Source organism: Silene latifolia, chromosome 5 (assembly GCF_048544455.1).
Source record: "Silene latifolia isolate original U9 population chromosome 5, ASM4854445v1, whole genome shotgun sequence".
NCBI classification, from domain to species: Eukaryota; Viridiplantae; Streptophyta; class Magnoliopsida; order Caryophyllales; family Caryophyllaceae; genus Silene; species Silene latifolia.
In genome coordinates this window covers 50,569,198-50,641,286 of record NC_133530.1, presented here as the reverse complement: position 1 = coordinate 50,641,286, position 72,089 = coordinate 50,569,198, and the positions used below count along the sequence as shown (strand labels likewise).

The following is a 72,089-nucleotide window of genomic DNA, read 5'->3' as shown; positions in this document are numbered from 1 at the left end:
ATCATATTCATTATGTGCCCATTTATCATCATACTTTTGGACTTGTTCACTTCAATATTCATCAGTCATTACAACCTAATAAACAAAGCCGAATCTAACAAATGAACTCATTGCCTATTTCGTTGTTCATCACAACCCAATATATATGATCACAGTTGCCACCACAAAGCACATCATAGAGAACCTTAATTCTTCGTAAGATGTTTAGTATGGCATTACAACATTTATACAATATCCTGAATATTTTCTCTAGATACACACAGTCATCTCCATACAAACAGGTAATTCATGTTAAAACACAAGAGAATTAGTGACTGCATGTAGTCAACCTACCACTTTCATACATTATTAGCTATTTAGAAACTTCCCATTTACTAAATAAGGCTCTATTCTTTTGGACTTGTTCTCTTTGGTTCATTTCATCTCAACTTTGTTCAATAATTAGTTCAGTACATTTCAGACAAATCACATACAAAGAACAATGCCAAAGTCAAGTAAACAAGACAATATGGGCATAATATCATATAAATAAGCGGTCCAAGTTTATGATGGCAGTTACACTGCATCTGGTGATGTTGATGACGGTATAAGACAATATTGTTGCTTAATTTTGTTGCGAGTTACTCTCTCCGTCCCGGTCATTTGTTGTCCTTTGGTTTTGGCACAAAGACCAAGGAAAGAGGAAATGACCAATTACTAAATGACATGTGGATGAAATTGAGTGTGAATGACCAAATTGTCCATCAAATGCAATCATAAAATAGAAAGAACAACAATTGACTGAGACACCCAAAAATAAAAAAGGACAACAAATGACCGGGACAGAGGGAGTACATATATAGACCCTTTATCAATGGTCATTTCATTGTTATCCTTTGTCGCAAACATTCCTCAAGTTCTTTATCAGTGTGTCTGTGTTAATAAGAAATCAAAACAACTTTAAAAATAGCACTCACGGATGAATCAATACCCAAACAATGAAACATTATTTGTTATATATATGTTCGGGCAATCGGATACCTTGAAATCAGAAAACCCCACATTCCTCCAATTTCTAACCCAATACGGAATTTTTTTTCAAAATAGGGTTATTTAGTAAAGTATTTCTCGTTTTAGGGCTGGTTTCAAACTATTTCTCCCCAATAGGTCCACGTCATCACTTTTCATTTTTTTTAACAGATTTACGCTAAATCGCTATGACAAGTAGCGATTTGATACTGTAAGCTGGGGATGACACAAAAAGTGGCAAATCGCTTTTTCATGTAGCGATTTGGCCTCAAATCATAATCATTTGCTTTTTTCCCAAAGAACAGGGGTCATTTCTTCAAGAAGATCACCAACCATCTCACCCATAGCCCACTTCAACCCCAACGACCTGATCAATACCGTCATTGGTAGCGGCGCCGAGTGCGGCGAAGTACGTAGTGAAGTAGGTGAGGATGAGGTTGACGTGGGCTGAGAGGGTAAGTGGGTCGGGTGGCGTGGCGACGGTGAAAGAATACTGTGGGCTAAGTGGGGAAGAAGGGTAGTTTTTAGAGTGGTGATCCAATCTTTGAATTGGCGAGTGTTCTTGAATCAGTTAACTATAGATTTAATCATATTTGTTTAATGATGAATTTGAAGAATTAATGGTGAAATTGAAAGGCTTGTTAGGGATGTTTGATATTGGGGAAAACGGGAATAGATGAAAACAGAGGAAATAGATGGAGATCAGAGAAGGTGAAAATGATGTTGAAGCCAAATCGCTATTTGGCAAAGCGATTTGCCACTTTTTCCCAATTTACAATTGGGATTAATGAAAAAGTATCAAATCGCTATTTGGTATAGCGATTTAGCTTAAATCTGGAAAAAAATATGAAAAAGGATGACGTGGACCCATTGAGGAGAAATAGTTTGAAACCGGCCCTAAAGCGAGAAATAGTTTGCTAAATAACCCTATTTTGAAAAAAAAAATCCTATGAGTCAAAGTAATTATAAAAACTCACTGACTAAAAATCGTTATTTATTCAGAAAAGTTCATCCACATGAACTGTCATACTAGAGGAAAAAACTTGAGAAGACGTGCTATTATAATTGAGAATCTACCTAGTATAAAAGTTAGGTTTTTTAGAGAGTTTTTATTGGTTCCTAATTTTTAGGAATTGAAATTTGTGTGTGTGTGAAGGCCCCTCCCCACGTTCTTTGGTCTAATTAATTGCTCTCCTATTTAATTAGAGTTTGTTGTGCATTTCATCAAGCATACTTATGTTAAATGAACATTAGATACTGAAACTCTTATATTTACCTACTTTGTTTTATAAATCTTTCATTCGACATCAAAAATTTACAACAAATTCCCTAAAAAAAATACAACAAATTAAAATATTATAAATATTACAAATTTAAGAAAAAAAAAACAAAAGGAACTGAAAAAATTAAAAAAAAAGAAGGAACTGGAAAAAAAAAAAAGCATTTTTTATGTAAAATTTCGCTTTTTTTTTTAAACAATTTCACATTATTTACAAAGTGGAAACTTAAAAATATGCTAAAAAAACAACAATTAAAAACATTTAATTATTGGCAAACAAATAAACAATAGAACCATTTGAAATATAATACTAAGGAATCTTATAAAAATTCAATTAAATATTTAAAATGCGTGTAACAAATTTGAGAATAATAAGTTAAAAAACGATTAAGAATTTTACTATTAACATAAATCTAAGAAGAAAATATATGAGTGGATTATATATCTGATGTAGTCCATAGATGTTATAATTTTTGAGCATTAACATAAAGTTTTTGAGTTTTAATTTAAATTTTTTGAGTTTTATTATAAAGTTTTTGAGTTATTTACTTAAACATTAATCTTAAAAAGTTACATTATAACTCAAAAAAAAATACATATAAGCTCAGAAAAACTTAATTTAATGACATCATAAAACTAAAATGTAATTTATAAATTTTATAGAACTTAAAAAAATACAGAAAAACTTAAAAAATCATTAAATGTGAGGTAGTACATCTGATGTACAATTTTTTTTTTTCTCGAAAACATATACATATATTAAGAAATTTTTTAATTAGTATAACAATAGAAAGTGAGAGAAACATAATAGATCTAACCTTTAAAATTTTACGGAGTAAATTAAATGTAATTGAGGGAGATAGGGATAGAAAAGAGTAGAAAAGTAAGGTGGGGGAGAGAGAGACAGACGAAAGTTGCTTATTGGAGTTCAAAGAAAAAGAGGGAGTTGCAAATTTTTTAGTCGAGGTATTGATGGTGAACTTGGTTTTTTGACAGATTTAATGTTTTTTTATTTAATTTAAAGAAATTAAATTATTTATTTTTCTCTCCTTTGTTACACTTTTTCACCAACCACTTTTTTATAGATTTTACCTGGTTCATTCCGGATCCTTAACTCTATTTCGGTTTTTAAAAATCGTTTTAATCTTTTCTCTCGATTTAAATTTTAAGTTTTTATAAAAGAAAGACGGAATTCGATTTTAAAACCCCTAAGTTTACCTTGACTTTCCATTACATTTTCGTTCTTCCTTTTTGTTTTTCATCTTCCCTTTTTTTATTCGCATTTTGAGGCGTGCGTTCACCCATGGACGGTTTGAAAGGATGATTCATGTCAGCCAACCCCAAATCATTTTGGGATTAAGGCTCTGATGTTGTTGTTGTTATTATTGATGGTGAACTTGAGTAAGGGAAAAAGAGCCTTATTTTACAAATCTTAACTGAATGAGAGAGCGGTGGAAATATGGGTTTATTGTGGGATTAAACAAGGATTTTATTTGGAGAGAATTGGTAGAGATGTATTTATGTGGGATAGGGTTAGGTTTGTCATATGGGCTTAGTTGGCAGACTGTGCTCATTATAGTCTTTATTATACATATGGGTATATGTGCAATTTAGAAGACTTATTTAGTTTCGTGGGCTACTTTTTGGGTAGATCTGGCAAACGGGTAACGGGTCAGGTCATTTCGGGTCGAGTTAGTTCCTGTCTCTCATTGATTTCGGATTAATTCGGGTCGGGACGGGTCATTTTTAGTTTCAGGTCTGTTTCGGGTTGTTGGTCGGGTCTGTTTTGGGTCAAGCGGGTCGGGTTGTTTTGGATCTGGTCACTTTCAGGTTAATGAATAATAAAGAAATAGTCATTTGAAGTCTTTTCGGTTCAATTAGAGTTATATTTTGTCGGGTCATTTTCGGGTTTGGTGGTTTCGGATCGGGTCATTTTTAGATCGGGTCAGTTGCGAGTCAAGAAAACTCGGGTCATGTTCGGGTCAATTCGGGTTTTCGAGTTACATTCGGGTGATGTAGTTCGGGTCACTTCAGGTCTCGGGTCGGGTTACTTTTGTCAGGTCTATTTTTGGGGTCAAGTTCTTATTTAAGACGGGTATATGTGTCTTAAAAATAAAATGGGTCAAATAGTTCATGTGATGTTGAATAAGATAAATGCAAAATGCATAGGGAATAGCAAAAGATTTGTCTTAATGAATATATGGGGGTGATATTTAACCCGTTTTAATATTAAGACGGATACCTTTATCCTAAAAAAAACTAGCTGATTATTGCAGAGTAGTTATTCGAGAATCTTATACTATATATATCTGAAGTAAATGGCCCAGCCCAAAAATAATACTATAATAATTATTATTGGATGATAATGTATAATGAATTGGACCATGTTTGGATTATAGTATACGGTCTATTCGGAGTATAACCCAAGACGTACATCCTCACAAGTCACAAGGTCATAGATGGTAGGGACTGGTGGTGAGCAAAATTTACAATACAATTTTCTTATAAGTATATGAAGCGGTATTTAATAATGCGAGTTTTCAAACATTTGATACTGTTTTTAATAAAAAAAAAACCATGTCGAATACGTATAAAAAATTAACATATCAAATATGATTTTTATTTTTATTTTTACTTTTTTTATATAATGAATTTGAAATAGCAAACCCGTGCAATTTACACGGTTTAAAACTAGTAAACTGAAATTATTGTGGAGCATTAAAATTGAACTATAATTGAGTTCAAACTTCACTGAAACTCTTTTCGACATTGAATACCAAAATACTGGCAAACACTTCCTGCAAATCAATTTTGAACACTCCATTCACAGATTCAACATTAGTGAAGCTTTTCCCCATCAATCTCAACCACCCTCACCAATCGTCCATTCCCCGTCCCTAACCATTCTTACCCAAGTTAATTGTCAAAGACGATACTCTTTGTAGCAATGAACCTCATGCATATGGAAAATAGAAGAGAAACGTATGTAAAACAAACCTTGCTTGGCGGATTTATTCTTTCTCGATATTTATTGTGATTGATAAAAAGCTATGAAGACATGAAGCACCCGCAAAAATTGTCGTGAGAGTGGTGAATCTTATCTTTATAAATACAGAAACATTTAAAGCATCCATATTCACCCACGTATGCAGTTCGTTTTTTTCTTCTTTTTTTTTATAAAACAATAAATGTGGGACCCGCAACAAAGAATCTGGAATTAATTTCTTGAAAACTACCATCTTTTGTACGTACATGTTTACATTTATGCTTTGTATGTAAATATAAATTATTACGGAGTAATAAATAATGCATAATATCCTAATTTATCTTATGATCTTATATTATTACATTTCCTAAAATATTACCAATATAATATGAACAAAGTATAAGAACAAAAAAGAAAAACAATATTATCAAAAATCGTTTTATTTTTTGCTTGATAAAATCGGTAGAAAACATAAAAATAAAATAAAATAGCATTCCTTGGCAAAAAATTCGTAAAAATAATTAAAAAAATAAGACCATGAATTTTAAAATTGTAGAAAAAATAAAATAAGACCATAAAATTTATACCGTCTTTAACTTGAATGGTAGATTTACAAACAATAAATTAAATGGTAGATTGCAAACTCTTGGAGAAAAAAAATAATTATATTGATATTAAAATATTAATAATCTAAATATATGCAAAAAAAATTAAATAAAAAGTAAAAAATTATTAAAATCGAAAAATGTCAAAAAAAGGCTCATTTCTCGGGAAAAAAAAGTCTCATAAAATATATTTCAAGACGAAAAAAAGTGAAAAAGTACTTCAAAAACAACAATCATTAAATGTAAAAATAAAATTTTTAATAACACTAAAAGACATCATAATTATTGAAAATTTGTGTAAAAATAACTAAAAAAATATATAAAAAACCAAAATATCATATAAAATACTACATGCAAAAAAAAATAAGAATTTAAAAAATCAATACTCGGAAATACTAAAGCTCGGTCTTCATTCAGATATTATAGAATAGTGAAAGTGTTACATTTAGGGCAATTGGTGAATGAGGGAGTGTATATATATATATGTGCAAAAAGTTAGGGTTTATAATATAGAACTATATGAGATGAATGAGTCGACTCAAATATTATCGTATAATATATGGACCGTAAATATATGAGTTGACCCAAATATATGTGGGCTCTTTTAGTGAGGGAAGGAATTATACAAATTTCTCAATAAAACAATTAAAATCCGTTTTAATCTTAAGATGAGTCAAATATAGTTTAGAATAAAACAAAAGTAGAGTGCATAGGGAATAACATTAGATTTGTATATATACAAGTGAGATGGTATTTGACCCGTTTTAATAATTAAAAAGATGTATCTATTTTATGGGGGACTTACTCAAAGGATTATGTCTTTTTATTTGGTTCAGATAAATTTTATACTCATTAACTCAATTTGTGATGATTTTGTTTTATTTGGTTGGTATTTAGCGGATACGGTTCTGGCATTTGGGCTGATTTATTTACGAGGCTAGACCATTAACTCAGTTTACAAATTGAGACTTCGGTTTCGTTAATTTAATCTTTTATAAAAATAATTATAAAAAAACTTAATCATACAACAATGATGTGTCATTAAAATTATATACTCCCTCCGTTTCAAATTTTGCATTTGCTTAAAATATCCCTCACAAAGAATAAAAGAGATAAATAAATGATTAGGACAAATGGAGTAATATACTACGCATATTATAATTCAAATTTATTATCGAAATAAGCAACAAGGAAATCGTATTTACAAATAAATATTTGAGTATTTGTAATATATTTAGACGGCTGATATTCACTATAACAAAACTCTTGAATACCTATTTATTTAATTGAACAATTGAACAATTAATCATGTGCAATTATATTTGCACAACTTTGAAACTTTAACACGATATATCGTTTTTCTTCAATGTCATTCAAATTTTAATAAAAAAAAATTACGGCTAACTATAAAAGAATCGACTACCATATATTCAATAACATATTTAAAAAGTCAACCCGTGCATTTCTTGCACGGGATTCAAACTAGTTTATGTTTGACAATAAAATGATTTTAATTTTCTAATGAGGAGATGAACAATTAAGGAGTTAGTGGGGGTTAGTCGTTTTTTTTTTGGAAAAAAATTACCTCAAATACAGTACTTCATATGTATTTGTCTATTTGATAGATTTTTTTCAAATACGAATTATTTTTTTTTTTGAAAATATTTGATTTGTTTGGGCTTTTACATATTGGGTTGGTCTTATGCTATGAGTGTAACAGCCCAAGGTAACCTGCTAGCGTGATATTGTCCGCTCTGGGAGACACAACCCCCTCACGGCTTTAAAACGCGTCACAGTGTTTAGAGCTGCGCAGCGGACACATGCCCTAACCCACAGGATATTGTCCGCTTTGGGCAAGGGCACACCTTGCACCCGCACGGATTTGTTCTGGGCATGCAGGACACCACCTGACATCCCAAACGCGTCACACTAGGAAGAGGTAGCCACATGATTATAAACCATGCTTCGTTCCCCTCTTCTACCGATGTGGGATGGTCACCATCCCTCCTCCCCAAAGGAGAAGGCAGCGTCCTCGCTGCCCACCGGCACAGGCCCCGGCTCTGATACCATTTGTAACAGCCCAAGGTAACCTGCTAGCGTGATATTGTCCGCTTTGGGAGACACAACCCCCTCACGGCTTTAAAACGCGTCACATTAGGAAGAGGTAGCCACATGATTATAAACCATGCTTCGTTCCCCTCTTCTACCGATGTGGGATGGTCACCATCCCTCCTCCCCAAAGGAGAAGGCGGCGTCCTCGCCGCCCACCGACACAGCCCCGCTCGATACCATTTGTAATGACCCAAGGTAACCTGCTAGCGTGATATTGTCCGCTCTGGGAGACACAACCCCTCACGGCTTTAAAACGCGTCACGTGTTTAGAGTCACGCAGACACACAGCCCTAACCCACGGGATATTGTCCGCTTTGGGCAAGGGCACACCTTGCACCCGCACGGATTTGTTCTGGGCATGCAGGACACCACCTGACATCCCAAACGCGTCACACTAGGAAGAGGTAGCCACATGATTATAAACCATGCTTCGTTCCCCTCTTCTACCGATGTGGGATGGTCACCATCCTGTGACGCGTTTTAAAGCCGTGAGGGGGTTGTGTCTCCCAGAGCGGACAATATCACGCTAGCAGGTTACCTTGGGCTGTTACAATGAGACCGCCCTATATAACAATTTGTTTTGTGCTAACTAATTGATTGACAATTAGTGCCCTTAAGATGGCTATTTCTATTTTAAGTGTAAAACGGGTTAACTACTGCTGCATATAAATATGGGATAAATTTCTCATTTTTAGGTATTTTACTTTTGTTTTTTTTTTGTGATCCCATTCATTTATTTATCCCGTTTTATTGTTTAAGACGGATATGTCCATTACTATTTTGGAATGATTTAAGAAAAAGTGATGAATTACTAATTTTACCCCTTAAATTAAAGATGAGTAAACATATTAACATATAAACAAGTGGTCCGGAATTCGATTCCTGACTTTGCAAATGAAAAGGCCAAACTTGGAAGGAGTCTACCCATTAAGTTGCCTTCAGTACCCGAAGGACATTGCACCAACTGTCAGTAGCGATTCTCGATGTCACCACAAAAAAAAAATTACTATATGGTGACTATAGTGTTAGTTAGTTATATAACGGCAATATTGAATAAATAAAGTTTTTCAATCAGAAGATAATATGGACATTATAAAAGTCGAATAGAGGGAAAACTAAAAGACAATTAAGCTTAAGAGAGAAAGTTTACAAACATTAAAAGGTAAATATGTTAAGACACTATGCAACTCAACATTCTAAACTAGAGATAACCATCGTCTTAACTGGCTTGCTAACAAAGGAGTGAGTTCCAGTCTAAATCCCACACTCTTGGACCATCCACCGTCGGAGCTAAGATCGATTATGCGTGAGGACATTCTTGGATAGCTATTCCCAGTGTAATAGCTAATTAATATTCGGGGTTCCTCTTATGTACAAAAAAAAAAAAACGTTAGCAAATAGGATCCGGGTTGGTTGGAAAGACGTCGCTATTTCATAAAACAATTGTACTCTTTACCCGTCAATAAACATAAATAATCTACGCTTCTATTGTGATATTATCCGGGCAACGCTCAGGCATGAAATCTAGTATTATATTAAAGCATAAACCATCTGCCACATGTTATCGGCAGATGGCCTCTGCCACATGTCATCTTCAGCAAATTAAAGAAAAAAATAAATTTAAAATGATTAATTAATAAGCTCTCAATTTCGTGTACTCCTAATTAATTAATTAATTAATTATATAGCAAATTGATTGATTATTAGTTAAGCGTTGGCTATGATTTTTATAATTTTGGCAAAACATAATTTACATACCACTTTGAATCCCAAATTGATATACTTTCCATTTTCGATGCTACATTCCCGTCTCATCATATAATATCATTTCTTAAATAATTAATATAAAGAGATTATCAATCAATACTATATATTAAATCCAGAAACCAAGGGACTTCAATGTAATTAAATAAAGTTATACAAATTAATTATACTATATAGTTTTAAATCACTAGCGCCGTGTGATGGACCCGATTAAGGGATCTCAATGCAAATATTATATAGTTTGGATTAAAATTAAATTATATAGAAGCTTGGTAATTTTCCTAAACATTTGTAAGAGACTAAAACATGATCAATTTCCTTAAAATAAAATAATTAATTAAGACGGTCAATTTCCTTAAAATAAAATAATTAATTAAGATGGTCAATTTCCTTAAAATAAAATAATTAATTAAGATGGTCAATTTCATGGATTAAAAGAAAGAAGATACTTAATAATTTTCCTAAATATTTATCGAAGACTAGAAGATGGTAAAAATAAAATAATTAATTAGTATAAACATGCACACTTATGGTATTAATTATTATCATCATAAAATTATATATTAAATTTAAAATCTATGCAATTTTATTAAACCTATAGTTTATTAGATGTATAGATATGTTAATTATTTAACATACAAAAATATAATATAAGTAGGTTATAAATAATTCAAGTTAGATTCCATAATATATAAAATTGCATAATTCTTTCGATTTGATTTAATGCATATATGTAATATATTTATATAAATATATAATCCTCATAAAATTGCATGCCTAAGTAGTAAAAGTAATTTCGTCAGTAAAGAAAAGAAGTGCAGTAACATTGGATATAGTTATATGATAGTAATCACTTATTTGAATAGTAAAAGTAACAAAATTACCAGCGAGATTAGTGAAAGTGGTAGAAATAGCAACGGGAGTAGTGAAATAATCAATATAATCAATATTAATGCGACAATAGTGAAAGTAACAATAATTATGACGGGAGTAGTGAAAGTAACAATGATTACGGCAAAGTAGTGAAATGTTATTACTATTTTTTTATTAATAAGAGTAAAATATTAATAGCAGAAGTAGTGAATTTGTCTCAAATTTTATTTCATCGTAATTTTAGGATATGCTATAGAAAAATATATTAATGATAAATTTACGGGTTATGCAACTTTAAGTAATTTTATTTAATGAAAAAAAAAAATTAATGGTAAGGAGAGGTAACCCGGGCGAAGCCGGGCACCAATACTAGTTTCTTTCAATCTTGGAATCAACTGATCTTATCAAAGATAACATCCTTCCTCACAAATCTCTCCATTCACGGCAACAATCTCCCAAGATCAAGCAGTCAACATATTCTCTCCTTTATTACATTATTGTATATACTAGTTTGAATGCCTGTGCGTTGCAACGGAGTAATTAACTTATTTATAATGAAAAAAAAATGTTATAAGAGTTTAATGTTTACATTCTATGTCTAATGATTTTTTTACATATTATTAAAATATCTCTTTCCAAAAAAATAAAAGATTAATATATATGTGGGTTAACTCTTATTTATAATCATATAATCACCCCACCTTATACTAATCTTTCGATGTGGGACAATTCTACTATTTATAAGTAATATATTCACCAAACTTGGATTATGTTTCTGATGTGGGACAATTCTACTATTTATACATAGTATATATTCATCAAACCTCCATTGTTTTTCAATATGGGACAAATAACATACTCAGAATTAGACCATCTTTTTTGCACTTAGTTCGACATCCAACCAGATCCCGAATACCGAATACGGACAATTGCTACTCATTATATATCATAGTTATTTTTAAATTTAATAATATGATCAAGTACTCTCCACTAATATATGTACGTTGTTTTTCTTCATTTTTTTTTATCATAATTGAGATACGGAAATGTCCCGTGGTACCCCTTAATTTTGTCAGATTTTCCATGTTACCCTACTTTTAAGAATCTGTCTATGGTACCCTTAAGGTTCTATTTTTTTGCCTATGGTACCCCCTAATGTAAAGGCTGTTAAATGGACGTTAAGTTTGATGACATGTTAATAAAATAACAATTAAAGAATAATATCCCCTTTATTGTTTTATTGGTACGGATATCTCTCTCTTTTAAATGAAAATTAATTAACTATATCATTATAATATTGGAAATTTCTCATGGTAACCTTGAACTTTGATAGATTACACATGGTACCCCTAATTTTAAGTTTCTACAAATAATACCCGTGTGTTCACCTTTTTCTTTCCCAGAATACCATTTGACAACTTTCGTCATTACTCCTATGACTTGTGACTCCTTTTTCTTTTGTTATCTATTACACAAACACTTCATCATCTAATTCCTAACTCCTAACGACATTATGAAAAAAATTAAACACAAGGGTATTATATGTAGAAACTTAAAATTAGGGGTATTATGTGTAATCTACCAAAATTCAAGGGTACAATGAAAAATTTTCGTTATAATATTTACCATTTTATCGCTCTTCCTCCCACCTAAAAAAATGTTACAACTTTAAAAATTTAACATTTAATTCAAGATTATGTTTAAAGTCTCTTATATAATAAGTATACTTTGAGATATTCAATATATTTGAGGTGATACCTAAGTTCCAAGGATAAATCTTATTTATAAACATGGGATCACCTCACCTTATGATAATCTCCTGATGTAGGACAATTCAACTATTTATACGTAGTATATATTTATCACACCTACATTATTTTTCAATGTGAGACGAATAACATATTTAAACGTACACCATATTTTTTGAACCTAATTCGACATCCAAACCGATTTAATAATAAGCAAATACTATATTATCTATTAATATTCATACGTTTGTTTTCTATTTTTTTTTATCATAATTAAAATATATGCAAATGATATGAACCTATACTCTAATAATAGAATTTTTTAATACAATTCTAATTATATTATTTAAACGTAGTATATTTACCACACCTACATTATTTTTCAATGTGGGACATATAAAATCTATAGGTAAAAAATAATGATATAAACTTTAAGAGCTCTCCAAGACAATACTTAACAGACTCAAAATATTTTGGATTATGACTTCTATTTATAATCATAAGATCACCCTACCTTATGGTAATCTTCCGATGTGGGACAATTCTAATATATATATATATAGTATATTCACCACACTTACATTACTTTTCAATGTAGGACACATAACATACTATGTACACCATTTATTTTCGCACCTACTTTGACATCAACTCGATTTAATAATGAGAAAATACAATAGAATCTACACTCTAATGATAGCATTTTTTTGTCACCATCTAATTATATAATTTTCATACGATACTTTTTTGTCAAATGAAATATAAAGTTTTTATATCAAAATTATAAACAACACGTTAATATAATATAGAAAATGTATATATATGAGACAATTCTATTATTTATACATAATATATTCACCACACCTACATTATTTTTCAATGTGGGACATATAATATACTAAAAAGTACATATCTTTTAGGATGCCTCCTATTTAAATTTCACCCTACTAAAAAGTACATATCTTTTATATACTATTCTTTCGATGTGAGATACATAATTTAATTATTTAGACGTAGTATGTTCATCATGCCTACATTATTTTTCAATGTAAAAGATATAACATACCAAGAAGTAAATGTCTCTTCTTAAAAAAACTATTATCGTATACTTATTATTTTTCTTTGAAGGTAAAACCACTTAGTCTCGATCGACGATCATTAGATATGGATCTCTATATCGTACATATAACGACACATTAACGCTCTGGGAGACAACCATTAGTAAAATCTTTAGTTTTGTACTGTGTTAGGAGACAACCATTAGTAAAACTCTTGGTTTTGTATTGTGCTTTAAGTCTTTAATTTTGTGTATGTTGTAATGTTGTTCATTATAGGTTGCCTATGTGACACCAACATTAAGTGATTTTTGCTTCTCTTGTTCATGTTCTTAATTCTTTCCCGAGTAGTTATCATCAATCTCCACTTTATTTTTTATATCATATCATAGAGATAATAATAGAAAATCTTAAGAGAGCTCTTTAAAACAATATTTATGAGACTCAAAAAATTTTGGGTTGATACATAAGTTCCAAATATGTCTCCTATTTATAATCATAGGATCACACTTCCTTATACTAATCTTTCGATGTGGGACAATTCTACTATTTATATGTAGTATATTCACCACACCTACTTATTTTCCAATGTGGGACAAAACATACTAAAAAGTACACAATTTTACATATTAATAAGTACACCATCTTTAATATGTACAAATAATATGAAATTTATACTCTAATGATAGCATTTTTTACCACAAAACTAATTATATTATTTTCATAATTTTTTTACCGATATTTTTTTGGCAAATGAAATGTAAAAGTTTGATATAAAAATTAGAAATATCACTTGAATATAATTTAGGAAATATACATATTATAATAATTAAAAGATTCTCTACTTTATTTTTTACATCAAAAATTATACTTTCCTAAATTGATTTTTGATGATGTGGACGCTCTCAAATCGCTCGAAAAAACTCTCTTATATATATATATATATATATATATATATATATATATATATATATATATATATATATATATATATATATATAGAGAGAGAGAGAGAGAGAGAGAGAGAGAGAGAGAGAGAAGAGATCATGTAAGGCCATGATATATATTGAGTCCATAAGGTCTTTTGTGAGCCATTGGATGGAGGGAGATGGAGGGATGAGATGAACCCACCCAAAGTCATTATACAAGCAAATTAACACACTTTATTAATCCACCCTAATTAACCACTAATTTACTATATATTTGTTTTCTACCCACCCATTTCTCTCTCATCTCACACATTTCACTCTTCTCTTCTCTCAAAACCTCAAAAAAAAACCCAAAAAATACAAATAAATAAAAAAAACACAAAAAATCCAAATAAATAAAAAAACCCAAAAAATCCAAATAAATCAAAAAAATCCAAATAAATCAAAAAACCAAATAAATCATTCATTTCTCTCTTCCTCATTCACCACCACCCACCACTATCCCACCCGACACCACCCACCGCCCACATCCACCGCCACCTCCACCATCGCCGTCGGTAATTATATAAACTCGTTTTTTTTTTTTTTTTTCCAGATTATGCGTCTCGGTTTATTTCGTCATTTTTTTTTATTTTTTTTTATCGATTTTGTGTTAAATTAGTTGTTTGGGATCGGTTTATTCTATTTCTTAATTTTTGTTGTTATTTATTCTTTTCAAATCTATTCTTATTATACGTTTTTTAAATAAAAATTTCGGGTTTTAAATATCGTTTTTTTTGGTGATGTACTTTTTTTCAACTAAGATCTACTAAAATATTGACTAAAGTTATACAAATAAGGACTAAAGTTATACAAAAATTGACTAAAGTTATACAAAAATGAACCAAAGTTATACAAAAATAGACCAAAGTTATACAAAAAAAGACTAAAGTTATACAAAAATTGGACTAAAGTTATACAAAAAATTGGACTAAAGTTATACAAAAATGAACCAAAGTTATACAAAAATGAACCAAAGTTATACAAAAATGAACCAAAGTTATACAAAAATGGACCAAAGTTATACAAATATGGATTAAAGTTATACAAATATGGGCTAAAGTTATACAAATAAGGACTAAAGTTATACAAAAATGGACCAAAGTTATACAAAAATGAACCAAAGTTATACAAAAATGGACTAAAGTTATACAAACATGAACCAAAGTTATACAAAAATAGACCAAAGTTATACAAAAATGAACCAAAGTTATACAAAAATTGGACTAAAGTTATACAAAAAGTTGGACTAAAGTTATACAAAAATGAACCAAAGTTATACAAAAATGAACCAAAGTTATACAAAAATTGGACGAAAGTTATACAAAAAGTTGGATTAAAGTTATACAAAATGAACCAAAGTTATACAAAAATGAACCAAAGTTATACAAAAATGAACCAAAGTTATACAAAAATGAACCAAACTTTAGTCCATTTTTGTATAACTTTGGTTCATTTTTGTATAACTTTGGTCCAATTTTTGTATAACTTTGGTCGATTTTTGTATAACTTTGGTTCATTTTTGTATAACTTTGGTTCATTTTTGTATAACTTTAGTCCAATTTTTTGTATAACTTTGGTTCATTTTTGTATAACTTTGGTTCATTTTTGTATAACTTTAGTCCATTGTTGTATGACTTTAGTCCAATTTTTGTATAACTTTAGTCTTTTTTTGTATAACTTTGGTCTATTTTTGTATAACTTTAGTCCTTATTTGTATAACTTTAGTCCTTATTTGTATAACTTCAGTCCAAATTTGTATAACTTTAATGCACGCAGTGTATAACTGTAATAGACAAGATGTATAACTTTAATGCACCCAGTGTATAACTTTAATGTTTTAAGTGTATAACTTTAGTCATAAATAGTATAACTTTTATAAAAACCAAATAAATATGAAAAATCGTAATTAATCAACAAATATTAAATCTGGAAAAAAATTAAATAATAACAAAAACCAAAAAAAACTCATAATAACAAAAACAAAAAACCAAATAACAATAATAAAAACAAAAAACCAAATAACAATAATAAAACCAAAAAACCAACAACCCAAGCCAACCCGAAATCTGAAATAAACCAAATAACAATAAAAAAAAAACCAAATTTAAATATCGTGTCTATAACTCTAATGCACGCAGTGTATAACTTTAATAGACAAGATGTATAACTTTAGTCCAAAAAATCAAATAACAATAACAACCCAATAAAAAAAAAAACAAAAACAAAAACAAAGAACAAAAACAAAACAAAAAAAAACCAAAACAAAAAAAACCATATAAAAACAGACGCATAGAGACTTTGGCAGCTTCAACAACAAACCATACCAAATAAAAACCAAAACAAAAAAAAAACAAAATGGCAAGAGATCTGGAAAACGTAAAAAAAAAACTCTTGCTATAAAAACAAAATCGAAAAAAAGAGAAAGGAAGAGGAAAAGGGGAGATCTGAAAACCAAAAAAAATGGAAGGAGGAGGAAGGAAGGAAGGCAGGACGGCGGGAGGAGGAAGGTCGGTGGAGGGAGGATTGGCGGCAGGAGGTGCGGGGGTGACGACGGGTTTGGTGGTCACCATTGGTCGGGTGTTGGGGGGGAGGGGGGTGTTGCGGGTTGTTGCGGGGTCGTGCGGGGTCGTGTGGCGGCGTGAATGGAGGGAGTCAGCCGGGTTGTGAATGGAGGGAGTCAGTCGGGTCGTTGTTGGTGTTGTTGCTGGTTGATTTCGGTGTTGTTGTTGGTTGTTGTAGCTGGTTGATGTCGGTGGTGTTGTTGTTGGTTGTTGCTATGGTTGCGGTGGTGGGTCGGGTGTGGTGTCGGGTCGTTGTTGGTGTTCTTGCTGGTTGGTTTTGGGTTTTTTTTTTTTGTTTTTTTTTTTTTTTAGTTTCAGTTTGGGTTTTTTTTTTGTTTAGAGAGGGTGGGAGGAAAAAGAGAGAGAAAGACTGAATGAGAGAAATGAGAGAGGATGAGTGAATGAGGAAGTGAGTTGGGAGATTAGAATGGTGGAAGAGTTGTACAAAATTAGGTAGAGTTATACACAATTAGGGAGGGAGATTAGAGAGGTTCATTTCTGACCCTTGAATGAGATGTAATCTCATCCCTCCATCCCTTCCATCCAAAGGCCCTTATAAGGACTTAGGGACTTATTAGATGTAGTGGCCTTAGAAGAACCCTTCTCTCTCTCTCTCTCTCTCTCTCTATATATATATATATATATATATATATATATATATATATATATACTGCATTATTTCATCATACTTGCCAAAGTTCAATATCTTCGCAATTATTGATTGAGTATTGCTCATTCATGTACATGATTTACTCAATTATGTACATAATTTACACAATTGCCCTTCTCATTTATTCGCCCAATCTCCCTCTCTTCCTTTCCACCCCCTACTACTAAAAGAATAAAAATTCTCTTAATTTTCCCTCCAAAAAGCATCTAACTAAATAAGATAATAAATAAAATTTTCTTTCATTACATTATTATATCTTTTCAATGAATATATTCTTATAAATAAACTCTTATTTTTTAAATAAATTCATAATTATGATTTTTTCATTAGAATAAAATAAAATTGATATTAAACTATAAAGTATAAGTTGCTAAATTTTTCAGTAATGTAATAATTATTATCGTAGAGAATAACTTGACACATTCTAATTATTAGCTTCGTGACAAAAAACATTCACTAAAATAAATTCACAACTTAAATAAATTTTTTTATTAGTTTTCCATTTCAATTTTTTGTTTCATATCAAAATACAATGGAGTGAACTGATAAATATTAATGAGGTGCAAATTTAAAAAATATAAATCCTCCTATATACTAAGAGAATACAACTTCTCTAAAGTCTTCCCTCCAAAGTGCTCAAACTTATATATGGAAATAAATTAGATTTTCATTTATTAAGCTAACTTTCTATTTAAAATAATCTATACATAACAAATGTATTCCTATTATTAATTTCGTGACGAAAAAAGAATTTTTTTTAAATAATTTGATGTAGTTAAAATATTTTCATAAAAAACACAATTCATGGAATTATTCAATTCTTTTGATTTATTTTAATATTAGTTATTTTTTATTAAAATTCGTGAGATATAAATCTAAAATCTATAACTAATGCACTAAAAATTAAAAGGCCTATATTTACCGCGCATTTGCGCGGGATCTACACTAGTTTTCGATTAAAAGAAAAAAGAAACTCGGAAACACATGTATATTAGTCACCACCCACTACCGTCCCAGGCACCTAATTACCACCGTCATCCACCACATCACCAACCCTCGTCAGACCTGCAATAGCGCCTCCCTACAACTACCCATTGCGACATCGCCCCTCTACCAGACCACCACTCCTACCGTCGTTTCGCCCCTACCACCACCCCTTACCGTGATGTATTCTACAATTTCATTAAGTTTATATTATTATGAATGTAGTCATAAATTTTGATTAAATATCTAAATTAAAGTGCGTCATTTAACGAAAGAAGTGGAAGACAATATTTCATTACCTTGAAACAATTTTAGAATTTTAGAAAAGAAATCGAAACAAATATAAATTAGCTAAATTTCTCAAGTAATTCCATGACTAAATAAATTAAACAAAAGAAACGAAATAAAAAAAATTAGTATTTGATGATTTAAATGGCAAATTAATGGCCAGTGTTAATGGTACGTGGGAGGTCGTGACAGGGGAGGGGTTGCGATGGGTGGATAATGATGAAATGGGGTGTCGCATAAGGTTACGAGAAGGGTTAAGGGTCATGCAAGGGGTAAGGCTGGGATGGTGGTTATTCTGAAGATATGGTGGGGGTCGTGTTAGGGGTCGGTAAAGAAAGAGGTAGCAGGGTAGTTGTAGGACGTAGGTATGGATTGCAAGGTGGTGGTTAGTTGGTGGTAGGGCTGAGATACAGGTTTAGACTGGAGAGGAACGTCGTGGTCCGAGGTGTTGGGTAAGTGATGGGAAACGCTGCTTCCACACGTTCATGTAATGGTGGGTGGAACTGTGGAAGAGAAAATGGGAAATATCATATATAGAGAATTGAGAGGAGAACAAACAAGAGGGATAATATGATAGACATCATTATCATTATGTAAATAAACAGGTTATGAAATGTACAATAATTTTATGTGCACTTTTCAAATTTCACTTCATATAAGTTAAAAAGTCAAGGAAAAAAGCAGAAGATTTCGAATAAAATTAAGCAACATAAACTTATAAAAAAATATATTGGTAGACAAAGTACATTTTTCTAAAATTTAGTAACTACTAAACCAAAAAAATACGTAAGTTCTTGCTTTGAATAACTCTTTCCGTTACCACCCGTGCAGTGCACGGGTTCCAAAACTAATAAAATATGTATTTTCGTAGGTAAATTAATAATGTAGCTGTCAAGAAATCAATTCAATCAAAATTTTAAGGTGATGATTCAACCTCGTTCAATAAAACTTTAACTCGTTCCTTCACTCGAATGTCCGTTGGGCTTTAAGAGTGGATAATACGAAGGCCCATCCATACCACTGCTCAAATTACGTTGTGAGATTGTTGAAAGCTCAGAAAATTTAAACATGTGATATTTTGATCACGTAGCTTTAATATCATGTCAAGAAAGAAACTCAGCCAAAAACTTAAAGCTAATGGTTAAAACCTGTCTACTAGTCTTAAACTTTACCAGGGATAATTCTCATGATTTTTGCTACATATCACATATGAAATCAACCGAATCGACAACTCTAGTTAGCTCCTTCACTTTGATATTGCTAGTGTAAAGTACATAAAAATGTTGCCTTATTTTTTACACGGATCAAATAGTTGAGAAAGACGGGGTGAAAAATATGCTCTTACAATGTCAACATGGCACCGCCCTCTTTAGATTGCACGTATAAGTTCACAAATACGGAGTATTTTGCTTTATTAGATCATTTCCAATCATCCATAAAATAGAACCTACAAGAAGTACTTGATAGAAATTGAGAGAGAAAAAAAATGTGTGGGGTAATCGGGTTTGAACATGTGACTGTGGGAAATATTGGTATACTTCCTCTATAAAAATTCGGATTATAACGAAATTATAATTATGAAAAACGAGCCATAAATGAAATTACATAAACAAAAAGTATAGAGATTATGAATCAACCTTTGGTCCTAGCAATATGGCCTAAGAACAATATCAAAATCGATATTCTCCTAATTGTTGCACCCAAAATGCTATGAGAAATGCCCTTATTCTTGCTAGAATAGATCCCCAAAATTGTTAATTAATTTTTAGGGTTTTTGTGTGAGTGATGAGAGAATTAGGTCAAAAGAATTGAGAGAAAAATGATCTCCTCTCCTCTCTTTTTACCGTCCAAATGAGAGTGATTAGAGGAAGATATTTTCTTCCTCTTTTTACTCTTATTTCGGTTTTCACCAACCACAAGAATAAGGAGAAAAATATCTTCTTATTTTAGGTTGGTTTTCAAAATGTATAAATGTGTATTTTATTTCAATTGTCATATTTATGTCGACATGTATTAATAAGTCTACACACAACAGTTTGTAGTCGATTTATTAATACCGGTCTGTCAACATTTTATTATGACAATTCCGCATAATATATACATTAACTATAAATATAACATATTTATAATTCGCTAATTAAATATAACTGGTTACGTTTAATTACGAATTAACATCTTAATTCGTTTAAGCTAACATTATATACATTTATTAAATATAACAGTTTATATTCAATTTACGAATTTAACAATTAATTCGTCTCAGCTGGTATTATTTAATTGTATTAAATAATCGTCTTATCATCACATTGACTAACTGTTTAGTCAAATACATAGACTAACCTTTTAGTCAGGCATCAATGTGATTATATTTTCATATAATCGCATCTCTCAAACACATCCTTTAGGTGTGACTTTTAGGGACCGGTTGATCACCGCCATCAGTATGATAATAACGTCAAACTTCTAGCAAGCCAACCGTTATTAAGTAAACGTTAATCAACTGATAAAATACGAAGTATACCCTTGTGAAACTATAAGAGATTTATATATGTTATCATACTAACTGTGGAGGACACAAGCTCCAACAAACTCCCACTTGTCCTCACAAGTGTATGTGCGATAACCGATTCTCATATCTTAAAATTTCTCCCACTCAATGTAAAACAATTTGCAAAATCCGTATTCACAAAGGTCGTATTTTACAAGTGATCAATATCAAAAGTGATTTTCCCGACTAGAGAGCAACTTAACTGATAAACGAATCATCATTCGAGCATGGCCATGCATTTCAGTTACAACTCCTCGAGTGGCCCTGAGAAATAACTAAACCTGATAAAGGTTGGATATTTTCTTCAACTCGAATCCTGCAGATATAAGCACAGTATGAAATGACCCAGAAAAAATTTGCTTAGCCTCCTGTTACGGTCGACCATGAGAAAGAAACCAAAGTCACCCAAAAACTGCCTTAATCTCAAGAGACAGTCGATAGTCAAAAGAATCGACTCTAGGAACACAATGGATGTCCAGTCCACGACCTGGCACCGAATGTTTTTAAACATTTAGGACTCCATTACGTTGTCACATTTTGTCCTACGAGGTATCGTTATAACTCGCATCTGTGATCGATCAGCCATCTGTTTGACTTATGGCTCGTTGAACCCACCATCAATCGACTTCACAAAATAATAGCCAGAGTTATCAGCTCATGTAGGCGATTACGGACCAAAACAAATATAATGTAATTCAGTTCACTTTGTAGCGTTCAATGTTGTCGTACAATCCACATGAAAAACAAAATATGAAATAAAACGATGAAGTTATAAATAGCATATGAAAAAGATAATGTATCGAATCCATAATCAACTAGTACAACTCAGGAACACGTTTAATTTCCATGGAAATAACGTGCCCTTCATGCTTATCATATGACAATGGTTTAGTGAGAGGATCCGCGATGTTGTCATCCGAAGCTATCTTGTCAATCACTATCTCCTCTTGCTCCACGTAATCACGGATCAGGTGAGCCTTCCGATGTACATGTCTAGACTTGTTGCTACACTTAGGCTCCTTAGCCTGGAAGATGGCACCTCTATTGTCACAATAGATGGTGATTGGGTCATTCGAACTAGGAACTATGGTTAGTCCTTGTAAGAATTGACGCATCCATATAGATTCCTTTGCTGCTTCTGAAGCGGCATAGTACTCGGATTCAGTAGTAGAATCTGGTACAACATTCTGTTTGGAACTCTTCCAGCTGACCGCAACACCATTAAGAGTAAAGACGAATCCAGACTGAGATTTCGAATCATCTCGATCTGTTTGGAAGCTAGCATTTGCGTAACCGATTGCACATAGCTTAGTATCTCCTCCATAAGTCAATACCCAATCCTTAGTCCTCCGTAGGTACTTGAGGATGTTTTTAACAGCTATCCAGTGTGTTTCACCCGGATTGCCTTGGTACCGACTCGTCATACTCAATGCATATGCCACGTCTGGGCGTGTGCATATCATGGCATACATGATTGATCCTATTGCAGATGTATAAGGAACACGACTCATGCGTTCAACCCCTTCAGGTGTCGTGGGTGACTGAGACTTGCTCAAATGCATCCCAGACGTCATTGGAAGGTTCCCCTTCTTGGAGTTGGTCATGCTGAACCTTTCAAGAATCTTATCTAAGTAATACTCCTGACTCAGTGATAACATCCGTCGTGATCTATCTCGATAGATACGGATTCTCAATATGCGTTGTGCCTCACCCAGATCTTTCATCTGGAAATGGTTCTTCAACCATCCTTTTACCGAAGATAAGAGAGGAATGCCATTCCCAATCAAGAGTATGTCATCGACATACAATATCAAGAAAGCAATCTTACTCCCACTCGACTTGATATATAAGCATGGTTCCTCGACCGATCGAGTGAAACCATACTCTTTTATCACCTGGTCGAAACGATGATTCCAACTTCGAGAAGTTTGATTAAGTCCATAAATGGAACACTTAAGCTTGCACACTTTCTTAGGATTTTCAGGATCTATGAAACCTTCGGGTTGCACCATGTACAACTCCTCCTCCAAATAACCGTTTAAGAAGGCGGTTTTCACATCCATTTGCCAAATTTCATAGTCATGAAAAGCGGCAATCGCTAAAATTATCCGAATGGAACGCAGCATAACTACGGGTGCAAAAATTTCATCATAATGCAATCCGTGCACTTGAGTGAAACCTTTTGCCACTAGTCGTGCCTTATAGGTATCTGGTTGTCCGTCTAAAGAATGCTTTATTTTGTAAAGTCATTTGCACAGCAGAGGTCTTACCTTATTAGGTAAATCAACAAGATCCCATACGTCATTCTCATACATGGAGTCCATCTCGGATTGCATGACTTCAAGCCATAGCTTTGAGTCGGAACAGGCCATGGCACCTTTATAGGTAGCGGGTTCATTACTCTCTAGGAGTAAAACGTCATTTTCCTCGACCATACCAATGTATCTGACTGGAGGATTAGTGACTCTACCCGACCTCCTAGGTTCCTGAGGAATATTAACCGTATCATCAGTTGAAGGAACAACTTCCTCCATCTGTTCCTCGGTTGTTGGTTCTTGAATCTCCGACAGCTTGAAGGTTCTATTACTTGACTTGTTCTCAAGAAATTCTTTCTCTAGGAACTTTGCACTAGCCGCAACAAAAACTCGATGTTCGGTAGGCGAATAGAAGTAATGACCAAACATTCCTTTTGGATAACCAATAAAGTATGTCTTGACCGATCGCGGGCCGAGCTTATCCTCGTGTCTCCACTTGACATAAGCCTCGCAGCCCCAAACCCGAATAAAGGACAAGTTAGGGACCGTTCCCTTCCACATTTCATATGGAGTCTTGTCGACAGCTTTAGACGGACTTCGGTTAAGTATAAGAGCAGTTGACAAAAGAGCAAAGCCCCATAATGAATCAGGTACTACCGTGTGACTCATCATGGATCGAACCATATCAAGTAGTGTTCGATTTCTCCGTTCCAACACACCATTTAATTGAGGTGTTCCAGGTGAAGTTAACTGTAAAACTATTCCACAGTCTTTAAGGTGTTGATCAAACTCATTTGAAAGATATTCGTCACCCCGATTTGAACGGAGTGCTTTAACCTTTCTTCCCAGTTGGTTCTCAACCTTATTCTGGTATTCCTTGAATTTTTCAAAGGACTCACTTTTATGCTTCATTAAGTAGACATATCCGTATCTACTCAAATCGTCCGTGAAAGTGATAAAATATCTATAGCCATCTCTAGCAGTGATTGACATAGGTCCACATACATCAGTATGTATGAGTTCTAATAGGTCACTAGCGCGCATTCCAACACCTTTGAAGGAAATTCGAGTCATTTTGCCGATGAGACATGATTCGCACGTGCCAAATGTAGAAAAATCGAATGCGGGAATAGTCCCATTCTCGATGAGTTTCTTTACATGTTTTTTATTTATGTGTCCCATTCGACAATGCCATAGATAAGTTTAATCTTTGTCACCAACCTTTAATTTCTTATTATTCACATGTAATATATCTGTGGTTTGATCTACGATATAAATTCCATTCATGGAAACTGCTTTGCCATAAACTATTTCATTAAAAGAGAAAATACAGCTATTGTCCTTTATTGAAAATGAAAAACCGTGTTTATCAAGTACGGAAACAGAAATAATATTCTTAGATAAACTAGGTACATAGTAACAGTTATATAAATATAACTCAAACCCACTAGGGAGCTGGATTACGTATGTTCCTTTTGAGACTGCAGCAACTCGTGCTCCATTCCCGACTTGCAGGTCCACATCACCCTTTGCGAGAGGTGTGATGTTTTTTAGGCCCTGCAAATGATTACACAAATGAGAACCACAACCAGTATCAAGTACCCAAGTTCCGAAACTTGCATGGTTAATCTCAATCATATGAATATAAGATGACATACCAACATGAGTGACGCGGCCTGCTTTTATGTCGTCACGGTACACGGGACAGTTCCTCCTCCAATGCCCAGTCTTGTGACAATGGTGGCACTCAACGTTACCGTCCTTGCTCTTTGTGTAACACCCCCATACTCCAAGTGCCTTACCAGGACCACTCAGGTATGAAGACATTACCATCTCGGTTACCCGAGGCAATGATAATCAAACAACAATAAAGAAACAATGTTTATTATAAATAATTTAGTGAATAGATACAATCCTCAAAACCAAACCAAAAGTACGATACATGATTTCAAACTCGACTGTCTAATCGAAATGTAAATAAACTAAAGGCTACAATGGAAGACTCCTATCATCATGTCGTGGCATCCCGGCTATCCCAAGTACTCATCTCAATACCTGCTCAATATCTGCTCACCATCCCCGAATGGATCACCGCAGTTTACAAAACAACACCGGGTCGAGACTAATCACACAATCAATATGTATAACAATTATAAGATAAACAGAACACTTAATCATCACACACACACACACACACACCAACCAATTCCCATCATCTCAATCCCGATCGTCCACTGGACCACCACGCCAGATGGGGACCGCAGCCGTACCCACCAAATCCCCGCTCCACATAGTGAGCGATAACCCTGTCCATTAATGTGCACATCCCCTTCCGTGGCGGGTTCCACGAAGGGCGAAACTAGGGCGTGAAGTCACTCCCGCAAGTGACCCCACTCAGTCGAGAACGCATCTCGAGAACCATCAACAGCAATCACAACCACAAACACAGTACAATCATTATGTCAAACAACCAAATACAACACATCACCAATATCCCATTATGGGACTAATACCGAGTAGGAAATCCTACCGAACGCACAACAAATCGAGACGGTATCAACAATTTGTATCAAAAGCCTCTTCTACGTACCCTCCTCCTATCATATAACACATAGAGGCTACACATCACATACTACACACAAAAACCCCCAATCTCTAAATTAGGGTTTAACCAAATCAAGGGAAAAACAATAAAAAGGGTACATAGATCTTACCCTCGACGCAAGGAACTCAACGATACGAATAACGACACGAATCGACCGTCGAACTCCGGAATTGCTAAGAATGCGATTAGGAAGATGAACTGGTTGCTTTCTCTCTTAAACAGGGATTTAGGTTTTGTAAAAGTGATTTAAAACAATGACGACGAAACTTAAATACCTTAATCGCATAATTAACAAAACCCGAGAAAATTCCCCGTAAAACCGGACACTCGATCGAGTACCCAAGGTACTCGATCGAGTACCCCCTTACTCGATCGAGTACCCCAGCTACTCGATCGAGTACCCAACAGGTCAGAAACTATTTTATTTCGCAACTTACCCTTACTCGACAGAGTAAGGCCTACTCGATAGAGTACCCCAAGACTTATAAATACGGAGTATTACAGTCTTCCCTCCTTAAAAGGAACTTCGTCCCCGAAGTTCAAACCACTACTAAACAAAGGTACTCCCATATATTCCCGACTCACAACCAAAACAAAATTTAACATAAAACATGTTACTAACCCAACTCATCCCGACAAACATACCGACACTACATATAAAAGGTGTATAAAACTCTTAAAACTGCTCGCGATCATCTCCTACCCTCCTAAAAGAAACAAGGTTACGTCCCCGTAACCATACATACCTGATCAAAGAGGAAAGGGTAACGCTCTTTCATAGCTTCCTCTGGCTCCCATGTAGCTTCCTCGGTCTCGTGGTTAGACCAAAGGATTTTGAGCAAAACTGTCTCACCACCCCTAGTCTTTCTAACCTTTCGGTCTAGAATCTGTTTAGGCACCTCAAGATATGATAAGGACTCATCTAGCTCTAAGCTCTCTGCCTCTAACACATGTGACGGGTCACTCACATACTTCCGCAGCTGCGATACATGAAACACATTATGCACTCTCTCTAACGCAGCTGGTAAAGCCAGACGATAAGCAACTTCCCCAACTCGCTCTAAGATCTCATAAGGCCCTATAAACTTCTGACTTAGCTTGCCTTTCTTCCCAAATCTCATAACTCCGCGCATAGGAGAAACTTTCAAAAGAACCTTGTCCCCAACTTGAAACTCTATATCCCGCGATGTAGATATGCATAACTCTTTTTGCACATCCCGAGTCGCTCTCATCCTTTCCCCGATCATCTTAATCTGTTCCACCATCTCATGCACCATCTCTGGTCCTAAAACCACCGCCTCAAGATCATGTCGTCCCCAACGGATGGGACTCCTACATCTCCTCCCATACAAAGCCTCAAACGGTGCCATACCAATACTCGGTGTGATAGCCGTTGTTGTTGTAAGAAAACTCTATCAAGTCCAACCTCCGCTCCCAGCTACCACCAAAATCCATCACACAAGCTCGCAACATATCCTCAAGAGTCTTGATTGTTCTCTCGAGTATGCCCGTCTGTCGCAGGGATGAAATGTTTGTACTCATCTTCAAAGTTGTTCCCAACGATTCCTGCAACTCTTTCCAAAACCTCGATATAAACCTCGCATCTCTGTCAGACACTATGTCCTTAGGGACTCCATGTAACTTAAGCACGTTCTTTCGATAGGCCATAGCCAATTGTGCCTTAGTCCATGTATCTTTCATTGGAACAAAGTGAGATGACTTGGTCGACGATCCACTATCACCCAAATCATGTTGTTACCTTGTTGACTCTTCAAAAACCCACAATGAAATCCATGGAAATGGATTCCCACTTCCACTCAGGCACCTCTAAAGACCGAATCTTACCTTGTGGTCGTCTCTGTTCCCCTTTAACTCTCTCGGCATGTCAAACAACGGGACACAAACTCAAACTTGTCTCTTTCTTCATCCCAGGCCACCAAAACGTTTTCTTCAAATCCTTGTATAGCTTGTCTCCACCTGGATGAACTGAATATGGTGTGCAATGCGCCTCTGTCATGATCGTCTTTTTCAACTCCTCATCATTAGGAACACACCACCTACCATCAAACCTCAAACTACCATCTGTATGAATAGAAAAGCGGGACACCGTCCCTTTCTCTACTCCAGCTCTCCACTCAACTATCTTAGGATCCAAAGCCTGTTTACCTCGAATATCATCATAAAACTCAAGCAGATCTTTGTCATATCACCCATGGCATCTCCTTTCTGCATCATATGTATCCCAAAGCTCGCTACCTCATCCCTCGGCCTCATCAAAGATAAAGTCGTACACAAGGAATGTACACTCTTCCTACTCAAAGCATCAAAGAACAACGTTGGCCTTCCCTTCATGGTAGATGATTTCCATGTCGTAATCGCCAATCAACTCCATCCACCTCCTCTGTCTCATGTTCAACTCCTTCTGCGTGAAGATGTACTTAAGACTCTTGTGATCAGAAAATACCTTAAAGATTGCTCCATAAAGGTAATGTCTCCAAATCTTGAGAGCAAACACCACTGCACCCAACTCCAGATCATGAGTATGGTAATTCTCCTCATAAGGCTTCAACTGCCTAGAAGCATAGGCAATCACTTTACCATTCTGCATTAACACACATCCCAGCCCATTCTTCGAGGCATCTGTATAAACCTCAAAATTCTCGCTCCCTTCAGGCAATGCTAGGACAAAATGTGGTCAAACGCTCCTTTAATGTTTGGAACGCCGTCTCACAACTCTCATCCTAACGAAACTGTTCTCTTTCCTCATCATCAACGCTGTCATCGGTCTAGCTATCTTGGAGAAATCTTTCACGAACCGTCTGTAGTATCCAGCTAAACCCAAGAAACTCCTAACCTCAGCAACATTCTTTGGTGCTTCCCACTTTGTCACTGCCTCAATCTTCGCCGGATCCACAGCTACCCCATCTTTAGAGATCACATGCCCTAGAAAAGAAACTTTCTCTAACCAGAACTCACACTTGGACAGCTTGGCATACAACTCATGGTCCCTCAAAGTCTGCAACACGATCCTCAAATGCTCCTCATGCTCCTCCTTAGTCTTAGAGTAGACTAAGATATCGTCGATGAATACCACTACAAACTGGTCCAAAACCGTCAAGATTCGGTTCATCAAATCCATAAACACCGCCGCGCATTAGACAACCCAAACGGCATCACCACATACTCATAATGGCCATACCTCGACGTGAAAGTCGTCTTTGGTATGTCCACCTCTCTAATCTTCACCTGATGGTACCCCGACCTCAAATCAATCTTAGAAAAGACTGTTGCACCACTCAACTGATCAAACAGGTCATCTATCCTTGGCAAAGGATACTTGTTCTTTATCGTCACACGGTTTAGCTCCCTGTAATCTATGCACAGCCTCAAGCTCCCATCTTTCTTCTTCACGAAAAGAACTGGTGCTCCCCAAGGCGATACACTTGGCCTAATGTATCCCTTCTCTATCAAATCATCCAACTGCTTCCTAAACTCTTCCATCTCCTTAGGACCCATACGGTACGGTGCCTTAGAGATTGGCCCCGTCCCTGGCTTCAACTCAACGGTGAAATCTATCTCCCTCTTCGGTGGCAACCCCGGAATCTCCTCTGAAAAACATCTCGCAAACTCTCCCACCACTGGTATCTCATCAATCGTCGGAATCTCTATCCGGTCATCTCTCACATGGCACAGATCAAAGGACATCCCTTCCTCGATAAGACTTCAAGGTAATAATTTCGAATCAACTTAACTTTGGGTTTGACTAGAAACCCACGATAAGACACACTAACACCCTTTGGACCTCTTAAGGACACTTTATTTTGATGACAGTCTATCTTAGCTTTATACTTTCCTAACCAATCCATCCCAACTATCATCTCAAAACCGTTAAAAGGAAACTCTTGCAAGTCTACAGGGAAATCAACTTGCCCAACTATCAAAGATACATCTCTAAACAATCTCCCACACGATACGGACTCACCCGAAGGTATGAAAACTTGCTCACTAACGATGATTCATATACTCTCAAACCCAACTGTTTAACATGACTCGAAGACACAAACGACCGAGAAGCCCCCGAATCGAACAAAACAAAGGTAGGAATACCATTAACAAGGAATGTACCGGTGATAACGTGCGCATCTTCCTCACCGCCTTCTTCTCCATCATGAATAACTTGCCATCGGTCTTCTGTCCACCTCCCGGACAAGATCTTGGCCGATGCGGTCGGCTTAGCACCCGACCCTTGATTGTTGTTGTTGTTCGTCGGTGTTTCTCGATAAGAATTACCGCCGTTGCGGTTGCCTCCACTCTGTAACTCGACTTCCCGGTTTGGCCATGATCCACCCGGCCTCATTGCTCGCGAAGCTCTGTGCGGTGTCTCGAAAGATCCTGCACTCGTGCACTCATGTATCTTGTGGCCTACACCACCACAACCATAGCAAGTCACTCCCCAACTATTACTCACACTTCCACGGCCACGCCCAAAGGAAGCCCCAAAGACTAAACCCAGGACCCGGAAGAAAATCCTTTAGACTGATTGTGGTTGCCTTTCTTGTGATTCGATTGGCCACCACCCTCGCTCTCGGACTTCCTCTTCTCACCACCCGATCTCTCCCGAGCCATCTCCACCAACCTCTCAGCTCTCCCGGCCCTCTCATAAGCTTCCTTAACATCAGTAAGGATCCCCACGGGTAACTTATCCATAATCTTGGTGGTCAATCCCCTCTCAAACCTCAATGCCAAATTCTCCTCACTCAAACCCATGTCCTCGATACCTAGACTTCTCATTGAACACTGTAGTACTCACCACGACATCTCAATCATCTTAAAACCATCAAACTCTTCTCTCAACTTACTCCTCACATGTTCCGGTACAAACTCCTTTCTCACAAATTTCCTACGAAACTCCTCCCAAGGTATAGCAGGTAAGCCTTGGTTGGTATATATTTCCTTAGCACTCACCTTCACTGAATCCCACCACTTGCCTGCTGCCTCCCTCAGATAGAACGCAGCCTGTTCCACTCTCATCTCATCAGGACAATGAACCAAGTCTAAGATGTTCTCCATCTCTCTCAGCCAACTATCAAGCAGATTAGGCTCCCCAAATCCCTTGTACTCTTTCGGGTTAAACCTCGCAATATAGAGGCTGATCTTAGAATGATCAACCTCCTTCTCCTTATTCTTATCCTTGTCCTCATTCACTCTCTTCAGGGTCTCAGTAAGAGCATCCTGGTGCTCTAACATCTTAACGATGTCATCCATGGTCATGAGCTCAGCTCTCGCATACAAAGCAGTCTTCTTGGGCGGCATCTTGAAGCTATATAAGAAAGGGTAAACATAAACACACGTACTAAACCTCAAAACACGAAAACACGCTGCCCAGAACCCACTCGATCGAGTTCCCAAACACACTCGATCGAGTAACGGGCTACTCGATCGAGTGCCCCACGTACTCGATCGAGTACCCAAACTTCAGACCCCAAACAGACCTTCTGATCTCTTACCTACTCGATCGAGTATCTAGGCTACTCGATCGAGTGACCCCCTACTCGATCGAGTACCCCTAGTTACTCGATCGAGTGCCCCAAAACTCGATTCGGACTCAAAATCGCCAAAACCCACCCGATCGAGTCGGTCCCCACTCGATCGAGTAACACTAATTCATAGAAGCTACCCGCATGTTACGTCATATGCTAACATGCTAAACTTTATAAACTACACTATATCATAATAAGCATACTACGCATCTTTTCTACTATCTACGAAACCATTTCATCATGTTACTAAATGCCACATTGTAAATCATCCAACATGTTATCATCTCATCAACAAGTTTCCTCATATCACCATTTTCTTTCACATGTTCAACTTTCTACTTCAACATCCAACAATTAACACATTCCATCACATTCGTAAACAAGTTAACCAAACACACATACGACTCGACAAACACTTCCCCCATGTGACCGGTTCAAAGTTGTAGGGCGACCCCTGCGACTTTAGGACGTCTCCCAAGCCTTTGCACTAGCTCCCACAACTTTTACCCCGGGTTCATTTTAATTGACTCCCTATGTTCATTAAGTTCATTGGTTACAGGTTTCAGGATCGTCGCTCGATACCATTTGTAACACCCCCATACTCCAAGTGCTTTACCAGGACCACTCAGGTATGAAGACATTACCATCTCGGTTACCCGAGGCAATGATAATCAAACAACAATAAAGAAACAATGTTTATTATAAATAATTTAGTGAATAGATACAATCCTCAAAACCAAACCAAAAGTACGATACATGATTTCAAACTGACTGTCTAACTGAAATGTAAATAAACTAAAGGCTACAATGGAAGACTCCTATCATCATGTCGTGGCATCCCACTATCCCAAGATTCATCTCAATACCTGCTCAATATCTGCTCACCATCCCCGAATGGATCACCGCAGTTTACAAAACAACACCGGTCGATTAATCACACAATCAATATGTATAACAATAATAAGATAAACATGAATGACCTTAACACACACACACACACACACAACCAACCAATTCCCATCATCTCAATCCCGATCGTCCACTGGACCACTTACCAAAATGGGGACCGCACCGTACCCACCAAATCCCCGCTCCACATAGTGAGCGATAACCCTGTCCATTAATGTGCACATCCCCTTCCGTGGCGGGTTCCACGAAGGGCGAAACTAGGGCGTGAAGTCACTCCCGCAAGTGACCCCACTCAGCCGAGAACGCATCTCGAGAACCATCAACAAAGAATCACAACCACAAACACAAGACAATCATTATGTCAAACAACCAAATACAACACATCACCAATATCCCATTATGGGACTAATACCGAGTAGGAAATCCTACTGAACGCACAACAATGTGATCGACGGTATCAACAAAATTTGTATCAAAAGCCTCTTCTACGTACCCTCCTCCTATCATATAACACATAGAGGCTACACATCACATACTACACACAAAAACCCCCAATCTCTAAATTAGGGTTTAACCAAATCAAGGGAAAAACAATAAAAAGGGTACATAGATCTTACCCTCGACGCAAGGAACTCAACGATACGAATAACGACACGAACTGGCCGTCTGAACTCCGGGAATTGCTAAGAATGCGATTAGGAAGATGAACTGGTTGCTTTCTCTCTTAAACAGGGATTTAGGTTTTGTAAAAGTGATTTAAAACAATGACGACGAAACTTAAATACCTTAATCGCATAATTAACAAAACCCGAGAAAATTCCCCGTAAAACCGGACACTCGATCGAGTACCCAAGGTACTCGATCGAGTACCCCCTTACTCGATCGAGTACCCCAGCTACTCGATCGAGTACCCAACAGGTCAGAAACTATTTTATTTCGCAACTTACCCTTACTCGACAGAGTAAGGCCTACTCGATAGAGTACCCCAAGACTTATAAATACGGAGTATTACACTTTGCCTTGCCTAGTGAGCCACTAGTCTCACCAGGCCCACTCTTACCGTTTCCTGACTTTTTAAACGTTGGCTTTCCTACAGTTAGGTCGCCGTGAGCCTTGCCCTTACCCTTATTCTTGTTGGAAATCATGAGAACATCTTGCTTCATGCTCCCACTCAATTTCATATCCTTCTCGGTCTGTACGAGAAGTGAGTGTAGCTCATGAGGACTTTTCTTCATGTCATTCATGTAGTAATTTGCCCTGAAAAGAGCAAAACCATCATGAAGTGAATGAAGCATACGGTCAATAACTATGCTCTCACTGATTTTGCAATCAAGTGCCTCTAATTTCTCGACATTCTCAATCATGTTAAGAATGTGTGGGCTAACCGGTTGGCCCTTCTGGAGTTCCGCATCAAAGAAGCGACATGTATGCTCATAAGTAACGATTCTCGGTGCTTTTGAGAATTCATTAGTGAGCGTGGTGAAAATCTTGTTTGCACCTTGGGCAATGAAGCGTCTTTGCAAATTGGTTTCCACTGCAAAAATGAGTACGTTCTTTATCGCACCCGCTTCCATAACGAAGTCACTATAAGCAATTCACTCGTTAGCTCTTGCATTGGGGCCTGGGTTTGGCGGTATTGGCTCAGTTAAGTACTTGAGCTTACCGTCAGCAATGGCAGCATTCCGTAATGATGCCTCCCAGTCCGCAAAGTTGGATCCGTCATTCTTCAGTCGTGTGAACTGATTCATGTGGTCCATGAAAGCTTTTAGCTAGGACTCGCGTCCAAGTGTAGCACTTGGCATAGGGATATCATTATTTCCAGCCATTTGTTGTAAGCAGTATTATCAAAATAAAACGTATTCTACACTGCGAAAAGAAGAAAAATATAATAAGCATACTCATCGTTATGATTTACGTCTAATGCAATACTGTTATAACGCGAAAACTCAAGCATTTATACAATTGACCTCCCTCGAGAATTATATAAATGATCCCAAGACTCAATTATCTGTAAATTGATAAGCCAACCTCTTGGCTAATTCTACTGTTAGAATTCTTGGTTGATAAATTTCTGTAAATTCTATCTATAGTCCATCATAATCACGAGAAACTCTTCGGATTATAATGTTGAGGTAAACTAAGTCAACACAAACTACTTACCCAACGTAGAAGGGGTCATATGGAGAGTAAGGTCCTATATGCCTACCGACGAAGAAGAGATTCATAGCTGTTTGGCCTATAAAGACTAGTCTCAATTTCAGTTTTAGAGGAAGATCCCATCAACTTTATTTTAATTCATTTTAAGTGAACTAATATCTAGCATGCGAGAATGAATAAACTAAGGTGTTGGCTTAAAATTGTGTGACATCTGTATGTCAATGAAAACTAACATCCAAACTATATGAGTCAATTTTCATGCATTTTAGTAGGTGGTTTGGTTTAGGCGGAATATGATGCACTAACTATCATGCAATGAAAAACAATAAGAATGGGAAAACGTAAAACAAAGATAAAGTTCTAGTGTGGCCTATCTACCAAAATGAACATTAATACAACTTTGGAATCCATCCTTGGACCCGAGAAGCTTGTCTTGATGTTCCATCTTGGTCCATGTAGCGGGAGTGAGCAATCCAATCTCCATCTTTAGTCTTCTCAAAATTACAATTAATAAATTACAAAATAAACCTATTTACATTCTAATTTCAAAACCATAATACTTAAAGAAAACCAAAAGGAGATACGAGATCTCAAAATTACATTAAAATTATGTTTCCATTATTACGAAAACATAATTAACTAAGGCCACACTAGGTATTACAATTTACAACCGATTGCAAAAATACGTAAATAAACCATTCAACAAAACATTCAACTAAATAAAATGCATCAACTATAAATTAAACATTCAAGACATAATTCCTTAATTATGTAGAGTAATTTATCCAAACCACCTATTTAAAATGATCAAAATTATGTGACAATTCCTCAATTACTCACAATAATTCCAATCTTAATTCACATTGACCTATAATATGAATTAATCTAACATTATTTTAAACCTCTTTAAAATAATTTGGGTATCTAAAATTTGTGAACCTTTTCACAATAAATAATCATACATTATAAATTTAATGTATAATCAATATTGGCCAAAAACTAACAAAAACCGAACCCTTTTTTTTTTTACAGCCCACGACATAAAAAAAAACGGAAAAACAGAATTTTTTTTTTCTCTCGACATTTTGCACAAAAAAAACAAAAACAGTTTTTTTTTCTTTTACTCGGCATTATGCCCTAAATAACAAAAAAACAGTTTTTTTTTTCTTTTCAAGAAAAACAACCCTTTTATAATGAACAAATTTGTTTAATGTTGCTACTAGAACAAGGTTGGCATAATCATCAACATTTAAATTAATGAATCATGATCTTTAAACAACAATTTAACATCATGTGAGCCAAAAACTATATAGCAAAAGCAAATAATCGTCATTAATAAAAAACAATTTCCATTTACATTTCAATTTAATTCCAATTAAATTAAAACATCTACAAATTTATCATATTATCATCTTAACTTATTAAAACAACAATATCAATAAATCAAAATGGAAATGAGGCATCAAAAATCAAAAACATCTCGGCTGAAAAAAATTTGCTCTCGGCAAAAAAAAATTGTTCTCGGCCGAATTTTTTTTTCTTAAATTGTTTTTGTTTAAATCCATTTATGAAAATCATATAAAATAATTTCGTGGCCTATGCTCTGATACCACTTGTGGGAAATATCGGTATACTTCCTCTATAAAAATTCGGATTATAACGAAATTATAATTATGAAAAACGAGTCATAAATGAAATTACATAAACAAAAAGTATAGAGATTATGAATCAACCTTTGGTCCTAGCAATATGGCCTAAGAACAATATCGAAATCGATATTCTCCTAATTGTTGCACCCAAAATGCTATGAGAAATGCCCTTGTTCTTGCTAGAATAGATCCCCAAAATTGTTAATTAATTTTTAGGGTTTTTGTGTGAGTGATGAGAGAATTAGGTCAAAAGAATTGAGAGAAAAATGATCTCCTCTCCTCTCCTTTTACCGTCCAAATGAGAGTGATTAGAGGAAGATATTTTCTTCCTCTTTTTACTCTTATTTCGGTTTTCACCAACCACAAGAATAAGGAGAAAAATATCTTCTTATTTTAGGTTGGTTTTCAAAATGTATAAATGTGTATTTTATTTCAATTGTCATATTTATGTCGACATGTATTAATAAGTCTACACACAACAGTTTGTAGTCGATTTATTAATACCGGTCTGTCAACATTTTATTATGACAATTCCGCATAATATATACATTAACTATAAATATAACATATTTATAATTCGCTAATTAAATAATCGTCTTATCATCACATTGACTAACTGTTTAGTCAAATACATAGACTAACCTTTTAGTCAGGCATCAATGTGATTATATTTTCATATAATCACATCTCTCAAACACATCCTTTAGGTGTGACTTTTAGGGACCAGTTGATCACCGCCATCAGTATGATAATAACGTCAAACTTCTAGCAAGTCAACCGTTATTAAGTAAACGTTAATCAACTGATAAAATACGAAGTATACCCTTGTAAAACTATAAGAGATTTATATATGTTATCACACTAACTGTGGAGGACACAAGCTCCAACAGTGACCTCAAGATTACGGTGTTGCGGAGCATTTCGATTGTGTAGAAGTACAGTTGCAAACGCATTGTACAGCAGTATTTTTCAAACATGAGAACAATGAGATGATTGCAGTGTTAAACAACCCAAACACCCAGATGTTAACCTGTCATCTAAATGGCCAAACAACAAGAAACTTCCTGTGATCAAGCATATCCAACTTAGCTTCTTTTAGATAAATATTATCCCTCTATATCTTGGAAAAATCAACAATCTTTCGATAAGAAAAACATTAGGAACATTTCTCATTCCGGAAATCATGTAGTCTCCTCTTAACATCATGGTGTAATCACCTCTGTTAGGCTCACCACCTTACCTCTGCATTGGGAAAACCGTGTGTTAACTCTGAGCATGGTGTTAAGTATCGGTTTTAATCTTGATCCCGGAATCAGCCGTTGCCGCTTGAGCTCAGATCTCAATTGTGCGCGGCAGCTACAGCCTCAAAACCGGTCGCATTAATCTTTAGTACCTTTACAGCGTGGTTAAGATGCAGCGTCGAGACCTAGATCTAGGATTCTGGATTGTGCAATGCTGAAACAATGTGAAACTGTGTCACTTGTAAGAATTGTATTAAAAATGTCGTCTTCATCTTCATATCAGCCGTCACAGTCTGGGCTCGATCGTTGCACCCTAATGCGGCCGATCGTGGCTCCAAATTGAGGACGTGTTAACCTCCAAAACCTTTACAAAGCGGTCGCAATGCGTTGCTGGGGCCCAGCTTCAACATCCTAGACAGGTGCAATGATGCACATGAAACGCATTTTGAATGTGAATTAGTCGATATCATTTTGGCACCTGAGGAATGCCCAAATGATGTCACACATATGAAAAGGCAAAACTCACGTACAAGATTCCATTTCTTTCTCATCTGTGCCTCCAAATCAAGCCTAGTATACCATTCCAAATGCTTTTGCCAAACTTGGTAAAACTGGATTCTAACGAATTCGCAACTTCCCTGGCAAGTAAAAACACACAAATCAAATCTTGAATTGGTTGAAAGTCAGTCGAGATCAATTCCACTATTACCAATGACAATTTCAGTTGAGATCATTATGCTAGGTTGAACATACATCACAGTAACCCAATTAAACTAATATAACAGTGAACTTCAGAAAGAAATACACAGATAAAAAGACAATTAAGCATTTAAAGTCAGTCACATTGAGTCTGTTGAACGAATATCAGTAGCGTCAAATTTGATATCTTGATGAATGATAAGAGTCGATTCCAAATCAAATTATGAAGTCAATCAAACACAACTTGAATGTAGATTCATGTTTTTGCCCAATATTGAACTCAATGTAAATCATCAATTATTCAAAACTTGAAGTTATTTTCAGATGGGATAAAAAACTAATCAATCAACTATCCCTTTTACTGTCATTAAATCATCACACCATGCAAATACTGCAGTCAGATGATTAGTTGGTTACAGCCTACAGGTTACAGTAAGTGTTATTTTTACTGTATCTGGTTCCTACAAACAGAAAAGGTACATGATAATCTTACACAAACAGACCCCCCCTGAGCACTTAGTACCAACGAGTAAGGGGTTGATCTAGTCTACTGCCTACCCAGAGGCCTCGAGTTCGAGTCCTGGGAATGCAACAACGTTAAAACTTAGGAGGTAGATTTTATTAACGTTCCTGTGGTCCTAAATGGCTCGAATACGAACTATACCAAAAGAGGTAAACCAAAAAGAAAATATTACACAAACATACCTATATATACACTAGGTAGCACGGACACTCCTCCTAACTAGCCGTCCAGTGTCCGACACAGTGTCGGACACCCGACACTCGTCGGACACACGCCTAAAAATGTTATAGTTTAGACGAGGAATAAATTGTCAAAAGAGATTGATTAGAAGATTGGTTTGGGTGAGAAATGAGAATTAGTTATAGTTAAGGTCGAATTTTACCTCCAGTTACCTAAATTTAGTATCAAATACATTAAATTTAGAATCAAACACATTTCAAAAATAAAATCATACGTTATTTATAACCATAAAATATGTTTTTTTATTAAATTTAAATAGCGTGTCCCGTGTCCTAAATTTAATGGGAAGCCGTATCACGTGTTCGTGTCGTGTCCGTGTCCGTGTCCGTTTTGGTGCTACCTAGTATATACACCCCTATCCCTGTCTAGTCTTCTCAAGGAGTAGGGGTCTCAGATCATACGAAATCCTATAAATTGCCTAGAATCACTTAGTTGCGTATCATTTCAAGCGAGATCTGTAAACCTGAAAAATAAATCATACCTCCAGCTGCACAAAAACAGGTTAAAGAGATGATACTTGATGATAAACTACGCATCCAATGTGTCAGCTGTGAGCTTTGTTTTAAGGAAGATGTATTGGGTGAGTGTAAGCATATCAACGGGATCCTAACACCAGTAAGTGAATGTACAGAAGAGGAAATGCCTGTCAAGTCCAAGAGCTCTTTCACGCACTCTGTCATCAATATGACCGGGATGCTCATAGGTAAATTTTTATCACCTCAGTGTTAAACAATTTCTAGTCTTGTATCACACTCTAACTGTAGAGTTTTGTTCTTATGTTTATGACAGGCTTAGGACAACTATCTAATTCGTATGGCTTGGAAACTGGAGGTTGGCTTTCTGCATTCTTACTTGTGGGACTCGGAGTGATTTGCGCCTATAGTGCATGCTTACTAGGTAAATGCCTTGAGAATAATCCTGAGCTGAGAAGCTACAGTGACATTGGACAGCGAGCATTTGGATCAAGAGGAAAAGTCATAGCAACAACATTTATATACATAGAAATTTTTATGGGACTTGTGTCCTACACAATTTCCCTTCACGATAATTTGAATATGGTGTCCATGGATATACCCTTTGAGGTGACTGTGATTGATAAATCAAAGTTACTAACCGTACTAGCAGTTGTGGTGACACTTCCAAGTCTATGGCTCAGGAACCTTAACTCTATAGCTTTCCTATCAACAGGCGGCATCATCATGTCAATGGTCATTTTTGTTACGGTGGCAAGTACAGCAATATTTGGAGTTGTAAAAGCAAATCACAGTATACCTGTTCTTCACCTAAACAAAATTCCTCAGGTATCTGGTCTTTATGTCTTCAGTTATGCAGGCCATGTAGTTTTCCCTGACATCTACAAAGCCATGAAGGATCCTGCCAGATACACAAAGGTAAATCTTTTCAAATGATATTCAATAAACAGTACTGTAAGAAGTTCACTGCAGTTACAAAAACATTTCCATGAATGAACATCTTTGCACGAATACATAGGAATTTAGTAAGATGAGGAAGGAAATGCAAGTTGATGAAAAATGTGGATGGAAATGCAAGCGGATGCAAGATGTGGGTTCACAAACCTTATTGACCATAAATAGCATATAAAACAGAAAATTTTCACAATAGGAAGATTAATCATCGATACCCGAAATGGAAACCAGGAAGTGCAGTCATGGACATGGAGATTACTTGTTTGTCAGCACTGATATTGTTCCTTGCTCTTTTTTCACAGGTAGCTATTGTGAGCTTCACAGCAGTCATATCATCTTATACAGCACTCGCCTTCATTGGTGCTAAAATGTTCGGCCCCAGCATCAACTCTCAGATCACCCTCAGCATGCCTCACGATCTCATACCCACAAAAATAGCTTTGGCAGCAACAGTGATAACCCCTATGACCAAATACGCACTTCAATTTGCGCCATTTGCCATACAGTTAGAACGTAACCTTCCATCTACCATGAAGTCAAGAACAAAAATGGTTATAAGGAGCAGTATAGGGTCAATAATTCTTGTAGCTATACTGGCTCTTGCTCTTTCAGTACCATACTTCCAGTATGTCCTCAACCTCACGGGCTCATTAGTTAGCATCACAATATGCATCATTTTCCCTTGCACCTTCTACACCAAGATCCGTCTCACTGAAATATCTAAGACTCTCTTGTTTGTCAATGCTACTATCGTTGTAATTGGGTCCATTTTGAGTATATCGGGAACAATCTCATCTTCGAAGTCACTCATCAAAGCCATAAAAACAGCTTCTCACCCATAATCAAAATGCATTCTTCTTCTAGCACCCTCTAAGCATTTAAGAGCCAAAACGTGCACAATCTTCCTTCTAGAGTGTCACACATAGCATGCTGGATCAGTGTATTCTTGTAGGAGCCATTCAGTATTAGTCTCTAAACTTCAGCGGGACTTACAGTTATGGAATCCAAATGGAAACATTTGTCATAGCTGCAAACATACTCTTTGCACAGTATTGTATAAGCAATTCAGCAATGTACTTCAATATATTCAATTTTTCTTCAGAATAATAACAGTAAAAACAATTGCATTGGGAATGTATGTGTACTATCAATTGTAGTAACCTAGCAAAAACTGGGAAGAAAGATGCATATATGTTAGCAACTTCGGAGTTAAAGGGCAGAATATATGAGCTCATATGATAGTGTGGCCGAGATATATGGATTTCGAGTCATTCTTCAAAATTTAAAAGGTCAAAGCAAAAATCACATTTAAGGTTATGAGGGTGAACAAAAAATTTCCAGTATAGTACCATTCAAAAATTAGGAAGCAGGAGAAGTCCAATGCACATGAGCAAAAAACACCGACTTATTGAAGCTTACTTCAAAGTTTAGACTCTGAGGTCTATTATCAGAACTCGGGAGATACCATCTTGCTACTCTTCTAGTTACCCATCTCTTGTTTTCATCTCAAGTAATTCTCTGCTGGAAGACATTGCAGATTAACAGAACCTGATAAACCATAGATCACATAAAGCCTACTATTTTTTTTTTTTTTTTTTGAAACCCAACTGGGTACATGCATTAATTCGAAATAATCAGCCGATCAACAAGCTCAGGTAGCTTATCAACCCAAACAATCCTACCAGACCCTACCGGCGCTACATGTGCTAACTCATGAGCCACCGAATTGTTCCGCCTACTCGTAAAAGACCAAGAAACAGAATTGAAAGAATTACACAATTGTAAAATATCGTTAATAATAAAAGAAAACAAACTACGGCCCTTCTTGCGTTGTCTCAAAGCTTCGATCACTTGCGAGCAGTCACTTTCCACCACGATTTGGTCATGACCCTTCTCCACCGCGAGCTCTAGTCCTTCCAAGATTGCAGCTGCTTCCGCCACATGTACCTCCCAAACTTCCCTCCGACTATGCGCCATGCCCCAAAGCACCTTCCCTCCACTGTCACGGCATACAGCTCCAATGCCCACACCCACGCCATCCTTCACCCCCGCGTCGACATTTAGCTTCACCCATCCCGTATCAGGACCTTTCCAACCACCCCCCGACATCCCATCAACCAGTTGCTGCCCGCCACCCCTCATAGCCCGCACCATGAACTCCCCTTCCATCTCCTCCACAACCCGTTGTACTCTTTTCACCACCTCAGCCACCTCAACCCGTCCTCCCTCAAAAACCACTCTATTCCTCGCCTCCCATACCGCCCAACAGACTACCATCATCAACCCGTACTCCCTCTTCCCCAATTCGCGCCAACACCCCTCCACCCAATCTCGCACCGTACTAGCTCCCCATCCCTCTTCGCCCAGCAGCTCTACCTCCTCCCACACACCCCTTGTTACCCCGCAATCCCGAAACAAATGAAGACCCGACTCGACATGACACTGACACAACGGACACAAGACATCATCATGACCGACTCGATTATGTAAATTTACCTTTGTAGCTAGAGCGTCGTTGCACAATTGCCAAAAGAATAGCTTGATCCGGGGCCACACTTGGACCTTCCACAAATTATTCCAAAGCCATTTGCTCTTCTCCCAATTCGAAGTCTCCATAGTCTCCACATCCTCCCCTACAAGCAGCTTATATGCCGAACGAACAGTGTATTCGCCATCCCGTTCCAAGCTCCAATACCACGAATCCTCATGCCCCTGCCGACCCAGCCGGATATTAGAAACTCGCTCCTGCTCAAAAGGCAACAAACACTCCGCCAATTTTTCCATATTCCACGCACTCCCATCACCCGTCATCAGCTCCGCCACCCTCATCTCCTCCCTTCCTTCAATCCGCGGTGAAAGGACCTTCCCAGTCTGAGTGCCTCCTATCCACGCATCCCTCCACACCATAGTACCTTGCCCATTGCCAATACACCATCGCAAGCCTCGAATCACCACATCCCGAGCTCCTAAAATCCCACGCCACGTATAGCTCGGATTATTGCCACACCCCGCAGCTAAAAAATCACCCTCCCCATAATACTTACCACGCATAACCCGAGCCCACAAGGACTCTGGTTCCATCAGCAACCGCCAAGCTTGCTTCCCCAAAAGAGCCCTGTTCGAAGCATTGAAATCCCGAAAACCCATACCCCCCATGCATTTCGGTGTACACATACGTTTCCACGACACCCAAGAGATTTTCTTCTTCTTACCCTCCTCTTGACCCCACCAAAACCTCGACACAATCGCTCTAAGTTCATCACAAAAAGAAGCAGGGAGATAAAGCCTACTATTTTAAGTACCCAGCAAATATAGATATATGACCAAGTAAAGATAAACTCAGTAGTAGGTATTTTCAATCAGATATTGTAAGGTGCCCCAGAAATCAGACCACGCTCTTCGCTTGCAATTTTAAGTTCTAACTATGTGTGTCTTCTACATTATGTCAATATGTACTTACCTTCACTTTTTCTAATCCAGCCACTAATTTGCTTGCATGATTTGGATTATAGTAATGCTAAAACAGAGGTATACAGGCCATACCTGAATAATACTTGAATAAAAACATTAAAGATCCAGGCATCCAGCCATTGAAATTATTTTTCTCTTTTTTGGGTCTAATTGTACAAATTTACAGTATTCCGGATCTGGTAGCATAACAAGAAGATGCTTACTAGGACCAGATTGACAAAACTGTATCCCTTTGAATATAAGACTTATAAGTTACCAAGAGTTGAGAGTGCATGTTAGAATTCAACATTGTACTCGGTTTTTGGGCCTGAAAGAGGTGGCACAAATGCTACAAGGTAAGACATGACGTATTTACAGCTTGATCTCTGTCCACTGAGACTTTCTCTGCCACTCCCAAACTTGGTCAGAGAGATGGATGACACGCCCCACACAGGTCAACTTTTGTTGGAAATAAGCCGTTATGCTACCAATGGAGCCGAAAACTGGCAGACTGCATCAGCGGATGAGCAAAGTAAGCACCCAGAGTCACTGCAGTAACTGCTAAATACGGCAGCCTGATAAATTCTTTGTAATAATCTTTGGGTAGACTTTGACGTCCATCAAGTATAGCAGCAAATGGGATGATGCTTGTACGATTCTTTACAATCTGAAAAGCTTCACCATATCTTAAAGCCAACCTTCTATCCCCATTCCATACACCAAATAGATGGTGCCCAATCAAACCAATGGAGGCAGCAACTGCCACAGAGTTTCCTATCCAAAGTGTATGAGCCAGACACCAGATAACCTGCCCAACCATCTGGATAGATGTATTTCATCAGGGTCCCATACGAAAATCCAACAAAAAATGAAGCTCATACTATGCAAATTAAATTTTATAAGAAAAAGGAGAGTTCAACACTCAGAAAATAGGCAAGCGGATCTTGATGGAAGTATATTATTTTTTGGAAAACCCCGATAAACAAACCATCTACAGCAAGCAGGCTATTTAATTATGTGTTCTATGATGGGGATCTAGCAATATCTATTACGGAGTATCAATTAGTTCTTACATAAATTGATGACCAGAATTGTAGGAGACCGATACAATAAAAAAGAAACAATGATACTGGCATACTGCACATAATAAGCATATGCGACTAGATAAAGGATAAACACCTGCGGATGGCGAGTAATTCTGATTATTCCCGTTTCCCAGAGGTGCATTTTGGGTTTGTCGACAGCTGCAACTTCTAGCAAATTAAAGGTTGATGGATACAGAAAAAGGAATGAAATGAAATTAGATAACCATAGAAACTGATGGATTCCAGGAACACTCTGAAGCTGCCATAATTGTAGGCCATCATATCTGTGATTAATAAAATAGACCTGAAAAGATAAACAGTCAGCATTCAGCAGATGTATGACTTGTAAACTAACCTATTGATCAAGTGAGCAACAAAAGAATTGTCTGATTCATAACAGGCGGAACATACTACATTTCATGCGGAAAAATAAAGGTTAAGATAACGTGACAAACAAAGCAAACAACATGAACTAAAATAGCCAACTCATACCACGGTGCTGACAGCCAAAGGCAGCGACACTCCAGCAAATAGAACCCTGAAAGCACGTTCCCCTATAATTTTTTCACCGACATTCCTAAAACTAGCCAATCCACTATGAACAGCAGCAAATATGATTGTAAGAGTCAGCATCACAACCTGTATAAGATGATTCCAATGTCAGATACTCATCATGAGTAAGCAGCCACATATACAATTAAAGCATTTGAATTTGATTCTCAATAAAGGCAATAAGGCATCTTGTGGCACCGGTCATATATGCTATATTTATCACAAACCATCAATAAATTCCCATATTTTCATGTTCATAATGCACATATATAATCATATAATCCTAGTTCCTCTCTTCTGAGGCTGTCTTACACTAACATTATGTAAAACGGATCCACATATTAGAAAGTCATAGCCATATTAATTTAAACGGAAAACAAAAACTGAAAAAGCGGATACAAAAACCCGTTTTACGAAAACTATTATGTAAGACGATCTTATACGAGAATTTGTGTAGTGCAAAAAACTGAAACTATCGATTCAGTTGAATTAAAATAAAAAACTCAGGGAAAAGGAAATATAACCTCAGGACTATCAAAAACACTCTCGAGAGCATCAATGAAAGACTTGCCAAACCCAGTAGAATTATCAATCCAAATATAATTAAGCGCAAACAACACAACTCCTAAAATCACACTGAAGTAAACCCAAGAAATTATCTTTTGATTACTAAGCTCAAACGCAGCAGAATCTTCTCCAACAATGAGTTTATTATTATCGGTATCGTCTTCGGAATCTCCAATTGAAGTACGGGCGATTAATCTATGGCGGAATTGAGAGGTTTTGGGGGTGAAATTGAGATTTTTGAGGGTTGAGGTCCTGAATTTTGGGGAATTGGGGGAGTTGGGGAAGAGTGGGGAGAGAGAAAGTGGGGATTTGGGGATTAGGGTTTTGTTAGGGTTTGGGAATTTGGTGGTGAAGGTGGATGTTGATAGTAAGATTGAGGACGCCATTGTTGGAACTATGGAAGTTTGGCACTGGCAGGTGGAGAGTGAGGGATGACTAGAGAAAAGACAAAGCAGATTTTTGGTTTTTTTTTTTTTTTTTTTTTTTTTTTTTTTTTTCAAAAAACCCATAGGGATTAACTAACTAGCAAATAAGTCCGCCTCCCCGGAGATACAATGTTTGGAGGAAACGACTCTTCCCATCTACGATGACATGTAAATCAAGGAGTCACATATGCAACCTTATTGAAATTTATACGAACAAACAAAAACGAGACCCATAAGTCAAAACGATTACATAGCTTAAAAATATCGTCATAAATAAAAAAAATATCCCTTCTACCAACTTTGTGCAAATCTTCTATCACAATAGAACAATCACCTTCGACGACCACGACTTCCTTAACTCCCGCGTCCCAAGCTTCTTGTAGACCATGCAAGATTGTCATAGCTTCCGCCATCGTAGGATCCCACGACCCCTCCTCCTACACCGTAACGCCCCACTTTATATGCCTATCCGTGTCTCTGCACACAACTTCCCAACCGACGTCCACTCCCTCAAAAATCCCCTCATCAACATTAATTTTCTTCACCCCTAACCCCATCTTCCTCCACTCTTCCACCCTATCCTCCCTCGCACTTGCCTCTCCAATGTTCCCTTACTCCCTCATCTCTGCTAAGAGTTCTCGTGTCCTCTTCACCACTAAATCCGCTCTCCACTTCCATCCTCAAACACAGCCTTGGTCCTCCTCTCCCAAATTGCCCAACCCCCCGTCATCAACTCCGCAAATTCCCCCGCCCTCATCTCTCTCTCATACCTTCCTCCACCCACTCCCTCACCCCTCAAACCCATACGTTTCCGAAACATCCAACCCAACCCATCCCAAATCCCTCCCACCCACCCACAATCCCGGATAACATGAAGACATGACTCAACTTGGTACAAACATCTAGGACATACCTCGTCAACTGAGCTAACTCGGGCGGCCAAATTCTTCTTAGTAGATAGGCATCGTTACTAAATACTAATATGTATTTATTTGGTCGTAATTCTCCCTTCTTTTCTATGCATTTTGGTCAATTTTTAGACGGTTTTTATGCCTATTACCTGCATTTTGCTTCCCTATTTCTCGTTCTGTGATTTTGTGTCTCGTGTTGTAGCATTTGAGACGGAAGGGAAGAAATGGGAGCAAGCTAGGTAGTTATGAAGACTGCATAGGAAAGAAGAGGAGAAGAAGCTGAGAAGAGCCTCCCAACGCAGCCGGTCTACCGGTTGAGCATCCTCCCTATGAGCAAAGGAAGAAAAGGATTAGAAGACTCCTAGCCGGGTGGGCCACTGGCAGCGGCCCACCGGTTTTACACACCTGATGACTTCAAAACTTGAGGAAAATTGCAGAAGATTCTCAGCCGGCCAGCCTACCGACTGGGAAAATCTAATGACCAAGGAATTGAAGCAAAACTTACAGGGATCTCCCAGGTGGGTGCGGACGCCGTGCCGGTCGGCCGGGTCGACACCCCTAAATTTCCTTCCTTTGTAATTTCTGACCTAAATTTGGTGTAACCTATAAATACCCCCCCCCCCCTAATTCATTTTAGACACAATACTCTAGATCTGAAAACTCTCTAATTTTATACAAGTTTCCTTAATTCAAGTTTTAATCTTTTCCTAATTAAACCTTAATTACTTAGCAATTTAGCCTAGATCTAGTTTAGTTGGATAGTTTACATTTGGGTATTTGGCTTGTAATAGAAGATTGTTGAAGAACTTCTTACATTTATTAATCAAAGACTCAATCTCTCCTCTTTGTTGATACAATTTCCTCTCTTTTTAGTTTAAATCGTCAATTGTTTACATTTCCATTTCCTTTTTAGTTGTTGTTTCACTTAATATCATGTTTATTACCATGTTTGCTTGCATGCTTTTCTCCAATTGTTTACATTTGTCCTTCAACTATGTATGAGTAGTGACCCCCTAGGGTTTAGGGAGAACCCAAGTGAGGAAAAAGGCTATGAATATGGGTTGTTGATGTTTGGTTATTGGGTAAATTGTTTGGTCTTTGTAAACATGCATAGAAGGTGTTTGTTGAAATGTGTGTATGAAAGTTCATGCCTTTCTCCAATTTACGCTTAGTATCTTGATGAATGAAAGTTTACATAGATACTTGATAGTGTGTTTATCAATAATTTGGATACATTGTGAAGATTTTGTGTTCATCTTTAAGAGAGTATAAGAAATTAGTTCTTCTAGGCCAATAATTACCCAAGACCTATTAATACCCATACTTAGCTTGACTTGCTTAGGGGAACCCAAAGACCTTAGCTTTTATCAATTGTTTACATCTCATTATCTTAGCCTACTTGCTCTTAATTGCTCTTGTTTTAGTTTAATTAATTTCACCAACTTCCTTGCCTTTTGATTAAACTTAGATTCAAACAAATTAAGTACAACTCCACACCATCCTTGTGGTTCGACCTTGATAAATACTATTTTTATTGGGTTTTATAAATTGTGTTTGATACCGAAAACGACAACTAGAATTCGGTTATTCAAATGGCGCCGTTACCGGGGATGACGTTAGATTGTACTTAGTTAGTTAAGAGTCTTAGCTTTAGTCTTGGTGTCTTTTGTTTGCCTATTTGAGTAGTGCTTTGTTTCTTGTAGAGTGACTGTCTTATTGCTTATCCCTAGTGCCTAAAAACACTAGGAGACTAACGATTTGGTGAAGTGCATGCCTAGAGGAAACGGGAATTCTTTGTTTAGTGACTCGGAACCGGAAAGGCTTTTTCGAGCTTTACGGAGTAGGACTTTATCAAGGGTTCGGATTACCTCTCAAACTTCCTCAAATCGAGCAACAACAATCACCCAAACGCACCTAGAAACCATTATACAAGCACAAACAACCGTCACCATTGATCCATTTGTAAAAAACCCTTTCCATAATCTCCAAATCTCAAATACAACACCTCAAACACCACTAATATATCTCTTATAAATCCACAAACGGCCGCTTTACGAGACCATAACCGGCCAAACCAGGATGACACTTCCGCTCCAATTAACTTTGGCACCCTAGCCCCCATCAATTTTGAAATCCATCCCGCCCAAGTTGGCCTAATTGATAAGCACTAGTAGAAAAAAAACACCTATTGTGTCAGTCGATTTACGTCGGTTCTAAGAAAACTGACGCAAAAAGTACTTAGTTTTGGTGGGAATGCAATTTCGGCCTATAGTTAAGTTTTTTGCGTCGGTTCTTAGAAGGAAGTGACGTATATAATGTGTCGGTTCTCAGCAAAACCGATGTATTTGATCAAATACATCAGGTTTGTTCTTTAACCGACGTATTTGATATAAGTTTTTTGCATCAGTTATTCTGAAAATCGATGCAAATGATATTTGATTAAAAAAAAACACCAGTTGAAACCTTCATATTATACACCCTCTCATATTATATACTTCTATAAAACAATTCATCTCCAAAACCCTAAGTGCTGCTCCATCGTCCCACCACCACCACCATCATCGTGCCCCACTGCTCCTGTCGCAACACTACCACCATCACCGTGCCCCACTGCGGGCTCATACAGCAAAGCTGTGCTGCCCTTCTTCTGCCGTCGTACGACCACAATCCCAAAGTCCAAAACCCACCGTAGCAACACCGCCATCCCAGTCACCAACACGAGTCTCCAATCCCTCCACTAGCCTCGCCCATGGTATTTTGAATCTAATTAATTCAATCCTCTAATTTGATTTTGAGTCGGTTCTCCTCATTACGGTCAAATACCCAGTTCCGTCCCCGCCTTTATTTTTGTTTCTCTCATCCCTCATGATCCATTCACACAAGCAAGGTAGCCAACCTGCTGCTCGATGAACCAATGCTTCTTCTCTACTCAAGCGAGTCCTTATCTGCTCCATATGATAGGTATAATCTCTCTCTTTAATAGTTCATTCTGTTAGTTATCGTATATGAGTAATGATATTTGCAGTTCGGAATTGATGCTACATTGGTTGCATTAGGTTGTTTGCAGATGTTATTGCCGTTGTTTGATAATTTTACGGGTGATTTTCTCTTGAAAGTATGGTGTTATTGAAAATTTAGTTAGGGTTCTAGAAATTGAGAGACTTGGGTAAATTTTGAAAGGTGGCAAAATTAGGGATTTAGTTCTCTCCATATGATGGTGTAGAATTAGGATACTTCTTGCAGTAGTTATATCCTTCTTCAACCTACTGATGTATCCGTCACTTTGTCAGATGCTGGTGAGTGGTGATGGAAGTGAAGAGCCAAAGATTGTGATAGAAGTTTCCTCTAGAACAATGGGGTCAACTTAGCTGTGAGGTAGTTTATTTCTTTGATGGATTTACATATGTATTGCCATCTGACCTTAAATGGTGGACTATGTTGTTTAATTGATCATAAACTTGCATATGACTGTCTATTGATGTTATACAAGTATCTTGATTTGCTTATATGTGACCTTTGAGAAGATGAGGATTGAAGTAATATTTCTTTAAAATTTTGACGGTTGAGTACAATGTAGGCTTATAAATGTTGGAAATGCTGAAGTGAATACCGTATTTTATATAAAAGGAGGCTCGCATTTGAATGATTGTCGTCTGAATAATTGGTTGGAATCGAATTGTCATCTAGCTTAAACCTAGGGATGGATCTCCATGAATTGTTTTCAGTCAACAGTGAAAAAGATGGGTGTCTTTAGTTGCTCTTTTACGCGGTCTTCCGTCGTACTGAAATATGTCGACTGGATTTGTATAATCTGCCATAAAACTGCATGTAACTTTAAATATATCAGGTGTTTTATATATAAGATAAGAAACCAGTTCAATAATTGGTGTCTTACCCTAAGACACCTATGAGATATAGACCGGTTATGATTCGGTTTCTTAGGCTTTTGTCAACCGGTTTCCTAGGCCTTTTTTGTAGTAGTGCAAGTTTGAATGGGTTTTACAACTTTCTTTTAGGCCACCTTGAGGGGGAGGGGGGGGGGGGGGGGGGTTGGAGATAAAAGAAGGATAAAGTAGACCAATAAAAGCAATTACTGTAACACCCCTTACATACCAAGGTGCATTACCAAGGACCACCCTAGCATGAGAGACTGTTACCATCTCGGTTGCCCGAGGATAGTATATCAAAAGAAACCATTTCACAACATTTATTAATGTATATAAAGTTAATGTTTACATAGTTCCAAAACCAAACCAAAAGAAATGTTTACTAATCTCAACAACTGAAAACAAAACAGCTAATCTCGTAGCAGCGGAAGCTAGACTCGAAGTGATGACTCCCCATCTCGTCCCCGTAGCTAAAAACAATCATCACCTGTCACAATCTGCTCACCATCCTCAAATGGATCACCACAGATTTACAAAACAACAACGGGGTCAGTTCACTGCATAATCAAAATAAGACAAAATACAACCAAGATAAACAGCTGTTCCATAACCAATCTCCAACTCCCAATCACATCTCGTAACTGACTACACACTAAACTGTGTAGCCATGCCAGATTACTTATACGGAGGGAAGCCCCGACCTTATTGTTCTTATATGAGACAAGGCTTAGTGGCCGTGAAATGAGTAAGGTGAAGAAAAAGTTGGACGGGTATGATGGGGTTGAGGTGGATGGTGTTGGGAGGTCGAGAGGTTTAGCTTTTATGTGGAGGAGAGGTTTTGATTGTTCTTTTGTGTTGGCATCGGTCCATTAAGGAGATTTTAGAGTGCGATCCAAAGAAGGGGAGTGGAGGGTGACGGTTTTTACGGATGCCCGGGTGTATCTGATCGTCATTTGTCTTGGGAGTTGCTGCGGGTTTTAGCGAGACAATCCTCTTACCATGGATATGCTTGGGAGATTACAATGAGATTTTATTTTCGACGGAGATGAAGGGCGGTAGTCGTCCCCAATGTCAAATGAATAACTTTCAAGATGCGATTGATGAGTGTGGTCTTCGGGATGTGTCGTGGGAAGGGTATAATTTTTCCTTCGACAATGGGCAAGTGGGAGCTGCTAATAAGCAAAGCATGATAGATATGGCGATGTGTAATGGGGAATGGCTAGAGTTGTTTCCGTATGCTAAGCTCTTTTATCTCGAGAGAGAATGGTCCGACCATGCCTCGATAAAACTTGTTCTTAATTCAAGGGAGAAGACTGGCGGGGGGAGACAGATGTTTAGGTTCGAGCACATGTGGGTAGGGGAGGAGGGGTGCGAGGAGGCAGTAGTTCGAGGGGTTGAGTGAGGATGGGGAAGTTTGGTGACTATGTTGAGTTTGTGTACTAGTGAACTGCAAGAGTGGAAGAAGACTAACATTCATAAGATTCGAAGACTGATTGGACAAAAACGAAAGCATATTGCCTTGATAAATAGGGCAGGCGGAGAGTATGGGCAGGTAATGAGAAGACGGAAATTGGTAGCGGAGGTGGCTGAGTTGTCTCGTCAAGAGGATCTTTATTGGAGGCAGAGATCGAGGGCCTTATTGTAGATACCTCATTTCTGCACCTCCCGCCAACCACCCAGTGATGATTGGGCCGCATGTTTGGTACGCGGAACGATTTTATGACATTTTATAAGTTCATTTACAAGTGATAGCTCAAACACTCGAGTCAACCTCATGGTCGTCATCTACGTGCCGATACGGTCGTTTTGACAGTAATTAGAGTTCATTCGAGTTCGGGTCAAAAACCGCTTCATTTTCTTAAAACCGTTTAAATGCCGAGTCGGAATGTTCCAGAATATTCTATAATTCTCTGGATATTTATTCCTAATTAAATTAATATTTTTTTAAGGAAATATCTTCCGTATATTGTGTTTCACGGAATAAGGAAGTGTATATCTACCGAAATTCCATAAAAAAACGCGGAAATCTTTCTTGCTGAGAAGGAAACCTCTAGGAAAATGATGCAGCAGGTGCTGCGCCTCTTCCAAGAGTCGCAGTTGCTACTGCGCCTCTTCCCCATCCCTCTTTTCAGGCTTTCCAGAATATTTCCGTGATTTGTTTCCGTATCCTTGTCATTCCTAAACTCCTTCGTGTGTTTTGTATAAATAGAGACCTTCGGTCTCCATATTTGGCACGCGAGTGTCCGCCCTTCTCTTCTCTCTTTGCATTCTAGACCACGCTTTTGCCTTCGACGCCTACGTGCTTGATCAATCGACCACGTAAGCTCAGATCATTCTGAGTCCCAGTCACGTTGCATCGACCGACCAATTTGACCAACTCCACTTAATCAATCTAAGCAATCTTTTAAATCCTTTAACAAGGGCACTTTCCACACATATTCGAGTCGAGTAATCACTAAACGATAACTTTAGTCAATCTCGTTTCGTTAAACATCTAAGTCTGAGGGTGTAAAATCCTATTTTATTATTGTACTTTTATTTTGTATCATTAATGTAAGGTCTGTATCAAAAGCACGTTCAAAACCGTCTTAAAAACCATCCTTTAAAACCGTATTTACAAAACAGCAAAGGTCTGACGTCGAGAAGAAACGCAGTAGCAGCTGCGCCTCTTCGAAGGATCGCAGCATTGCTGCGCCTCTTCCTGAGGCTGCCGTTGCTCCTGCTCTTCTTCTTCTTCCTCGACCTTCTGCAACTTTCTTATTTCTTTCTTTCCTTTTATTTCTTTTGTTCGTTTCAGTATATAATCGTGTCTTAACAAGTCCTTTTCAAATTATAACGCATATTTCGACTTAAATCCCTTATAATTCGATATTTGCGGGTTTTCGTCATCTATTTCAAACCCGGATTTTAGAGGTTCGATTTTCTCGTATCGATTATTTGGAATTCATATTCTCTACATAATTTTCTTTATTTGATTTCAGTTCATTCAAATTCTATTCAATTTTCGAGTTCAAAGTTCGTTCTTTTTTATTTCCGACACGAGTTCGTCGTATAGTCATGTAAATCGCTGTAAATTCTCATCTTTAATTTGTTTTATGACGGTTTCAGATGTATGTAATCTGTTAAATCACTTCAACTTGAGTTCTAATATCAATAATCGAACTTAAATTACCAATGAATGATATCAATCTGCGATTCTGACTTCACAGCCAGAGCCCAGCTCTAGAACAGACGCAGGGAGTGATGCGCCTCTTCTAGAGGACGCAAGTTCTAGGTTGGCTTCTGTCCCTGAACTCTTTCTCGTCTTGACGTAGCTTCTAATTACGTATTAAATCAACTATTACTCATATTATCACTTCTAATCTAACATATTTTTTGTATTTTAAATTTCTAATTTTATTTTCCTTTCCTCTTCGAAATCCCTTTTCGAGCGTGCTTTTGACGTAGATCAAATAAACCTTGTAATTCTTGTAATTTTATTTATCGTTATTATTATTGTATGATTTAATTGTATGACATTCACATGTATTTTAATCTAATATCTTACTTTGACCACATTGTTTGCTAAATTACGTGTTAACCGACATAGTCTAATTTCACATGCCAGGATTAATCTGTGTTTGTTGCATCGCATGCATTACATTGACAACATATCAAATATGAACGATTTCTCTAATCATTAGTAGAGGTCGCTATCGAGGCGGGCGGGATTAGGTGTTCGAATTAAAGAGCTTCCTAATACGTACCTCACCCCTTACTCTAGTTATCTCTGGACATCCGTGTCCATTGGCATCTTCGAGAGTCATTCTAGACATAGAATGCTAAGGGAAATGAGTTCTTAGTGTTTATGTCACTACTTTGTGTCTTGACATGGCACGAGGTATTCGAACGGTTCCAATTTTCCATAAAAATTGGCAGCGACTCCACAAATGCAGGCTTATTCAACCTTTCACCGGTTTCAATGCCTCACAAATCGGTAACGACCCATGACGTGCTTTGGCAAACCAAGGTTTAGTGGGAGAAGTGCCGCCGTCTCGAAACCAACACGCGGGTGGCCCATGTCCACAGTTTGGCGACTCCGCTGGGGATGATACACTTACGTGTTACCCAGGGTGAAACTTGAACAAGGTTAGGGAATAGTTTATACGAGACAGTTGTCGGTTTTCATTACTCGACCTTCTTAGGTCGTTTAATTTGGCCTTCTTAGGCTTAACCCAACCCATTCGACCAATTGTCCCGTTTGGACAGTCCGAATTCTTATCTGGGCCTAAAGATGGATAGCAATTAACGTCAACCATACCGTGGTACATACTCATGTTTGTATCAAGAGCTTTCACTACTCGAGGAAATGGACTAGGAACCGACCTTACTCTTGTTTGGCACGGACCTCTCCACAGACCAGGGTTTGATGCTTGGTATGGCAACCCACCTTTTAAGTTAAAACCCTTTTAAATGCACTCAGTATACCGTTATAATGCCCATATGCATGTTTGTATCATATACGTGATCACCATTTTGTAAACAAAACCTTGACGAAATTTTGTAAACTAAAATCCTTTTCAAAATGTAAATATTTTCAAAATGGCCTAAAATAGCGCAAAATAAAGCCGAAACTCTGTCCAAATATCGAGTCAAAATTCGGGCCTCAAACCCATTTCAAACCTCACATTGAGTCAGCACTCCTACAACTACACTACAGTTGTCTAGGAAAAACATTTCAAAATTCGTCATTTTTAAACCCCACTTGACACAGTGGCACACACCCACTTCACGAGTCGAGTCTCTTTTGAGTAAGTGTGCTAAAATGGTCGATCGTGTTTTGATTCGTCGTCGATCTCTTATCTTAAGTTCTAAAATGGTGAAACTAGTCACGGAAGCGTTAATGGTCAACCCCAGCCGTCCGTAAATGGTAATGATCAAGTCCTAGCTACACTCATTCGTCTCCAGACAAGCCGAGACCAAGTTTATGCTCGCCTTAATGCCATTGAAGGCCGAATTGTCACTTTAGAAGCTAGACTTCCTCCTGCAGAGGATGACATCGTTGACATGGTCATACACGACAATATCCCACCCTTTGTTGGGTAACCAGAAGTCAATCCTCCACCAGATCCTACTGAGGCTGAAAAACGACTCCATTATTTGGAGGAACAACTAATGTATCTCAAGGGAGATGACATCTACAGGGAAAACAACCGCAAAAATGAGGCAGTAAATGCTCAACTGCCAACTAACCTCAATATGACTGACATCCCGAAGTTTAAGGGGGATGAAAACCCATTGAACCATATTCGTGCCTTCAAAGATTATATGTGTATCAAAGGTATCAAGCCAGAGATGTTCCTAAAGATCTTTCCTTTATCTCTCGATACTATTTTTAAGTAATGGTTCTACTCCTTGGATCATAAGAAAATTGCTACTTGAGATGATGCTGAAATTGATTTCACCAAACCGTATGCAGATAATGCTGAAATTCAAGTCAATATGCGCACTCTAGAGGTTCTTACCAAAAATGAGAGAGAAGGATTCACCGACTTCCTAAGTAGGTGGAGAAGAAATAGCACACAACTCGTCGAAGGCCCAGATGGGACACGGGGGGCCCACAGGGACGCTTGGGAAAACAAGCGTTTGCATTTGTGGAGTCGCCACCAATTTATTGTGGAAAATTGGAAACCGTTCGAATACTTCGCGTCATGTCAAGACACAAAGTAATGACATAGACACTAAGAACTCGTTACCCTTAGCATTCTATGTCTATAATGACTCTCGTGGATGCCAATGAACACGGATGTTCACAGAGATTTGGCGTAAAGAGGTGAGGGTACGTATTAGGAAGCTCTTTTGATCGAACACCTAATCCCGCCCGCCTCGATAGCGGTCTCTACTAATGATTAGGGAAATTATCTATACTTGATATGTTGTCGATTATATGCATGCAATGCAACATCCATCGTTTTAAACCTAGCATGTGAGAATTAACTAAGTCGGTGAACATGTAATTTAGCATACATTAGGGTCGAAATAAGGATTTAAGGTTGATTACATGTGAAAGCAAACAAATGATAATAAAGAGTATAATATATAAAACAAACCATAATTAAAATTACAATAATTACAGTGGTTTAATTGATTTACGTCGAAAATACGTTTAAGACGGATAATTTGAGAAAAGAAAAGGAAAATAAATAAGGTCAGAAAACGGACAGATTAATGGTGATATTACAATTAATAGTCGATTAATACGTAAAACTAATAAACTTGGTCAAAGGAGAAACGGAAGTTCAGGGACAGAAATCACCTCGGAACAGGCGCAGCAGTGCTGCGTCCCTTGGAAGAGGCGAAGTGGTCACTGCGTCTGTTCCTGAAGTGAGTTCTGGCTGTGAAGCCGGAACTGCATATTGTTAGTGTTCAATGGTGATTTAATGATCGATTATTGACATTCGACTCGAGTAAAGGTGATTTAACAGATTATTTACATGCGAATTTGTCATAAAAGCAATAAAGAACGAACTTAAATTAATTAGAACGAATTAAAGTGAATTATAAACTAATTATAAATTATGTTTATTAATACAAATTAATTATATTTGCTATGTTAAACTATTGATGAAGATGGTGATAAACATATGAAAGATATACAAAAGGCGAATTCCAGAGACTTGATATGAACAAATCGAATCTCTAAAATTCGGGTTTGATTTTAATGACGAAAACCCGCAAATATTGATTACTTGGGATTTAAGTCGGATACTTAAAGGGGTGACAAATAATTATGAGTTATGTATTATAATTATGAAGAAAATATGAAGAAAATAAGAAAAGACGAATAAAAGGAAAGAATCAAGAAAGAACAAAGGAAGAAGAAGAAAGGCAGAAACCGCGGCAGCCTCAGGAAGAGGCGCAACAGTTGCTGCGTTTCTTCTCGACGTCTGTCCTCTATTAATTCGTGAAAATAGGTTTGATAAAGGTTTTATAAATCGGTTTTAAACATGTTTTCGAGGTAAATCTTACACTAATTTATACAATAATAAAATATGGGATTTACACCCTCAGACTTACATGTTTGACGAAACGAGATTAACTAAGTTAACGATTAGTGATTGCTCGACTCGAATGTATGATGAAAGTGCCCTCGTAAGAGGAATTAATTTAAATTGATTTGATTAATTGAGTGGAGTTGGTCAAATTGGTCGGTCATGCAAAACGAGACTAGTACTCAGAAGGATCCAAGCTTATGTGGTCGAAAGTTCAAGCACGTAGACGTCAATAAGCAAAGAGCGCGATCTTATAATGCAAAGGGAGAAGAGAAGGGCGGACACTCGCGTGAGAAATATGAGGAACGAAGGTCCCTATTTATACTAATCACACGGAGGAATTAGGGTTACGGTAAAACTTTGGAAACAAATCTCGAAAAGATTTGAAAATATGCAGAAAACAGCTGGGGAAGAGGCGCAGCAACCACTGCGGCTCTTGGAAGAGGCGCATCAAGTGCTGCGTCCTTTCCTCAGAAGTTTCCTCTTGCGGAAGAAAGATTTTCCGGGTTTCTGTTATGGAATTGCGGTAGATCTCAACTTCCTTATTGTATAAAATATGATTTCGGGATATATTTTGCCAAAAGATGAAAAGATTAAAATTATAGAATAGAAATATCCGGCATATTCCAGAACATTCCGACTCGGTATTTTAAACAGTTTATTAGAAAATGAACTCGATTTTTGACCCGGACTCCAAATGAACTCTAATTACTGTCAAAACGACCGTAGTGGCGCGTAGATGACAACCAAGGGGTAGACACAAGTATTTGAGCTATCACTTGACAATAAACTTACGAACTGTCATAAATCATTCCGTGTACCAAACATGCGGCCCAATCATCACCGGGTGGTTTGCGGGAGGTGCAGAAATGAGGTATCTACAGAGCCCCCACTTTGACTGAGGCTTGCACAAGGCAAAAGTCAAATTATAGCCATCAGGTCAATCAAAGATTACAACCTGACGACTATGGCGACGCGAGGCGGCTCAAGGGGTATGAGCCAAGGACCTATTGTCGAGAACATTTTAGAGTCTGTTGACTATCGGGGAGGGTCATTTAAAGTCCATTAGACTATGCAAGGAAGTTCGCCAGCCATAAGAAGAAACCATACCGGAGACTTCTTTCTTTGTCGAACTCCGAGGGGAAATACGTAATATTGAAGGGCAGCAGGACGTCGGTAGAAACTGCTCGAGAAATTATGCTTGCGTCGTCTCAAACGAACTTAGGCAAAAAAACTTGAGGTTGAATCTGCTTGCGTCGGTCTCAAGCGAACTCCATGTCTCGAGAAGAACAATCGGCTGTCATGAACTCTCGCTGGGAAATCATTGAGGTGTGTCAAAACACCGTCGAAGAAGACCTGCTCGTAGTTGCAAGCGAAGTCTTGATAAAGTACTGCGACAATTCACAGTCTGCTCGAAGATACGTGTCCGGACAAAGAATATCAAATGGACCAAATGCATGCTATATGGTGTTGGAGAAGAGGCGCACCAAAGATGGGCCCACGAATAACGGACTTGTAACGAATTTTTGAAAATTGAATTGGAGGGAAGCTGAGGAAAAGGCGCAGCAAGAGATGAAACCCTTGGAAGAGGCGCAGCACCTGCTACTTCCTTTCTTAAGTTCGTCCCTGTCTGAGTAAAAACTCGACAGAACCCGTGTTATGTTTATTATAACAAAACACAAATTCTTATTAAACTCTCTCAAATTCCAATGACATTCTACCAAAACTTGGTCAAAATCTTGCATTAATCATGACTAATCGAGGTAAGTGTCTCATTCTTGCTTAAACATCCGCATTTCGCTTAATTTGGATAAAAAAAATTAGGGTTTTTAACCCAATTAACTCGAAAATTTGGGGCTTTTCCCCCAAATGGATTTGCCTTGTGAAATTGATATTAGAAATGGATAATTGGTAGTATAAGGAACACAACCATGTATTCTTTTTGAATTTTCATTGAGTATTGAGCATTTGAGTAGAATTGAGACGGTTTCTCAGCTGTTTCGTAAATTGCTTCGAAAATGGCCTTAGGATTGCCCATTTGTGATGAAATTTGGTATTTGGGATCCTTGTGTGATGGTTAAACTTCCTACCATCTCGGAGTTTTGATTTGTGATGGCCTTTTCAGGACACTTTCCTAGGGCATAATCACCGTTATAGCAAAATGCTGCCGAAATTTCGACTCGAACCCATTACTAGGCTCGAATTTAGACTTGTCTTGACCCATTTTTCCACATGAGCGGTCGAGTTTCGAAATAAATGTCCAAAGAGGGCGGGAAAAGGCCATATTCGGAGCTTAAAAGACTTGGAATTTAATTTGACCGAGGCTCGCCGTCATTTGACGCGGCCTAATTTACTCTAATTTTGCAGGTGACATTGCTTCTATGTCGGGGAGGGCTCCCATGGATGTGGACACCGACTTTGACCCTTCTCTGTTTTTCGAGGAGGTGTTAGAGGAGGCGTCTTCTGAGCAGGCTATCGAGGAGGAGGCTGCTGAGGAGGAGGCCCCGAGGCGAGCCAATGTCGGACGAGGTGGTCGCCAGCTAGTGAGGGCACCTGAGTGGGCTGAGAAATGGGATGGTCACCATCTCATTTAGGCAGCGGAGAGTCACCTGTCTTACATGACGGTGAAGAGCTTGGTAATTCTCGAGCTTGCCATTCTTTCGTCATTTTTCCTTATTCATTTGCCATTTCATTTCTCTTTCGCTTTGAGCTAAAGATAGCTTTGCGTTGAATCGATACAAGAGGCCGAGAACTTGAGGTCTTTTTCTGGCTACACGACGATGATTGAGGCCTATGGGAGACTGTCGGAGGAGGGGCAGGCCATCATCGAGTTTGGAGCTTTCGGAGCCTTGGTGGGAGCGTGGAGGGAGATCAAGGAAAGGAAGCTTCGAGCTAACCTCTGCCTGATTCGAGCCTTCCTTGATTGGTACCGGGATACGACCTCAACCTTTCACATGCCTTTTGGTGAGGTTGGGGTCACGTTGGAGGACTACGACATGATTTCTGGTCTGCCGTGTGGAGAGAAGGCTGTGGTGTGGCCGTCGACGGCCGTGAGGGTGGACTCGGCTGAGGCCAGGAGCCTGATTGGTTGGAACCTGGCGGCGAGTGCTGCTACGGTTCCCAGGCTAGTGCCGAGCACTTACGGCAGGGATTACTTTGCGGGTAAGACCCCGGCGTTGGTGACGATAGATGGGAGGGAGGTGGCTTCTTCTCCTTGCACTGCAGAGAAGAGAGCCCGCCTGTGGCTCTGGTGGTTTTTGTCTTCACTCTACCTTGGAGACAAGGGGGAGAGGCTGTCGACGAAGCTTCTTCCCTTCTTTTCTGACCTGAGTGACCTAGGTCGTTGGGACTGGGTTACTCCTGGATTTGCGGTCCTCACAAGCTACATGAGGGCCATGGTTCGTCCTGAGCTGCTGGAGAAGGGGACTTCTTCTGCTACCGTCGGCCCTGGACTGTTGTTGGAGGTATGGACTTTCATTTTGTATCATAAAAAATCATTTCTTCTTTTTATCGAATCGTAAAAGATCGTCATTGATTGTCTTGCTTTGCAGGCGTGGGTGTACTCCTACTTTCCGGGCTTTGCGCCCAAGAGGATGGAGCCTGGGCCGAGGGGTTACCCAGTTGTGCGGGACTGGGTGATGTGTCGTAATAAGAGCCAGCGTTCTTCTTACAATATCTGTCGACGGGGCGTGAATGACCTGAAGTTCACTGACGTAAGTATTTTTGATCACTTTTCCTTCATTTGTTTATTCATTGCTTCTTAGAAGCGATCATAAGAATCATCTCTTGTTTGCATGTCTTACTGGGTGCCCAGGCCTTGGGTGGACTACCCCGACGCCCCTCCTTTCGTGGCTGAGGTCCTTCTACGTAGGAGCTCGAGTCGGCTGCTGCTAAGGTCGTCTATGGGTCCAGTGTGGATCTGGGCGAGCGCTTGACTCGTCAGTGCTATAACACCCCCTCATACCAAGGTACCTTACCAAAGACTACCCTAGCATGAAGGACTGTTACCATCTCGGTTTCCCGAGGTTAGTATATCAAAGTTACCAATTCCAAACAACCTTTATTAAAGTATAAAGAGTTCGCGAATACATGTTTTCAAAACCAAACCAAAACATAACTGAAAAAGAACTATTAATTACAAAGAAAGCAAGCTAAGTCTCTCGACGGCGAAAGCTAGACTCGAGTGATGACTCCCCATAACTGTCCCATAGCTAAGCATCTGTATTACCTGTCACAGTCTGCTCACCATCCCCGAACAGATCACCGCAGGTTTTATAAAAACAACAACGGGGTCAGTACCATTAAATCAATGTAAGACAAACAAACAATGCAACCGGCTGATCATCCACACTCTCCGGTCTCCCGATCTCACATAGTAACCGACTACACACCAAAGTGTGTAGCCCTGCCAGATTACCCATCGCAACAGGTAATCCACGCCGCCAGTGGGTGACCGCAGCCCATCCCACCAAGTCCAGCTCATCAACGAGCGACTAAAAATCCCTGTCCCTTAATGTGCACATCCCCTCCCGTGACGGGTTCCACGGAGGGCGAACTAGGGTGTGAAGCCACTCCCGCAAGTGACTCCACCACAATCACAACACACACAACATCACAGCTGTCACAACACCACAACCGTCACAACACAACAGCCATAATCCGATGATCAGCAGGTAACAACAATTACAACACAAGCACAGTCTTAAATCAAGTAACAAGATGGCAGTAGGGAAACCCTACCTTTCCGCAATCCAAGCACACATAAGCAATCAATAGCAATTCCTCATGACACCGTCACCTACATACAATAATAACATAATTCCAATTACCATATCGCACTATCCCATTTCCCCCAATTCATAAATAAAGGCAAAACCCTAAAAGAACATAAATGACATGGGGAATAAAACTTACCAACAGTAGAATGAAAGATTACACGCAAGGACCACGACGATTGCACACACAACGAAATTAGGGGATGATTAGGGAGTGATTAGAGTGATTGTAAGATGATTAGAGTTGAAAATGATGTTTTAGAAACTGACGTTGCATATAAAATAACTCTAAACATTCCCTAATCAAACCGGTAAAATAACACTCGCCAGGCCTGATACTCGGTCGAGTAAAGTTATACTCGGCCGAGTATCCTCTATTCGGTCGAGTATTCTCCATACTCAGCCGAGTATTCCTCGGCAGAACCGAAACAAACTCCACAACTAGCACTACTCGGCCGAATAGGCTCTACTCAGTCGAGTATACAACTTAAGAAAAATCGTAGTATTACAGTCTTCCCTCCTTAAAAAGAACTTCGTCCCCGAAGTTCCAACCCAACCTATAAAACATGGACACCTAACACCAATTCCACTAACCACGCTTACTAGATAACATATCCTCTCAATATAAACTCCATAATATTATCGAACAACCACAATATAATGTTGCCAACCTTGTCTCACTTCCGTAACGCTCACTAACAACTCAATACCAAGACAATCTACAAAATAAGATCAACCATCAAAACAGAATGTTACATTCTACCATCCTTAAAACGAACTTTATCCTTGAAGTTTACTCACATATAAACATACTCACACAATCCGTTACTCTCACTCATAAACATCATACTACTATGAGCACTGCCATTACCTGTAATAAAATCGGCAATCACACAAATCCATCGCTATTCTGCACCAACACTCAAACTTCCAATTGCAAACTGTATGACCATCAAACTCTCTTGTCGCATCCTACTCCTCTTAAGATGAATGTTACGTCCTCGTAACTCACTAATACTAGGTCCTTTGCTATACCTCCCATAATCCTCATTACTACTGCATGACATCGATAACCCACTATAACCTCAACACCTACAACCATTCCTATATCCAGGACTCTCTTTCTTTAACAGTTCTCGTGCCTCCAATTATTCTGTACTCCCATAACATATATCATAAAATCCTCAGTATAGACACTACTCCATCTCTTCAACATTACCACAACACGACATACTTCTATATACATATACACTCATCTCTACAATCTTATCTCACTATCCTCAAGTGTTACACATACTTACATTAGCTTCTCAAGTTCATCTTCTTTATTACCACTACTCCCTTAACTTTACACGATACTAAGTCCTAAAACTCCGTACTCCCTGTACCAAGAAAAGGTGCTAAACCACTTGTAGTTTCCAGATCATACCACACATGTTCCACAATTCTCTTGCCACAACTATGTCCACCGATGCCTCAACTAAAACAAGATCAAAAGTACTCCAACCACCTCTCACAACTGTGTCCCATTAACAGAATATTACCATGCCATGACAACAATAGAACCATACCCAACTCTCTCTCATATCATACTCTATAAAAACCAATAGGGTCATACCCATACCGACACTGGTAAGAAACATCGGGAAATAACACAACGGTCTATATGCGCCGATCGACACTGACAAGAAATAGCAGTATCAAACAACAATCTATGACAACACGAAACACTCGTATCACAACACGAATTACCGTGCATAGTGCACAACAACCACATCGATAGTCATCACAACTTTTACAATCTCACAACACTGACTCAGCACAACTTCCTTGACCACGAGACCTTCTTAAATCTGCTCTACCAGATCACGACGCAGCACATTAGACGGGATCACAAATACCAACCTTATGAATACCATCCATACTATGACTCTTAAGGCCAGAACCTCACACCATTACTTACAGATATCATACATACGCATATAATTATAACTTGTGATGCGGAACACACATATATAACGACTCATAACTATCACACCACATCGTTACTCGTGAGGTCAGGACCTCACACCAAGTTTTACACACTTCATGGACCCATAATCGAATCTAACTAGCCAATCCTGATCACGTAAGTTACCACTTGACAATGAATACCTCTCATCCGGACTTGACTCAGGTGCCTTTCATAACATTTCCTCTCATACACACAATTATCACCCCTCTGGCAAATGTAGCCATAACATCAATACCCAACTTCCAGCGAACACCTCATATATCCACATCTTATACTCCCTCACAACCAAACATTCTAATCACCTCCACAAAATCAACCTCATTAGAACAACTAACTTCCCTAAAGTAACATCATCCTCAACCACTAGAGACAATACTATGACACCAACATCCTTCATGTGAGTACTCTCTTACTATCACTTCTTAATATAACACTCCGTTTCCTCTCTTCGGTTGTCATCCCAAATAATGAAGATCCAATCCATACACAAAATCTACCTCAACATTATTCCCAATTCTATTCTTTATCATATCGTTACCTAACTCTCCACCAAATTCTCTGATCAATCAAACACTTTACAAGCTTCTTATTCCCTTAATACCTCGAAACTCATGGCTAACATGTCGTCCTGCTCTCCTATATAACCATTAACTCACACCCTCTAGCGAGGCTATCGTTCATTTCCATAATTTCCTACCTTCATGCTCCTTAACTCCGGTCAACGTTCTCTCAACTTACTTCCATCCCTCTTTCCCCCTTTCTACACAAGAATACCAATTAATAATTCATCTCCTTTCTCTTTTCTAACTATCTCTTTAGTAATTTGTTTATTCTCCCATAGCTCCACAACTCTAATTCCATTAATTCATATTAATATCTTATCATTCTTCTTATCATTTATCCTCTCTCATCTTGCTTCTCACTCACCCTTATCACCATCAAGTCCACGCACTAACAGTTACTCTTCAATTAGTCGTATCTCCCTTTCGTATCTCTAGAAACCAAAATTCACTTCATACCGTTAACTGTCCAAAGAATTACACACTAGGCTCACCCCTTGATATTCCAACTTCCCAAACTTAGCCACTATCTACAAATCCACATCGCGACATAAATTCCTCTAAGTTCACTATATACCTCTCTTCCCTATCTTCTTACAACAACCTTCCATTACATATATCCTTAAGCAACTCTATCCTAGCTGTCTCCCTCCATAAATCCTTACACATCCAAATATGCCACTATTCGTATCCCTTATCTCAATATTTCATTCTCATGCTTCTTTACACTTACATCACCCTTGCCCATATACACTTACTTTTATACTACTCAACACACGACTATATCACTCATTATATCTCACAAAACATGCTATTTACCTCGATTAGCTCATCATTCTTCCCTTTTCTTTTTCCACTATCATTCACAACCACATTAACACATGTCTTCCTTACCCAACACATGTCCCTCATAAGCCGGCATTTTCCACGTCATAACTTCCGGTAACTTACGTATCAAGACCGTCACACATAAAAAAGAATGCGTTAAGACTCAAATCATACATGTGTATATGCCCTACGACTCAAAATAATGTAAACCATAGCCACCGGCTCAAAACAAAAGTAAGAACATAGCCACCGACTCAAAGTGGCCGCCCAAAGAGGTACTCGGTCGAGTACATAACATACTAGGTCGAGTACAAGGTACTCGGTCGAGTAACTATATTACTCGGTCGAGTTTTCGACTCCAGAAGCAAACTCAATTGTCGCAGAAGGATTACTCAGTCGAGTATTGGGAATACTCGGCCGAGTAGACCTTACTCGGTCGAGTATTACTTTACTCGGTCGAGTACCAACACAGTTCTCAGCATCGTCCAGTTTTCGTAAAACAGTCATATCTCACTCGTTACTTGGTCATTTTGGGCGTGTGACCTATCGTTAGAATTGTAAGAGGACAAGCTATCACCTCAACTTAGAATCACAGCAATATCATTTCCAGAACTCGACTTATGACAGTTTTAAGACAACCCTTCCAAAATCGGTTTGTATACAAATCAAAATTTCTTAACAAAACAACTTAAACATGCATAAAACAAACAATAACGACCCAATACTTCTAAAAACCAGTACAGAGGTGAACTTTTATCATACCCACATGAAAATTAAACACGACATTCATATGCATAGACGCATGACCTTACTCACATGCTACTACCAACAACCAAACATTAACATTATCATGATTATGTACCCATGTACCACTACTCTTTTGAAATCCACATAATAAATACTTAACATGCCAACATATTCCATACCAAATCCGTTTCAACAAGTTTCACCATGTCTTACACATGTTCCCACACATCTCACTTCCTTTCACATGATTCAACCATTCAAGTTCCACATACCACACACACGCATCAAAAAGACTCACAACAAATTCCCCCTGGTGATCGGCTTGAGATTATGAGGGCCATAGTGCGACTTCGGGACGTCTCCCAAGTCTTTGCGGTAGCTCCAAACAACTCTCCCCGGGTTCATTTTATTTAGACTCTCTAAGTTCATTGGGTTCATTAGTTTTAGGTGCCAGAATCTTCGGCTCTGATACCACTTTGTAACACCCCCTCATACCAAGGTACCTTACCAAGGACTACCCTAGCATGAAGGACTGTTACCATCTCGATTTCCCGAGGTTAGTATATCAAAGTTACCAATTCCAAACAACCTTTATTAAAGTATAAAGAGTTTGAGAATACATGTTTTCAAAACCAAACCAAAACATAACTGCAAAAGAACTATTAATTACAAAGAAAGCAAGCTAAGTCTCTCGACGGCGGAAGCTAGACTCGAGTGATGACTCCCCATAACTGTCCCATAGCTAAGCATCTGTATTACCTGTCACAGTCTGCTCACCATCCCCGAACGGATCACCGCAGGTTTTATAAAACAACAACAACGAGGTCAGTACCATTAAATCAATGTAAGACAAACAAACAATGCAACCGGCTGATCATCCACACTCTCCAGTCTCCCGATCTCACATAGTAACCGACTACACACCGAAGTGTGTAGCCCTGCCAGATTACCAATCGCAACAGGTAATCCACGCCGCCAAAGGGGTGACCGCACCCATCCCACCAAGTCCAAACTCATCAACGAGCGACTAAAAATCCCTGTCCCTTAATGTGCACATCCCCTCCCATGACGGGTTCCACGGAGGGCGAACTAGGGTGTGAAGCCACTCCCGCAAGTGACTCCACCACAATCACAACACACACAACATCACAGCTGTCACAACACCATAACCGTCACAACATAACAGCCATACTCCGATGATCAGCAGGTAACAACAATTACAACACAAGCACAGTCTTAAATCAAGTAATAGTAACCGAGTAGGGAAACCCTACCTTTCCGCAATCCAAGCACACATAAGCAATCAATAGCAATTCCTCATGACACTGTCACCTACATACAATAATCACATAATTCCAATTACTATATCGCACAATCCCATTTCCCCCAATTCATAAATAAAGGCAAAACCCTAAAAGAACATAAATGACATGGGGAATAAAACTTACCAATAGTAGAATGAGAGATTACACGCAAGGACCACGACGATTGCACACACAACGAGATTAGGGGATGATTAGGGAGTGATTAGAGTGATCGTAAGATGATTAGGGTTGAAAATGATGTTTTAGAAACTGACGTTGCATATAAAATAACCCTAAACATTCCCTAATCAAACCGGTAAAATAACACTCGCCAGGCCGGATACTCGGTCGAGTAAAGTTATACTCGGCCGAGTATCCTCTACTCGGTCGAGTATTCTCCATACTCGGCCGAGTATTCCTCGCCAGAACCGAAACAGACTCCACAACTAGCACTACTCGGCCGAATAGGCTCTACTCGGTCGAGTATACAACTTAAGAAAAACCGTAGTATTACAAGTGCTCTCGCGATGCCTTCACAGTTCCCATTGATCCTCCTTGGACGATGTTTAGGGATACTTCTGACGATGAGAGGGAGGCCGACTTAGCAGACGTTGGTGGCGATGCTCTTCTCCTTCCCGGTGAGAAGTACTCTCTGTTTGTTTGCCAGAGGTTGGCGTACTGGCCGGTTGTGGTAAGTGTTTCATTTTCCCTTTTTGAATTGACTTTACAAAATGATGAATGATTATAATAAAGACTTCATTTGAATTTTGCAGGAGGTTGAGGAGGCGGGTGTCGAGCCCCCAGCGTACCCCGATACCCTTGAGTACACTGACGCAGCGGGGATGACGACGATCTCCGAGCTCCGCGACTTTGGCGAGGCGGTGACAGATGCTGGCCTGGAGGAGTGACAACACTTGATTAGGAGGGTAAACCCCGGATTCAGTTGGCTTTTATTATTGTATAAGAATACATTTGTTCATTTCATTGAAAATCCTTTGTTTATCGAAATGCAGGTGGCGCCGTCTCGGTACGTGGCGTTGTAGAGAGTGGCCAACCGGCTATAGGCTACAGCCATCGAGGCACTTGCTGGCGGCTGAGGACGACAGGTATGAACCTTTCATTTACTTTACTTCGAATTCTGATGTAATTTTCTCGCATTTTGTTTGTAATGATTGAAATGAGGCATTCCTTTGTCATTTGCAGAGGAAGCGCGACCTGGAGCGGGAGCTGGCACAGTCCTAGGAGGAGACGGCTCATCTGTTGAGGGAGCTGGAGGTCAAGAATGCCGAGATCGCTGCCCTCGAGGCTAGGGTCACCGAGCGAGGTGGCGACCAGGAGTAGTTGTCTTTACTTGTGTTGTCGTCGGCTGTGCTGTATAAATTTTGTACATGTAGTACTTCATCTTGGATTTTTGGACTTTTTTTTGGGCAGGAGCCCTCAGTTTGATGTACATATGACATTTTGATTGTATATATAATGGCCTGAGTACCTTTGCTGCTGGGTTGTTTGTTTGTTCCTGCAGGTTAGCTTAGAACAGGTTTGGTAGATGACGGTTTACGCCTTCATGCTGCCGAAATTTACATAGAAACTACACGTAAACACATAATGTATACATGGCGTAAATTAGCGCAAAGCGAGGAAAAGACCTAAAAAATGCAAAAAAAAAACCTGCCCAGAAATGAGCGGAAAAAATTGCCAAAAAATGACTGGACGGTAGGGAGGGCTACCCCCTAAAAAAACGAAAAAAGAAATGTATAAGTTTGAAATGAAATGTGAAACATGGAGTGACATGACTCCCTCAAAAAATAAAATAAAATGAAATGGGTAAGTGTGCTTATTTGGCGAGAATGTCAATTTCGTCTCGAGAAGCGTGCCCGAAAAATTAGGAAACATAAAATATGTCAATTTGACGGAATTACCAAAATAATAATATCCTATAGGAATGGGAAATTATAGGCAAAATGAATTAGGAAATATCCAAACCTGAAAAACAAGAAAATCAACCTGGGGAAGAGGCGCAGCACGAGTTGCGACCCTTTGAAGAGGCGCAGTAGGTGCTGCGCCATTTCCTCATGTCTTCAGTTCTGACGGAAATTAGGAAACAACTTTTAGTATAAATATAGACATCGAGGGAGCTTTTATTCACATAATCCTTCCATCTTTCTTCCGTCTATTATATAAAACTCTCTTATACATAGAAGAAAATTCAAAAAACATGGATGCCTTTGAAAACCGTCTCAAAGATTGGACAATTGAATTTACAAACTTTGAGAAGCATGACATGGGTGCTTTCAATTTAGGGTCGATTTTGAGTCTCAAATTGGTAAAGGTTGTAAAACCATTCTTGGATGCTTGTATCGAATATTAGGACCCTAATTTCCACGTGTTTGCCTTCCCTGGTGGTGATATCTGTCCTTTTCCTGAGGAAATTGCTGCAATTGGAGGATGGGACCCAGAAAATATGCCTGCCATACCCTCTAGCTCTCAAGGGTACAAAAGTAAGTTTAGAGATTTGCCTGAACTGACTAAAGCTAAGGTTGACCGTCTTGTGACCTCAAAAGGAGTCCGTATGCTTGATTTTATTGATCGATTTATAAAGAGGGAAGACCCTTCTATTTCTTACATGGCGAGGCGTATGGCATTCGGGTTTTGCCTACTGCATGGTATGTCCTTCGTAGGCATGTTGATAAGGAAATGAGAGGAGATCCTCGTTACTTGAACTTGGTTGAACAGATGGAGCTGCGCAGGAGCCTGGCTTGTCTGTGTCTTGGAGAGATCATTTTGGGGCTGGATAATAGAAAAGCCAACCGCGAGCTTCCTTACTTGGGAAGTCCTACCATTTTGCAGGTAAGATCCTCTTTCTCGTTTTTCTTTTTTTTTTTCTGATTTTTTTCTTCTTCTTTTTTTTTCTAATATTAATTCCCGTCCTTCTGGTAGGTTTGGCTCATGGAGCGTCTACGATTGATCGATCCCCCAGTTAACGTACCAGGATATCATGCTCGGTCGATTGCGATGAGGACCAGGCTCTATATGGTGGACTTCGCTCGGGTTTGAAACTATTGGGAGAACAAGTTGAAGATCGAAGGTGGTCCTTTGATCAGACGGGTTGTGCCATGGTGGCATCTCAAGTCAGTCACTAGAGTGTCATCCTTAGATCCTACTCGGTCAGTTTGCATTCCCGGCTTGGAATTCATGGTATGCATTTTACCGGATAGATTGATGAGGCAAGTGGGCCTTAAACATAAGATTCCTAAGC

At 38.1% G+C, this 72,089-nt stretch overlaps 2 protein-coding genes and 1 long non-coding RNA gene across 4 annotated transcripts; 1 reads left to right on the top strand and 2 right to left on the bottom strand.

Annotated features, from left to right (window-relative positions):
- Nucleotides 1-37,457: 37,457 nt before the first annotated feature.
- On the bottom strand, nt 37,458-41,064 carry LOC141657386 (uncharacterized). 2 transcript variants are annotated; one of them, XR_012548746.1, is made up of 5 exons: nt 40,957-41,064; nt 40,543-40,644; nt 40,385-40,448; nt 38,339-38,446; nt 37,458-38,219 (listed from the first exon to the last, which is right to left on the bottom strand). It is a non-coding gene; the product is annotated as an uncharacterized LOC141657386 (long non-coding RNA). The 2 variants fall into 2 exon arrangements; XR_012548745.1 differs by having other exon boundaries at nt 40,913-41,010.
- LOC141657384 (amino acid transporter AVT1H) lies at nt 39,564-41,826 on the top strand. The gene is made up of 3 exons (XM_074464608.1): nt 39,564-39,973; nt 40,060-40,661; nt 41,000-41,826. Exons 1-3 carry the CDS (start codon nt 39,781-39,783, stop codon nt 41,537-41,539), a joined length of 1,335 nt encoding a protein of 444 aa, XP_074320709.1. The 5' UTR covers nt 39,564-39,780; the 3' UTR covers nt 41,540-41,826.
- Nucleotides 41,827-44,237: 2,411 nt separating this feature from the next.
- On the bottom strand, nt 44,238-46,843 carry LOC141657385 (15-cis-zeta-carotene isomerase, chloroplastic). The gene is made up of 4 exons (XM_074464609.1): nt 46,309-46,843; nt 45,725-45,871; nt 45,327-45,536; nt 44,238-44,967 (listed from the first exon to the last, which is right to left on the bottom strand). The coding sequence occupies exons 1-4, from the start codon at nt 46,735-46,737 to the stop codon at nt 44,632-44,634; spliced, it is 1,122 nt and encodes a 373-aa protein (XP_074320710.1). The 5' UTR covers nt 46,738-46,843; the 3' UTR covers nt 44,238-44,631.
- Between the last annotated feature and the right edge of the window lie 25,246 nt (nt 46,844-72,089).

What these genes read in the sequence shown, in the direction of transcription:
- LOC141657384 (XM_074464608.1), top strand. Translation starts at nt 39,781, where the DNA reads ATGATACTTGATGATAAACTACGCATCCAATGTGTCAGCTGTGAGCTT. An exon ending in TATGACCGGGATGCTCATAG is followed by an intron (nt 39,974 to 40,059) that starts GTAAATTTTTAT and finishes TGTTTATGACAG; the next exon opens with GCTTAGGACAACTATCTAAT. An exon ending in ATCCTGCCAGATACACAAAG is followed by an intron (nt 40,662 to 40,999) that starts GTAAATCTTTTC and finishes CTTTTTTCACAG; the next exon opens with GTAGCTATTGTGAGCTTCAC.
- LOC141657385 (XM_074464609.1), bottom strand. Translation starts at nt 46,737, where the DNA reads ATGGCGTCCTCAATCTTACTATCAACATCCACCTTCACCACCAAATTC. An exon ending in GTGTTTTTGATAGTCCTGAG is followed by an intron (nt 45,872 to 46,308) that starts GTTATATTTCCT and finishes CATCTTATACAG; the next exon opens with GTTGTGATGCTGACTCTTAC. An exon ending in CTTTGGCTGTCAGCACCGTG is followed by an intron (nt 45,537 to 45,724) that starts GTATGAGTTGGC and finishes TTATCTTTTCAG; the next exon opens with GTCTATTTTATTAATCACAG.